This window comes from Carassius gibelio, chromosome B10 (genome assembly GCF_023724105.1).
Source record: "Carassius gibelio isolate Cgi1373 ecotype wild population from Czech Republic chromosome B10, carGib1.2-hapl.c, whole genome shotgun sequence".
Lineage (NCBI taxonomy): Eukaryota > Metazoa > Chordata > Actinopteri > Cypriniformes > Cyprinidae > Carassius > Carassius gibelio.
Window position 1 is genome coordinate 26,022,434 of NC_068405.1, and position 72,089 is coordinate 26,094,522.

The 72,089-nt window shown below is 38.7% G+C and overlaps 1 protein-coding gene and 3 long non-coding RNA genes across 6 annotated transcripts; 3 read left to right on the forward strand and 1 right to left on the reverse strand.

Moving 5' to 3' along the window:
• Window positions 1-16,524: 16,524 nt before the first annotated feature.
• On the reverse strand, window positions 16,525-18,260 carry LOC127966598 (uncharacterized). 3 transcript variants are annotated; one of them, XR_008155663.1, is made up of 4 exons: window positions 17,603-18,260; window positions 17,394-17,494; window positions 17,070-17,290; window positions 16,525-16,962 (listed from the first exon to the last, which is right to left on the reverse strand). It is a non-coding gene; the product is annotated as an uncharacterized LOC127966598 (long non-coding RNA). The 3 variants fall into 3 exon arrangements; XR_008155662.1 differs by having other exon boundaries at window positions 17,070-17,142; window positions 17,225-17,290; window positions 17,394-18,260; XR_008155661.1 differs by having other exon boundaries at window positions 17,394-18,260.
• Window positions 18,261-30,287: 12,027 nt separating this feature from the next.
• Window positions 30,288-34,286, forward strand: LOC127966601 (uncharacterized). Its single transcript, XR_008155666.1, has 3 exons — window positions 30,288-30,346; window positions 31,194-31,301; window positions 33,820-34,286. It is a non-coding gene; the product is annotated as an uncharacterized LOC127966601 (long non-coding RNA).
• A 1,707-nt stretch (window positions 34,287-35,993) lies between these two features.
• Window positions 35,994-44,660, forward strand: LOC127966600 (uncharacterized). Its single transcript, XR_008155665.1, has 8 exons — window positions 35,994-36,044; window positions 36,944-37,079; window positions 38,306-38,377; window positions 39,308-39,380; window positions 41,378-41,521; window positions 41,622-41,829; window positions 41,952-41,993; window positions 42,138-44,660. It is a non-coding gene; the product is annotated as an uncharacterized LOC127966600 (long non-coding RNA).
• Window positions 44,661-59,754: 15,094 nt separating this feature from the next.
• LOC127966591 (C3a anaphylatoxin chemotactic receptor-like) lies at window positions 59,755-60,981 on the forward strand. Its single transcript, XM_052567699.1, has one exon. It carries the CDS (start codon window positions 59,761-59,763, stop codon window positions 60,763-60,765), a length of 1,005 nt encoding a protein of 334 aa, XP_052423659.1. The 5' UTR covers window positions 59,755-59,760; the 3' UTR covers window positions 60,766-60,981.
• The last annotated feature ends 11,108 nt before the right edge of the window (window positions 60,982-72,089 follow it).

The following is a 72,089-nucleotide window of genomic DNA, read 5'->3' on the forward strand; positions in this document are numbered from 1 at the left end:
CCCTTCTGAATTTTAGTTGATATTCATTGTTTAAGGTACTTTAAATGCAATTACTGGTTGTCATCACACATTCTTATGTAGGTTGTTCATTTAAGTGTATATTGCTACCTTCTTCGTATGAATTTACCTACTTTATTGATTTGTTTATACTAATTTGTTATATCTTTTGTTAAAGACCACACCCAGATGGAAACACCAATGTAATGGCTGCAACATTTGTGAATTGTTGTGAAGAAAATAAATGCATCAAAGACTTAACCTGCATCTTTATGTCTCTTACCGGACATCTGTGGTGAACTAGTCCCCCCACTGGCAACCCTAACTGGTCTAGTTATATCAGTTTTCTTTATGGTCCTTCGAGCCGGAGCTAGAGTTTTCCACAGTTATGGAGATGCAGCCATCAGATGATGTTCCTGTTGAGCGGCCCAGGAGACAATCATCTCTGCCTGCACACTTGCAGGATTATGACTTGACTGGCTACAGTCTACAAAGATCCTTATCACCACCTAGCTATTCCCATGAAACCCCCTGTGCTGTGTCACCTGAGGAGGATGTCAGGATGGACACCCCACATGTAGCAGCACATCACCGTGACTATCACAGTCCTCAACAGTGGTATGTAACAGATCGATGGGATCAGCAGGTTGAAACCTTGAGAGAAGAAAATGCTGATTTAAGGAGACAACAAAGTGGCCTGATTACTAAAGTTCAGCGGCTGCAGGAGGAAAGAGATGATCTTAAGCAGGCCAACGCCAAGTTTACATCTCGGATGTCTCAGCTACAAGTGGAGGTGAAACAACTGTTAAGTTGGCAGAATCAGTCACAGCCTCCTCAGGCATTGTCTACCTTTCCTGTACCTTGTCAGTCCGAAGCCCGAGACCGCCCTAAACCAGTTCCAGCCCCTAGAAAGCCAAGAGTAGCTGAACCTGTAGCCAATTCAAACTATGCCCAAGCCTCTTACAATGCATCGCAAGATAGTAGTTCAGCAGAAAGTGTGGAGAGCTATGAGGGTTCAAGCAGTCAAGAAAGTTTGTCCTCTTCTGTTGAGGGCATGAGAAATCTGTCCCTGAGCTCATCCAGGAAGAAGAATGTTAATACCAGTCCAGCAATTGTTAGACAAATTTGTCAGAGAAAGAGTGGAGGAACTCAAGCCAAGAATGTAAGAAGTTATGTTCGCTCTGGATCTCCACAATCTTCTTCCCGATGGCACAGCTTGTCTTCTAGGAGCAAGAGACGGCACCACCACTCTCGGAGTCCAACTACTGACCAGGAAAGAGTATATCGTGGCCCTACTCCTACAATTCCTGACCTGATTTACCCAAACCCCAGAGAGTTTGCACGGCTTAAGATTGCTTTAGAAAACATTCTACCAGCTGATGCTACAGAACGCTTTAAATTTCATATCCTGCTAGAACATCTCAAGGTTGAAGAGGCACCGTTAATTGCTGAATCTTACAGTAGTTCACGTCATCCTTATACCGACACTATGGATGCTCTCAATAAACAGTATGGCCAGCCACATCAGTTAGCATTACAGCGCATAGTGGAATTGATGGATGGGCCCAGCATCAACACTGGAGATATTAAAACTTTTCGAATGTATGCTCTGAGGGTGAGATCCTTGGTGGGAATGCTGAAACAACTAGGTAAGCCTGGCATGGTGGAATTAAGATGTGGCTCGCATGTGTCCAGACTTCTGAGTAAGTTGCCACATGATCTGCGTAGCAGTTTCAGAAGATTTATTTATCCATTTGATGTGAAGATTCCAACCCTCCTTAACTTAGCAGACTGGTTAGAATATGAAATCCAAGTGCAAGAAGATTCCACAAGGTATGTAAGCCGTTCGGGCAGAGGATACTCAACCAGTTTGCCCAGGGATAGGTCAAGGAGGTTGACATCATTCAACAAGGGCACAGAGGTTCTGCTTAGCACAGAGAAATACCCCTCATCACCATCACATTCCTCAGCTGTCACTGCTAAGATCACCAAGGGGAAAGCTTACTGCCCTTATTGTGATAACAACAAACACACTTTGAATAACTGTGTAAATTTCTCTCAACTTTCCAAGTCTCAGAGGCAGAATTGGATTAAGGGGCACAACCGATGCTGGCGCTGTGGACGGGGCCATAGATCATCAGAGTGTAACCTTAAAATGCGCTGCAAAACATGCAATGGTCGTCACTTGCTTGTTCTTCATGATGTTAATATATGGAACAAGGAGAAAGTAGTGGAAGGAGAAGATCCATCTACTAGCCCTGTCTTGGGGGAGGCTGCAAATGAGGTGTTATTCATTGACAAGCCCCCAGGAAGTCGTAAGGTACTGTTGAAGATATGTAAAGTGATTATAAGAAATGGAGATTGATCGATGACCGCTTATGCCATTCTGGATGATGGCTCCGAAAGAACCATCTTGTTAAATACTGCAGCAACCCGGCTGAAACTGGAAGGTAAGCCAGAGGACTTGCCCCTGCGTACTGTCAGACAAGAATTAAAGGTCCTGCATGGGGCGGCTGTTTCCTTTAACCTTTCACCAGCCTGCCAGCCAAACAAGATGTATCGGATCAATGGAGCATTCACTGCAGCGGAGTTGGGGCTTGGAGTGCACGGTTATCCTGTCAAGGCTTTACGGAAAAGGTACCGTCATCTTAAAGGACTTCCCCTCCAAGAAATTAAAGCTGCTCATCCAGTTTTGCTCATAGGATCTGACTGCCCTCATTTAATTACCCCAGTTGAGCCAGTTCGTTTAGGTCCACCAGGGGGTCCTGCTGCAATTAGAACTCTCCTTGCATCCAAGCATTACAGCATCTTCTTCGAGAGCAACAGTGTCTGTTCACAACAAGTTGGTCACCCTCTGCTATGTTGCATGAACAAGTTGAAAGACTCTAGCAACTGGATGTCCTTCCGTGGAGAGATGAGAGAATGAGTACTCGATCAGTACAAGACCAGCAGTCAATGAAACTACTGGAGCAAAGAACTTCTAGAGTTGATGTTGATGGGATTAAGCGATATGCTACCCCACTGCTAAGGGTCCAAAATATGCCCCCTCTTTGTGCACCTAAAGAAGCAGTAATGCCTCAGTTAAGAAGTCTGGAGCGGCGTCTCAGTAAGTCCCCTGAGCAAGCGGCTATCTACCAGGCTGAGATTAAAAGACTGGAGCAGACAGGCTACATTGCTGAATTGCAGTCAGGAGCAGAAGATGCTCAAATAAGTTGGTATATCCCACATCACATGGTTGAACATAATGGGAAACATCGAGTGGTTTTCAACTGTTCATTCCAGTTTCAAGGGAACAATCTCAATGAATTGTTACTTCCAGGGCCAACACTGACTTCTTCATTACTGGCTGTGCTACTAAGATTCCGGGAGCACTCAATCGCGATCTGTAGTGATATTAAAGGAATGTTCCACCAGGTTAGACTCCTTCCAGAGGATCGGCCCCTTCTCCGTTTCTTATGGAGAGATCTGCAAAGAGAAGTGGAGCCTAGAATCTATGAATGGCAAGTTCTACCCTTTGGCACCACTAGTAGCCCATGTTGTGCTGTCTTTGCCTTGCAGAAGCACATCCTGGAGAATAGTCAGCCTGGTGACAAGGTACGTGATGCTGTACTAAAAGCGTTTTATGTTGACAACTATCTGCAAAGTCTGCCTTCTGTAGATGAAGCAAGGCTCATGGTAGACCAGCTGCAAAGTGTTTTAGCAGGGGGAGGATTCGAACTCAGGCAATGGGCCAGCAATACACCCTCAACCATTAGTCATCTACCAGTGGCATCCAGATCTGACAGTGCTGAGCAATGGATTGCAAAGGGTAATGCCATCAACCATGAATCAGTGCTTGGACTTCAGTGGAACTGTGAAACTGATACCTTGTCCTATAAGCTCCGTGCTGTAGAGTGCCAAGAGGTTACCATGCGCAACATCTATAAAGTGCTTGCTAGCCAATATGATCCTCTCGGCTACATTATCCCATATACCACACGTGCAAAGGTAATAGTACAGCGATTATGGGAAAAGAAGAGGGACTGGGATGATCCTAAACTACCTGAGAACTTAGTCAATGAGTGGAACAGATGGGCAGGGGAGCTCAGTGATCTACAAAAGATAGTCTTACCCAGATGCTATTGCAGTGCACCAAAGGATGATGTTTCAAGCCAGCGTGAGATCCATATCTTTTGTGACGCATCCGAGAGTGCCTATGGGTCTGTTGCCTATCTTCGAACAGTTAGATCAAAGGGGAGAAGTGGAGATCACCTTCATAGTGGCCAGATCAAGAGTGGCTCCTAAGAAACGTCTGTCAATACCTCGCTTAGAGCTATGTGCAGCCCTGACAGGGGCCCAGTTAGCAAAGATCCTGCAGAATGAATTGACTTTGGCCATTCATCAAGTTTTTCTTTGGTCTGATTCCACCACAGTTTTGACCTGGATTAAATCTGAATCCTGCCGATTCAAGGTTTTCGTACACGAATAACAGAGATTCAGGACCTTACCAGCTGCTGGGAATGGTGCTATGTGCATTCAGAAAGTAACCCTGCTGATGACATCACTCGAGGTAAAAGGCTGGCAGAACTTGGACCACAAAGCCGTTGGAATACGGGACCAACATACCTTCAACTCCCATCTGATCAGTGGCCGGTTCCACCGCCATCCTGTTCCATAGCTGGTGATGAATTGAGAAACTCTACATTCTGTGGTCTGACTAATACTGTACTTCGTTTGTCGATCCCTGATCCAAGCCAATTTCTGACCTTCCAAGATTTATTGACTGCAACAGTAGAATCTCTTGGGGAACATGGGATCAATGTATCAGCTGAGGACTTTCAACAGGCTGAAATGGCTATCCTTCAGCAAGCTCAAGGGGAAAGCTTTCCTTCTGAGATGGCACAGCTTATGGCAGGGAAACCACTACAGACCAACAGTCGACTGCTTTGCCTCGCCCCCGAACTTGACGCTGCAAGCAAACTCCTAAGGATAGGAGGTCGTCTTCGCCGCTGTGAAGAGATTGAGCCCGAGTCGGTGCATCCTATTATCCTTGATCCCCGGCATCCGGTCACTACCCTTCTCATTAAGGAATATGACACGAAGCTATTCCACACAGGTCCTGAGAGAATACTGGCGGAGATGCGTAGGAAATACTGGATTCTTCGCGGTAGGGAAGCAATTCGACATTATCAGCGCAAAGATTGTCCAGTGTGTCAGAAGTTTCACAAAACCCCACAGATACCCCAGATGGCAGACCTACCTCCTGCCAGACTACGTCTATTTAAACCTGCCTTCTATTCGACTGGCATTGACTGTTTCGGGCCATATTCCGTAAAGATTGGACGTAAAAGTGAGCAGCGCTGGGGTATTCTATTCAAGTGCATGACTACACGTGCTGTGTATATTGATCTTCTCCCAAGAATTGACACCGACTCCTTCCTGATGGCCCTCAGAAGATTTATAGCCAGACGTGGGAAACCTTTTGAGGTTTTATGTGATCAAGGTACTAATTTTAAAGGAGGGGAAAGGGAGTTGCATCAGACATATGCTGAACTAGTTCCGGAGCTTCAGGAACAACTTGCCAGTCAGCAGATTATCTTTTGATTCAACCCGCCTCATGCCCCACATTTCGGTGGGTGTTGGGAAAGGGAAATTCGTTCCCTGAAACAGGCTCTACAGGTCACTCTAGGAACTCAACCAATACCAGACCCTTCAAACTGTGCTCATCGAGATTGAAGGGATTCTAAATTCTAAACCCCTGGGTTATACATCATCCAATGCCTCTGATCCAGATCCTATTACTCCTAATTCGCTTCTTATGGGGCGGCCTGATTCGTCCCTTCCTCAAGTGATGTACCCCCACAGTGAACTGTTGAGTCGACGTCGTTGGCGCCATAGCCAAATTATAGCAGATCACTTTTGGAAGCGGTTTATCAAGTTCTATTTGCCTGGTCTTCAGACTCGCAACAAGTGGCAGCGAGAGAGAGACATGATTGTGGACCCTCAATTTCCCAGGGCCCTATGGCCCATTGGTCAGATCTCTCAAGTATTCCCTGGGTTTGACAATAGAATCAGGACTGTTGAAGTGAAAGTTAAGAACAAGTCTTATGTGCGACCTGTGGCAAAGGTTGTACAGCTACCTGCGATACCAAATTGAAATTGACTTGCCTTTTTTATAATGTACAGATTTCCACATTCTTTAGAAATCTGGGGGCGGCTGTTAAAAAGGCCCGCTGTAAACAAGCTTTTATTTTGAAGTTTTCTGGTGATCAGCCAGTGTTTGAATGTGATGTCATCGCAGCAACCTAAAGACACTATGCTCCGCCCATTTCCAGCAGGTGGCAATGATTAGTGTTTGGTAGAAATAGCCTGCACCAAGTAGGTGAAAGCAAATGTACTCGAGGCTTTCTCAAGTGTTGGTGTTGTGTGCGTATGTTAGATGAACCAAGTAAGTTTATTTATGTACTTCAGCTTTTGATAGCTGTGACCCTTCTGAATTTTAGTTGATATTCATTGTTTAAGGTACTTTTAAATGCAATTACTGGTTGTCATCACACATTCTTATGTAGGTTGTTCATTTAAGTGTATATTGCTACCTTCTTCGTATGAATTTACCGACTTTATTGATTTGTTTATACTAATTTGTTATATCTTTTGTTAAAGACCACACCCAGATGGAAACACCAATGTAATGTCTGCAACATTTGTGAATTGTTGTGAAGAAAATAAATGCATCAAAGACTTAACCTGCATCTTTATGTCTCTTACCGGACATCTGTGGTGAACTAGTCCCCCCACTGGCAACCCCAACTGGTCTAGTTATATCAGTTTTCTTTAATTTTTGTCTGGAAATGTGCAACCAAACCCTGGCCCTGAGCTGCAGTGCCCACAGACTCCCTCTGATTTTAAATCTTTGTCTGGTCTCAGATATGTTCAGATATGTTATGTGCGTAGTTTACTACCAAAGATGGACATGGTTAGAATTTGGGTTAAATCATCCGGTGCGGATGTTGTTATAATTTCTGAAACTTGGTTAAGCAAATCTATTAATAATGAAGACATTATCATATTTGGGTACAATGTTTATTGTACTGATAGACCAAAAAAGGATGGTGGTGTAGCTATTAACGTTAAATCAAGATTTAATACCTCTATTGTTCTGTCCCAATCAATTTGCAGACAAATGGAATTTTTGGCCTTGAATGTAGAAATAGCAAAGTCCCTTTCTATTGCTGTTATTGGGTGTTACAGGCCTCCTTCAGCTTCAAAAGCGGCACTATATTCAATAAAGGATCTTTTGGCTAAATTGAGTTACACTGAACTACTTATGGCAGGTGATTTGAACTGGGACTGGCTAAATTCCAGTTCTGATGAATTTAAGTTTTGTGGCTCTATTAATCTTACCCAGTTAGTCCATCTACCCACCAGCAGAGGTGTCAAGTAACGAAGTACAAATACTTCGTTACTGTACTTAAGTAGAAATTTGGGGTATCTATACTTTACTTGAGTGATTATTTTTCAGCCGACTTTTTACTTCTACTCCTTACATTTTCAGGCAAGTATCTGTACTTTCTACTCCTTACATTTTAAAAATACCTTCGTTACTGCTATTTCATTTCGGCTTGTTTTCATTCCGGCTTGTCATCATTCAAAAAAAAAAAAAAACCTATCCAGATAAATCGCGCCCAGTGTTGCCAACTTCTTTCAATGGAAAGTAGCTAAACCCTGCCTGAAAAGTCGCTAAATGTCGCTAGATGACGTAATATGCTAATTAGCATATTCATGACGTAAGTGCGTCATATTATCTTGCCCTTTCTGTGCTCATGTACTGTATTTTAAGGCAGCCAAAATTCTCAATAAAAGTTTTATTATTATATTTGAATGTTTCTGTTGTCCAACAACTGAATTAATATTATAATGACTGAAACACGCCTATTAAGAATACATAACCAGCTCTCAAATATGTTAATCTCTGCACTAAAATCCTATTTACGACATTGTCTAATGAAATCACATACACATAAGATTAAGATAATGATTGTACTGTGATTTCGGCTATACTTGTATGTAAAATAGAGTTAGAAGCAACAAAATATATTTTTTTAACTGAAAGTGCTGCTCCTCTCTGCTCGTTGAACATAGCAGATGCAGAGAGAGTGAGGCGTGTGCGCACGCTGGGAGAAATAGAGAGAGAGAGAGAGAGCTCGTGCGGCAGTACCGGAGAGTCTCAGAGACTAAATAAGGTCTGTCAAAAAAAGTCGCTAGATTTGTCGCTTGTCGCTAGTCGCTCTGGGGGTGTGAAAAGTCGCTAAATCTAGCGACAAAGTCGCTAAGTTGGCAACACTGATCGCGCCATCCGGATGGAGTGAATTTGATTGTGGTTGGATGATAAGTATAAACATATACCATTCTGACACCCTATTGGTCTGTACGCGATCCATCGCACCTGCACGTGACATAAATCACATCACAGTCCAGCCAGGACATAGACAGTTTTGGGTTCGTTTATCAAAAAATATATTTCTTAAAAGTAGGGTTGGGTATGGAACCGGTATCAGATCGCCCTTAACACATATGAACGAACACATACTTTAATTAAACTTATTTAAATATACTTAATTTAATCATACGTACTTTATACATACACTACTGTGCAAAAGTCTTAGACACGTTAGTATTTTCACTTAAAAGAATGGTGTTCGGACAGTTATTTATATATTTTGCTGTAGTGTGTCAGTATAAAATATCAGTTTACATTTCCAAACATTCATTTTGCCGTTGTCAGACTGCTTGTGCATTCAAAATCGCACTAGATTATTATTAAAATTAATGGCAAACTGATATTTCCTACTGACACACTACAGATATAAATAACTGGCTTAAAACCCTTTTTGGGGAGAAAATACTATTTTTTCCATAAGACTTTTGCACAGTACTGTATTTTAGAAACGACATTGTTGCTACTTTATAAAGAATTCATTAATGACCATACAGTAATTCACAGAACTGATTTAAGACAGTGACAGACAGCACTCATGTTAACTAAATATCAGAGTGAGTGACAGAGATACAGCAGAAACATTATGTGTGGTTTTGTATTAAATAATGACCCAGACTGTGAAATACATTTATTAGCCTTAGATTAAGGGAAGCACAACTTGCACAACAAGCTATGGATTTATTTTAAATATTTGTAATGTTCTTTAAAGTTATCCATAGTTTTTTTGTGGTTCTTTTTTTTAAAGTATCGGTTCAGGCACCGTTTAGGAGCCGGTACCGTTTTAAAAGTATTGAAAAGGCACTGGACCCTACTTAAAAGTTATTATTTCTCACTGGCTCATTTACCAAATGAGTGCTTTTTCTTCATCCTCCACCAATTAAGCTACTGTACGTAGTTCGGTAGCGAGACGTTTTAATAAATTAGCGTTTTCGATTGACGATGCGATTGACAATGTTGTGATAAGTAGGCTATACCAACTTTGTAACTCGTTACCCCCCGAACACTGGACATAGCAGACGTATGTACCAAATACAAGAAGCTATCAATCAAGAAAGTATCAGGATTATGATTTCTTTTTCAGTTTTAGTTTTTGATTAATCACTTGGATTAATCATTCATTTTGACAGCACTATAATGTTTACTGTAAATAGACAACCATACAAGTGTAATTGTTACTAAGCCTGCACCAATGTTCTTGTCCATTGCCCTCGCAGATTCCTGTAGCTAAGCTTGGATGTACATTCCATTAAAAGTTATTGATGACAAGCCTCTGAAGTTTGACTTTTTGCACCATAACAATACTTATTGGCAACTAGTCATCATATCTCTAGTCCTTTAATGTATTTGCATTGTACTAAAGTGCGTTCATTTTAAATGGGCATATATGCGGCTGATGAAGACCTGAAGGTCGAAACGTTGCTTGATTAAATTCCTCTGGAGCAGTAGTTTTCAGTGTTCAGACTTCACTTCTTTATTTGTCTATATCATTTAGTTGTCTTGCACCTGCGTCCTAATTGGATGTTTGGGATGTGCACACCATTTTTGTATTTTCATATATGCGGCTGAAACAGGAATCCTAGTGCATCCCAAATTTTTCAACATTAACATTTTAATATAACATTATAGTCATTATTTAACCTATGGCCTTTAGAAAAATGTTTTTTGAGGCGGTGGGGTAGTGCACAATAGGCCCCTGTGGTGCGGCCTAAGCTTTTGTTCTTAATGGCATTTGTTCCCTTACATTACTTTTACTTTTATACTTTAAGTAGTTTTTTAAACCAGTACTTTTACACTTTTACTTGAGTAAAAAGCTTGAGTTGATACTTCAACTTCTACAAAAGTCTTTTTAAACCCTAGTATCTATACTTCTACTTGAGTAATGAATGCCAGTACTTTTGACACCACTGCCCACCAGACCTAATCTTAAGAATCCAGAAAAGTCTACTTTGATTGATTTGATTTTAACAAATGTGACTCATAAGATCTCTTCTCTGGGTGTCTTCTGTAATGATTTAAGTGATCACTGTGTAGTTGCTGCCTGTCGAAATACTAAAATTCAAAAATGTAAACCACGCGTTGTTTGTAAGAGGAATGTTAAACATTTTAAAAGGGGGGTGAAATGCTATTTCATGCATACTGAGTTTTTTCACACTGTTAAAGAGTTGGATTCCCATGCTAAACATGGACAAAGTTTCAAAAATTAAGTTGTACGTTTGAAGGAGTATTTTTGTTCCCCAAAAAAACTCCTTCCGGTTTGTAACAAGCTTCGGAAAGTTTTTTTCGAGTATGGCTCTGTGTGAAGTTAGATGGAGCGGAATTTCCTTATATGGGTCCTGAGGCCACTTCTGTATAGCAGAGTAAAACTCAGCCTCGCTATACGGGAGCGCGTGCTCTTCCGGGAGAAGTGCCCTCAAGACCCATATAACGAAATTCCGCTCCATCTAACGTCACACAGAGCCATACTCGAAAAAAACTTTCGGAAACTTGTGACAAACCGGAAGGAGTATTTTTGGAACAGAAATACTCCTTCAAACGTACAACTAAATTTTTGAAACTTTGTCCATGTTTAGCATGGGAATCCAACTCTTTAACAGTGTAAAAAACTCAGTATGCATGAAATAGCATTTCACCCCCCCTTTAAAGATATTGCCAAAACTTTTCAGATGACACAGATGATACATAAGCCCACAAGAATAACAAAGTCTTCCCAAATGCTTTTAGACTTAATTTTCACAAATAAACCAGACAGAATTAGAAATATTTATAACCTCATCACTGGGTTATCAGATCATAATTTTACTCTGGTCTCCAGAAAATTATCAAAAACATTTTTTAAAAATCAGAACTCAATGAAGGGGAAATCCATGCCTTTTATTGCTTCAAAGGACATGGCCCTCATTGAAAATGAAATAAAGCAAATAAACTGGCATGACATCATTGGTAGTTTGCCCAGCGAGCCAGCCTGTGCTGATTTAATGTCGACCATTAAAGGCATTATATTAAAGTACACCAGGAAAAGGGGCAAGAAAACAAATAAAAAATATAATTTACCCTGGTTTTACATAAATCTCTGGGAGTTAATGAAGAAATGGGATGCTTCTCTGAAAAAGTTTTTAAAATCAAAATTAAATACTGATCATCTAATTTTTAAAAGTTTACGAAATAAAGTTACACAACAACTTAGAAAGGCTAGAGCAAATGTTTTCCTCAATGTTATTAGTGAACCAAAAGGAAACTCTAAAAAGTTATGGAAGAGCATTGACAAATTACTTGGAAGGGAAAAATAAGCAAATAAACATTTAAAACGCATGGTGGATGATGATAAGATTATTGCGGAACGTTTTAATGATTATTTTATAAATTCGGTACGAGAAATGAGTCTAAGTTCACCAAAAATTCAAGCTTTAACCTGTAATGATTCTGCTTTTAAAGGGGGGGGGGGGGTGCTCATTTTCACTCAATCTCCTGTTAATCTTGAGTACCTATAGAGTAGTACTGCATCCTTCATATCTCCAAAAAGTCTTTAGTTTTATTATATTTAGAAGAGAAAAATAGTCTGTGCCGATTTTTTTCGGAAAAACACGAGCCGCTGGAGGCGTGACGTGTGGGCGGAGCTAAAGAATCACGAGCGCCAGTAGGCTTTTGCGTTGAGAGCGTTTGGAAATTGTGACATCACCCTGAGGTAAAAAAAAAACATCATCCAAAACAAACCATGGCTAACAGTCAGATTTAGCCGTTTATTTATGATCCAGAATCAGATCCCGAGGCTGAAACTGAACGAGAGCAGCAGCAGCAACGACTACAACAGCGTCTCTATGTGGTATGTATTGAAACTGTATATAATTGCTTATGTAACCCCTCTCTCCCGGGTCTTTTCTGACGCTCCGAGCGGGGCTCGAACCCGGGTCTCCTCTAACAAGGAGGCTAAATGGCTACAGCCACTAGCGTCTGTTGCTAGTGTGTCTCTTGAGATCGGGAGGTTTACCTGCACTGCACTACCTCGCTGGCGTCCGTTACACTTAGCGGTTTAGGAAAATGACTTAGTTCCACTTTATGTTGTTTTTTTTTTTCTTTAAAGGTGTACAAGAGGTTTACTTGATGTGCTTACGCGCCGATAGTTAAGTTAACAACACAGAGATATTTGGAGCAGTTTTACTCACCGCATGCGGTTCCAACACACGATCGTGACCCTTTTTCGTGGGGACTGCATTATCCTTAAGAAATAAACGATATGCAAATCCGGCGTCAAACTGGGCCTTGTTTGTAAAACAAGCATCTTCGAAATGCAGGGAACAAACAAAAACACTTGCAAAACTCTGTCAATGCTCTTTAAAAATAAACTCCGTCCACTGGTCCCTTGATGGTTTTTTTTTTTTTTGGTAATCTGTGCAGGGTTGTCTTGCCCTCGCAACCAAAAACACACTTCTTTTGTGACATTTCGCTCTCGCTCTGGAAAGTGAATGTCTCGTCTCTGCTCTGCTATACGGGAGCGTGCGCTCTTCCGGCAGAAGTGCCCTTAGGATCCATATAAGGAAATTCCGCTCCATCTAACGTCACATAGACCCATACTCGAAAAAAAACTTTCCGAAACTTGTGACAAACGTACAACTTTATTTTTGAAACTTTGTCCATGTTTAGCATGGGAATCCAACTCTTTAACAGTGTAAAAAACTCAGTATGCATGAAATAGCATTTCACCCCCCCCTTTAAGTTTTCCCTAATCAACACAGAGAAAGTTGAAAATGTAATCTCACTTCTATCTAATAGTAAGGCTAAAGATATATATGGTTGTGATACAGCTTTTCTCAAACAACACAAGACATCTATTATGACACCTCTAGTGATGATTATAAATAAGTCCTTTAACGAAAATATTTTCCCTCAGTGTATTTAAGCCTGCCATTGTCACCCCTGTTCATAAATCTGGGGATACTCAAGTGGTCTCTAATTATCGACCCATCAGTATTTTCCCAGCTGCATCAAAGGTAATCGAAAAAGGTTGTGGCAGAACAACTTATAGCACATCTAGACTCTAAGTCCTTTTTCCATCCTATGCAGTTTGGTTTCAGAATAAATAACATTCCACTGAAACTGCATGTTGCTACTTCCTTGAGGAGATTAAAACTATCTTAGATCAAGGAGGATTGGTGGGAGCTGTCTTCTTAGATTTACGCAAAGCCTTTGATACAGTTAACCATGAGGTACTGATACACAAATTGGCCAAATACGACATTTCCACTAACGTCCAAAATTGGATAAAATCATACTTGATAAATCGAAAACAATGTGTGCAAATAAATGGCACATTGTCTACGTCTCTTGTTTCTACTATGGGAGTACCACAGGGGTCAATTCTAGGGCCACTGTTGTTTTGCTTATATATTAATGACCTGCCTTCAGTCTGCAAGGGCATAAATATTGTTATGTACGCTGATGATACAGTATTATATACCCATGGGAGAAGTGCAACAGACGTAGCCAAAAAATTATCAAGTGTTATGAGCAAGGTTAGCCACTGGTTACATGACTCATGTCTTACATTAAATGTGGAAAAAAACTGTAACTGTTTTTTTACAAACCGGTTCATACTTAAAACTTATCCGGAAATTTTTAAACTTTTAAAACATGTAGATAAATTTTTATATTTGGGGGTAACTCTAGATTCCACACTTAGTTTTAAAGGTCATGTTAAGAAATTGTGTAACAAATTGAAATTTAATTTAGTAAATTTTAGATATATAAGCAACTCCCTCACCACTGAAGCATCCAGTACTTATTTAAATGCAATGATCATCCCCCACTTTTTTTTACTGCATTACATCCAGGTCTCAGGCATGTAAAACAGTCATAAAACCTTTAAAATCTTTGTATAAAAACTGTCTCAAGATCCATGATAAAAAACATGTTATTATCATCACTGTCAAATACTCAGCAAATATGATATACTTAGCTTTGATAATCTAATAAAACACTCAAATGTGACTTTGCTACATAAATCATATATAGTGCTACTGCTCCCCCTCTGAAAAAGTTTGTGACACTCTTTTCTGAAAAAACAAACAGTGCAAACAACTAAAAGTGTCACAAGGGGGGAGTGTAGCATCCCACAATGTAAAACACAATTTGGGAGCTCCTCCTTCTCATGTGTGGCCATGAGGCAGTGGCACCACGGAACATATCTTGTGCACAGATTTCTTCTTTCTCATGCCTGACAAAGAGTTGGTTGCTAAGTAAGCAAGTTTGCACTCATCTTTGAGATAGTATACCGGTGTGCGTGTGTGTGTGTGTGTGTGTGTGTTTGTGTGTGGGGGGGGGGGGTGTGTTTTTGCTACCTCTTGGGGACATGGATGTGTTTTTTTACCTTCCATGTGGGGACACGATGACCAACTGGGGACAAAATCTGTGTCCCCATAAGGATGCCCATTGGAACTGATAGGAAATAGCATGCTAATATAGCCTGTGCAAATTTCTTAGCTCCTTACTTGTGACCCCAGAAGGTGGTTTTACCAGTGTTGGAGTGTGAGGGTGTGTGTTCGGATTTGCCCCCTGAGCCGGGTCTTGGTACTGCAGTGTGCATATTTAATAAATCTCCGCCTCATATTTACATGTATGGCGGGAAACTAAGAAGACGTGTTTCCCCCTATGGCTCGGTCCTGGTACAGCATTGTGCATAATAAATAATTGCCAGATATTACATATCAATAAATGCTACATATCTGGACACAAGGAAGTTATCTCAAGTTAACTGCTCAGCTTTTGATGGATATCAATCATGTATTATAATAAATTAATAAAGTATGATGAATATAGACTATCGTACGCTTCGACTATAAAAATTAATATAATTTTCAGACACTTTGTATGTTATAGCCTAGTAGGATGTTTAGATCTTGTTCTACAAGGAGCCATAAAATATCAAATTGTTTTACCAAAACGTTGAAAAACAAACACCTGCTAAACATAGTCAATTACTAGTACTGAAATCAGAAACCCATGTTGTAATTCATGTTATGTTAGTATCATGTTAGTAGATCGCTTTGCTGATAGCTTAGGCTAGCTAACAAGATAGCACACGTGATTACAGTAGGTACAGCCTGTCCACGCAACGCAGTAACCCCACACATTTGTATAGCGCCCAATACAAAGTAATGATAAAGCTATGAAACAACGTATATTATGTAATTATTGTTATCCTACCTTAGACATGTTGTCGGCGAAGATAATGTCCAAACTATCGTTTGATGTCAACAGGGACGGACTGACAATCTGTGCGTTCTGGAAAAGTCCAGAACGGCCGTCCGTTTAAACTTACGGAAAAAAGGCACAGTATAAACATATAAACTACCGGTATTTATTTACTTCAGATCACCGTTCGCGGGGCCGGTATACGTCACCATGGTAACCGCGGCGCGACTCAAGAGGGTCTGGCTGCAGACATATGGGCGAGTGGAGCTCCACTCAAGAGCGGAAATACGTCACCTCCACTAGGGACGCCGCCGCCATGTTGGACCGGGCCACACTTTCCGTAGAATTACGTCGCCTCCACTAATGACGCGGCCGCCATGTTGGTCCGGGTAACACTTTACGTAAAATTACGTCGCCTCCATGGGGGCGAGTGGAGCTCCATTTAAGAGGGAAAATATGTCACTACCACCAAACTTTCGTTTTGTATTACTTGTTATATACACGTATAAAGGGTGATTTGCCAGTTATGTCACCTCTTTGTACGTAATGTTAATATGTTCTATACTTTTATCTTTGTTACTTTTACCTAGTAGAAAAAAAAAAAATATATATATATATATATACTAATCTTTTACGGTTTATGACAACACAGCATTTTTTTTACCCCCCCCCCCCAGCCTCCCCCCCCCCCCCCCAGCAATTTGCACTACAGACATCAATTTGTTCATGTTTGTTTTACCAGTGTATAACTGCCAATGTAACATTCCATACATTTTAGAAAGTTAACCTTATGTTTTTAATATTTAGCAGTGAAAAATAAATGAAATATTAAATAAATTATTAAAATAATACCTCAACCAGAATTATGTGTGTTGAATTTTGTATTTTAATCAAAATAACAACATATACAAAATAACCACAGTAAAATTATGAAGAATAACTTCCACAATTTAGAAGTTTTAATGGTTTTTGAGTAATAATAATAATTAACACATCTTACACTACATTGAAAAGACATGAACTGCAAGTGACCATAATTGTTACTGTAATAACACAATGTGTTCACATGCATGCGCACTTTACTCTTCAAGACCTCCATTGTCTGTGAAGCAATCCCAGCTACAGTAGCCAGGGTGGTCATCTGAGGAGTAAAACCCCAAAAGCACTCCTTGTTGGCCATTTTCCTGGTGACCAGCCCCACAGTCTTTGTGAAGCTGGCTGCACTGTAGGCGACTGCAACTAGAGATTATGTACGGCTTTCTGTACTTTAGATAGTGTCTTTTTAAATATCTTCACTGCACCTGTTCAGTATCAACAAAAAAAGGGTAATGTTAAGGAAATGGAAGAGAGTGAGATTACTTAGTCTAATTGTTATAGCCACAAAAACAATAGGGTTGACCACACTTACTGAAGTCACCATCAAGCCAGCTGAAGTGTGCCTCCTGTTAAATATGCTCCTGACTGACAGTGTTGTTAAATCTCTGGCATGAACAATTACGTCAGATGGGTCAAGTTTAATTACAATACTGACATTTAATTATCATTAATGTTAAAGCAATTTACTTGTTGCTGAAGGTGCCTGGTCCACCACAGTTGTGCTTTGTTGTTCTGATGCATCTGATTGCTGGGCTGGGGACACAAAGAAGACATGAGCACAGCAAAACTGGAACAATACTATGTCTGTGTGCTGACGTTAGGTAAATTCAACACAGAATAGTACTGCATCATTCACCTATGACAGTCCCATAGCAGACAAGGTGATGGTGCTCAGAAGTTTCAGTCTCTATTTGTGGAGGTGTTATGAGGATGGATAACACTTGATATACATTTGATCTGAAACAAAAAAAGTAAAACAATAGAATAACAGAACAACAAAATAGAAAAAATAAATATGTTAATGTCACATGTAAAAAGACCTTGACTTCTAAGGTGGCAACATACATTTAAAATGTAAAGAGTGCTGCATCTTCTATGCCAATCCTATCCCTGGAAGTGAATGAAAAATTAAATATGAAAACAACCACCTCATATGACCTTTTTAAAATTATACAACAAATGCTAAAGGAATACACATACAAAACGATCGTGTCCTTTCATTATTCACTACGTTATTTTACCACAAGCCACCAAAAACTAAGTTACATCTATGCTATCCATCATGTACTAAAGGTAAAAATTTAAAGAGCAAACAATTAACAAATAAGTTTATCAGAAATGTATTATCCAAACTGTACTTCCCCAGTCAACTGAAAAGAAAGTATGTTCTTCAAGAATTTATTGAAGAAGAGGCAAAGAAAATAAGGAAGTGTTATTTTACTTATCCAGTTCTTCCTAAAGCCAAAGAAGTAACATTTAAAATTCTAAAGGACATTTATCCATCTAATCACTTCCTACAAGAAAGATTTAATTGGGAGAACAATTCATGCGGGTTCTGTGAGAAAGATATTGAAACTGTTGATCATATGTTTTTGAAATGTGAATCTGTACAGACTTTTTGGCTGGAATTTCAAAACTGGCTTCATTTCAAACAGATATCAATACACCCTTTGACTGTGATCTCAGTTAAGGTTGGAGTATTGTTGAAGGAAAAGATCCTAGACTTTTTTATAAATAACTTAATTACTTTGTGCAAATACTAGATTCATAGATAAGTAGATAAGTAAGATAAGTACGTTTTTAAAGGTTAAACCTCACTTCAGCGGATGGAAGAATGAACTAAAGATATTTGCAAAGTCTCTGCATTACAGGATGGACAGGAACGCCCAGAAACTCTTGTATGCTTTGAACTTGTTTTTGTTGTTAGAATAAGACCCTAAGACATCTTTCTTTTTCTTTCCGTTATTTATTCTGTTTTATCTTATGGTGTGATTATTGTTATTTGTTATTTTTTCCATCTTTTTTCTTTCTATTTGGCTTTATCGACACTAATAATATGTGTTCAGTTGTTGAAATGTGGGGTAAAGGTTTGTAATTGAACTTGATAACTTAATAAAAAAACACATTGGACAGAAACATTGATCTATAAATTACTATATATGGTGTATATATGATCAGTGGCCAGACATCAACATTGCTCGCGATATAAATCTATAAATCCATAGTGTTTAGTATTCTTATGTTACTAATTTCACGTAAGCCCTGTGCGTTTTTCTTACACTGCGCGTTACAACAGCGTCAGTTCACCATTTTAGCGATGCAGAGATAAAATTACCTGAGTTTAAGTTCCCTATCATAGGTCACTTCGATGCTGCGGTGACGTCACCACGTATGGGAACACCTCCGGTGTGACGAATGTCTGAAGCCCTATACCATCCCGCCAATCCTATTGGCCAAATGGCGCATAGCACCACCCTACGCATGCGCACGCATGATATACCTGGGTGCAGCGCGCCATTTCGCTCAGATTTCATTCCTTCAGGAATAGCGAATCTTCTGTGCCCTATCATCTCGCGTTCTCCAGCGATTTTCTTCGAGCAGTGTTAACTCCTCTTTCGCGGACGCGATGAGTCAACGAAAGGTAAGAGCCGTATATGGGTTTATCACAGGGAGGCACTCATGAGAGATTCGTTTGCAGCCTCTCTCATGTTCTCTCTGTGATAGCCTACGGCTATGGTAAAATAAGAAAAGTATCCGCGCTCTGGAGTCTATTTCTTCAGTCGCCTCGCGTCTAACCCCCACCGTTCGCTTCTGCGGTCGCCGAGGCCCCGCACGAGGTGTTGGTTAGGGGCGATATGTGCGGCTTGACTATGAGTACAGTGATGCACTGGAGTTTTCCACTTGCTCGCTCTCCCCTACTCGAGCGCGTTGATCAGAGCAGTTTTGCTTTATACTATGTTGTCTAACCGCAGCTTCTACTCAGAGTAGGCTCTGACCTGCATAAGCGGTTCTCTCCCTCCGAGCGGACAGGAGAAACGCGCTTCCCCTTCCTCAGTGTGCTACATGGCGGACTGCTATTATATAGCGATGCCGTTTGACTACCTCTCTAGCCGAACGGATCGCGCCAAACTCCGCCGCGACCTAGTCTCGTCTAGACGTATCGAGTCGTGTCTATTTCGGCAAATTTTATTCTCTTATTACGGTTCTTTACGAGAAGCCTCTCGTTCTTTCCCCACACTCTAACATTGACCGTCTCGCAGCACAAGCACTTCGAGCGTCACTGAACTGAGCTGTTATTTGAGCGCCCCTCAGACACTGCACAATTCAGTCTTCAGAGTTTGAGGGACGGCACAAGAGACTGGCGAATTTGGCCAGTTTATGACGGCTCACACAGCTGCCGCGTTCTCGCTAGCGGCGTGGCCCTATGTTTATCTCGTTGGATTAAATCCTGCCGTGGACACGCTTCAGGATTATACACAACGAAACACAGCGGGTTTGACGCATGCATTTCCTTCTATGTTTGCCGGGGTCTGTGCCCTCCACTGAAGAGTGCTGTTGGACTGCTAATGCACATCCAACCCTCTCACTGCAGTCCCCACGCTCTAACATTGACTGTCTCGCAGCACAAGCACTTCGAGCGTCACTGAACTGAGCTGTTATTTGAGCGCCCCCTCAGACACTCTGCACTATTCAGCCTTCAGAGTCTGAGGGACGCCACAAGAGGCTGGCAAATATGGCCAGTTATGACGGCTCACACAGCTGCCGCGTTCTCGCTAGCGGCGTGGCCTATGTTTTCTTGTTGGATTAAATCCTGCCGTGAACACGCTTCAGGATTATATACAACGAAACGCAGCGAGTTTGACGCATGCGCTTTACTTCATGTTTGCCAGGGTCTGTGCCCTCCACTAGAGAGTGCTGTTGGACTGCTAATGCACATCCAACCCTTTCACTGCAGTCCCCACGCTCTAACATTGACTGTCTCGCAGCAAAGGCACCTCGAGCATCATTGGATTGAGCTATCATTTGAGCGCCCCCTCAGACACTCTGCACAATCCAGCCTTCAGAGTCTGAGGGACGCCACGAGAGACTGGCGAATATGGCCAGTTATGACGGCTCACACAGCTGCCGCGTTCTCGCTAGCGGCGTGGCCTAATGTTATCTTGTTGGATTAAATCCTGCCGTGAACACGCTTCAGGATTATACACAACGAAACGCGGCGAGTTTGACGCTTGCGCTTTCCTTCTATGTTTGCCAGGGTCTGTGCCCTCCACTAGAGAGTGCTGTTGGACTGCTAATGCACATCCAACCCTCTCACTGCAGTCCACACGCTCTAACATTGACTGTCTCGCAGCAAAGCCACCTCGAGCATCATTGGATTGAGCTATCATTTGAGCGCCCCCTCAGACACTCTGCACAATCCAGCCTTCAGAGTTTGAGGGACGGCACAAAAGGCTGGCAGAGATGGCCAGTTTATGACTGCTCATACAGCCGCCACGTTCTCGCAATGGCGACGTGGCCCGATTTTTATCTTGGTGAATTTAATCCTGCCGTGGATACGCTTCAGGATTATACACAACGAAACGCAGCAAGTTTACGCATGCGCTTTACTTCATGTTCGCCAGGGACTGTGCCCTCCACTAGAGAGTGCTGTTGGACCGCTAATGCGCATCCAACACTCTCACTGCAGTCCCTACGCTCTAACATTGACTGTCTCGCAGCAAACAGCGCTTCGAGCAGCATTGGATCGGGCTGTAACGCCAGGCGTAAATAATAAATAATAATCCCTCAGACACTGCGCAATCCAGCTTTCAGATCTTGAGGGGCGATTCAAGGGTCTTACACAGACGACCCGTTTATGACGGCTCGCACAGCCGCCGTTTTAGTTAGCGGCAGAGCCTGATGTTCAATTCGTTGGTCTAATTCCTGCCGTGGACACGTTCAGGAATATACACAACGGGACGCAATAGCTCTTATGCATACACTTCCCCTGTGCACGAATGCCGCAGGCTTTTCCGTGCACGGACATTATGTGTATGACAGCGTTGCAGAAAGCGGAAATTTGAGACTGCTAGTATCGTTTTGGGTCGCGTGGAACGCTTGCCCGGCATTTCTCAATGGGTGTTACGCACAATTGTCACGGATACACCAATTCGTTTTTTAGAGGCCCGCCTCTTTCCGCTGAATTCTTTTCACGGTGGTAGACTGATGGTAATAGCAGTGTTGTGACAGGAGATGTCAACTCTGCTGAGCAAAGGGGCTATAGAAGTCGTAGACCCCGTACTTCTCAATGCATGGATGTAGCTCTGGCCCCGTTGCGGCTCCAGGGCGTCCGTCTGTTAACCACTTGGACGATTGGCAGCGGCATTCCCCGTAATTTGTCTGGGGTTACTTCACATGCGCCCTTTTCAGTGGAAAAGTGGGCGGAAAGACGAAATATTTCACCCCGTTGTCTTCCGCATCCGACGATTTCGGTGACACGGAGTTGTGTGATGTCATTAAAGCTATGGATGCCAACCGAGTTTCTCCTACCGGTGTTCGGCTGGGGATTTGAGCTTTCCCAGAGACCGTCACGACGGATGCGTCTTTGACCGGTTGTGGAGCTGTTTGTCAAGGGCTACCAGCCCATGGAGTGTGGTCCGCTGCACAACGCAGTTGGTATATAAACCGGTTGGAATTACTGGCAGTTTTCTGGCTCTCCAGTAATTCGCGAATCTGCTGATCGGCCGTCTTGTGCTGCTCAGATCAGACAACACAGCGTTTGTCTCATACCTGAATCATTAGGAAGGATTACGCTCCCGCCCCCTGTGCAGGCTGGCGAGACATGTTCTTCTCTGGTCTCAGAGAAAATTTCTGTCGATCCGAGTTGTTCATGTCCCCGGACGTTTGAACTTCGGAGCAGATATGCTATCCAGACGGGCTCTGGAACAGGGAGAATGGAGATTACACCTCCAGACGGTGAATCTTTTATGGCGGATATTCGGCAAGCGAAAGTGGATTTATTCGCGTCAAACATGACTACGCATTGCCCGCTATGGTTCTCCCTATGCCCCCCATCGCCCCTGGGCGTGGATGCATTAGCTCACAGCTGGCCCACGACCAGTCTGTATGCTTTTCCTCCGATTCGTTTGATCCCAGCGGTATTATGCAGAATACGGTGGGACAGAGTGGATCAGCTGCTGCTGGTGGCTCCGCGATGGCACACGCAGCCGTGGTTTGCGGATCTGATCAGTCTGCTAGCGGGCTCTCCTTGGAGATTCCCCTCAGACAGGATTTATTATCACAAGCACAGGGGCTGATTTGGCACCCGAGGCCGGATCTGTGGAAACTGTGGGCGTGGCCACTGAGCGGAGTGCATTAGTATGTCCCAGTCTTTCTGTTGAAACCACTGAGACTATATTGAATTCTAGAGCAGCTTCTACGAGACGCTTATATGCTTTCAAGTGGAGACTGATTACAGCCTGGTCTGGCAATCGTAATGTGGATCCAGTTTACTGCCCAGTGGCTTCAGTGCTGGAGTTCCTCCAGGATTGTTTTTCGGATGGCGTATCACCAGCCACTTTTAGGTTTACGTGGCAGCCATTTCAGCTTACCACGAATACATAGGCGGTGCCTCTATGAGGCGTCATCCACTAGTTTCTCGTTTCGTACAGCGTGCGCGACGGCTGAGGCCTTTCCGCCCTGTGCGAGTTCCTTCATGGGGTTTATCCATTGTGTTGCTAGGTTTATCAGGGCATCCGTTTGAGCCCTTGGAGACCGTATCGGATAAATTCTTGACACTGAAGACACTTCTTCTCATGGCTTTATCCTCCCTCAAGAGAGTTGGGGATTTACAGGCTCTTTCTGTTTCACCCTCATGCATGGAATTTGCACCGGGCTCTGTGAAGGTGCTGCTGCGGCCCAGGCCTAACTATGTTCCTAAGGTCGCATCTAACCTCTTTCGCTTTCAGCAAGTGTTCCTGGAAGCTTTTTCACCTGCTGAGGCTGGATCAGAAGATCTAAGTCTTTGCCCTGTGAGAGCTTAAAGACTTATGTGGATCGTACAGCCCCTTGGCGTGAATCTGACCAGCTGTTTGTCTGTCTTGGACATAAAAGTAAGGGCCATGCGGTTCCAAAACAGCACATGTCCCATTGGCTGGTGGAGGCAATTTCTTTGGCCTATGAGGCGCGCGGACTCGCTTCGCCCTTAGGAATTAAGGCTCATTCCACTTGAGCTGTGGCTTCTTCTCAAGCTTTTCTCAGTGGATCTTCTATGGATGATATCTGTGCTGCGGCAGGATGGTCCTCACCGAGCACTTTTATCAAGTCCTACAGTCTGGATGTGAGGATGGCCCCTGGCTCCCGGGTTCTCTCCGCTTGAGCAGATGCTTCCTCGGATCTCAGTTATCAGGTACGTCAGGCGTTTTGGTATATCGTTCCCATACGTGGTGACGTCACCGCAGCATCGAAGTGACCTATGATAGGGAACATCTCGGTTACGTATGTAACCTTGGTTCCCTGAATAGGGAACGAGATGCTGCGGTTCTGGCCGTTCCGTACCTTGATAACTTCTTCATCTTCAGTCATGAAATCTGAGCGAAATGGCGCGCTGCACCCAGGTATATCATGCGTGCGCATGCGTAGGGTGGTGCTATGCGCCATTTGGCCAATAGGATTGGCGGGATGGTATAGGGCTTCAGACATTCGTCACACCGGAGGTGTTCCCATACGTGGTGACGTCACCGCAGCATCTCGTTCCCTATTCAGGGAACCAGGGTTACATACGTAACCGAGATGTTTGAAGTACTCCCGGCGACGCCATCTTGATGTTTTCAAGTGGAGGTGACGTATTTCCGGTTTGAGAGTGGAGCTCCACTCGCCCATGGTCTGCAGCCAGACCCTTCTCGCGCGACTCAAGTTATTTTGCTTAGAATTATGGGTAGTGTAGTATTTCTCCAGAAGATCGCAAATAACAAGGTTGATTTTTATACTTTGTGGCTTTTATGGGAGCAGAAACTTTCGTTTCTCAGCCTCGTAGCTCATGGTCAATCTAACTTGGATGGTTTAGGGGTCTCCAAACTTTTTTAGCTACTTTTTAAAAATGAAAGTGGCCGAGAGCTATATGCAAAAATTAAATCTATAAAAAAAAAAATAACTAACATAAATAATGTCTCATAACTCTCATATTAACAACTATGCCAACTGTTTTAGACCTAAACGAGTTATTGTAAGCCTATATGTCACCTTTAATTGACATATAAAAAAATTATTATACTGTAAAAACACATAATTATTGTTGATTTTATAGTACATCATAACTGTAATTTCATGATTATAGTGACCAAAATGAGCATTGTTATCACATAATCCTGTTCAAAAAGTACTAGGCTAATACTACACAATAAAATCAATTCACCAAGTTTTATATCGAAAACCAGCAAATAACAAATAAACTTACCATCAATATGCACTTTTTGTTTGCATAAACATTAAAATAGTATCATTAAAATGATGGCCAAATTTGAATGAAGTGTCTTACAACATGTTATCTACTAACATGTACAAGTTCAAATAAAGTTTTGACAAAAACGTTTTTATAAAAAGATAAACCTCGCATATTTCAGTCTTTAAATCATTCTTATAAAAAGAATGATTCAAAAAAGACAAAATACTGACATTTACAATACACAATAGCTTATCTTTTATTATTAATAGTGCAGTTTTTTTTTCATTCGCTTTGGTACTATTTTCACAAATAAGGTGTACATTTTCAAAACTCTTAGTACAAAAATCCAAACTGATCACATTTGTAACACAGCTAGTCATTCTTTCAAAACCGGATCTCATTCTTTCATTCAGTTGCACATGTTTTCATTCCATATAATCATTGTTTCAAACACAAGATTATTGTAATATGTAATGAGAACATTTGGTTTAATCACTGAAACACAACAGTATGATCTTCTTTCAGTTTAGTACTTTTAACATTCAGTTTATCCAACAGCAAACAATGCAAGATACTGGTTTCAAATCGGCCTTAGAAGTGCTGAAATTAATATGCTACAGTACTATAAAAGACAGATTACACAGTTTTCACATTAGGCAATACAGTTTTATATGCCAATATATTTAGAACATTACCCAACATTTACATAATCTATCATTTCCAAAATATCCATCCAATGTGTAATCAAGTGAAGGATCAATGAAGACATCCTCTACAATAATTTGGGCAAATTAGTTTTTATTTTTCTGATATAATTGTAACATAGGTATATTTTCTATAATGAAATTTAACTAAAGGAGAAGAAAACATAACATTTAGTGCACACATTACATTAATTTGGATCACGCCTGTCTTGAGCATTTGGCCATAGATTCTCATCCACATCACAATGAATGTTATCATTGTTCAAGCACCTTGGAAAAAGCCTTTTGGCGAGCATGCTTGACATTGGTCTACACTGATGTCATCACATGCATCATCCATGGCCTGAATGAGGCTAGCACGCTCAAGGGGTTGGCGATCATAGACCTTCCACCTCCATGCTGAAAAACATTCCTCAATAGGGTTGAGGAAGGGAGAATGTGGAGGCAGGTAGAGGGTCGTGAATCGGGGATGGGCCTGAAACCATGCTTGAACTACCTCTGCGTGGTGGAACCTGACATTGTCCTACACAGTTACATAGGTGACCCCTTTATACCTTGACAGGCTGGTTCAATTTCATTGAGGAACTCAATAAGATGTGCAGCATTATAGGAGCCAAGTAATGGCCTACGTCCTACAACACCATCTTCAGAGATAGCTGCGCACATGGAGATGTTTCCTCCAGGTTGTCCAGGCACTTGGACATAATTTATATGTTCATACAAACACGCATTTTTATTTCTGTAGTTCTCAAAATCCATATACTGTATATTCCTGACAAACCAATTTAAAATCTATAGGTTTACCAAATGGTTCAGTGATTAACCATTAAGATCAGTAAGAGATTTATGAAAGGTGGTTACTGTGAATGAAACATTTATTAAGATGAAACACTTATTTTGTGTAGTGAAAAGGATACTTTGTGGTTTTGTGTATTGTACTAAAACAATCGAAAATATGCTGACATGTTTGAAAAAAGTGCACTTTTGATGATCTGTCGTGATATTAGTAATATGAGTTGTGAAAATGTACACCTTGCTTGTGAAAATAGTACCAAAGTGAATAAAAAAAAACTGTAAAATTCGGTCCAATTTTCCCGTGGCGTCTGTCGTTGCTATGTTGCTACGTTGCTAGAAGTTTTAATAGCCTAGCTAATGGATTTCCACTACCGATAAACGTTTGCTGTAGCTCTGCTAGAAGATTTATTTACGGAGAAGAAAAAAACACCTGTGGTTTGGGTGCACCCCCATCCTTCATATTGACTCGTTGCACCTGGAAAAAATGAGTGGGTCGCTTAAATATTTTGAACTTGAGCGCAAAAGACGCCATATGTGAATGGCCCTTGGCGAGCTACCTCCAATCAGGCCACGAGCAACGTGTTGGAGACCACTTTAGACATTATGTCTGAAAATAAATATCCTAGGGAGAAAATGAATGGGATTTTCCTGTTCTGTTGGGGGCCCCCTTGGAGGATCCACTAAGAAGCAGCTCAATTTAGCGCAGAATTCTCTATTTCTCTTAAAAACCCACAGATGACTATGTGATTCAAGTTTGATATTCTCAACATATTGACGTAAAAAAACAGGCGAAACATTGTTCCAAGAACAAACCAGTCAGAAGACATTTCACTCCACAACTTATGAATTAACTGTAGTAAAACAAACATTTTTTGGCAGAAATGTACCTGTATAAGTTCATATTGAAAATGCTGTTATATTAATATAGTCATGTAGGCCTATATTACATTTACATTACATTTATTCATTTAGCAGACGCTTTTATCCAAAGCGACTTACAGATGAAGACAGTGGAAGCAATCAAAAACAACAAAAAGAGCAATGATATATAAGTGCTATAACAAGTCTCAGTTAGGTTAATACAGTACACGTAGGATGGGTTTTTAACTAATATAATAAATAAAAAGAAAACAGATAGAATAAAAAAAAATGAAAGAATAGAGCAAGCTAGTTAGAGGTCTTTACACATACACACACACATACATATACAATTGCATAATAAATGAAAAGAAAATAGAATACAAAAAGATTAGAAAGGTAGTTAGATTTTTTAAAGAATAGAATTAGAATAGTGAGTGTTAAAGTTCGAGGGTCAAATAAAGATGGAAGAGATGTGTTTTAAGCCGATTCTTGAAGATGGCTAAGGTCTCAGCAACCCGGATTGAGTTTAGAAGGTCATTCCACCAGGAGGGAAAATTTAATTTAAAAGTCCGTAAAAGTGACTTTGTGCTTCTTTGGGATGAACAATCAAGCGACATTCACTTGCAGAACACAAGCTTCTAGAGGAACATAAGTCTGAAGTAACACATTTAGGTAAATGGGTGCAGTGCCAGCGGTAGTTTTGTAGGCAAACATCAATGCCTTGAATTTTATGCGAGCAGCTATTGGAAGCCAGTGCAAATCGATAAACAGATGTGTGACGTGTATTCTTTTTGGCTCATTAAAAATTAATCTTGCTGCCACGTTCTGGAAGAATTGTAAAGGTTTGATAGAATTGGCTGGAAGACCTGCCAAGAGAGCATTGCAATAGTCCAGCCACAGAACAAGAGCTTGAACAAGGAGTTGTGCAGCATTTTCCCAAAGAAAGGGCTTGATCTTCTTGATGTTGAATAAAGCAAATCTGCAGGATCAGACACTTTTAGCAATGTGGTCTGAGAAAGTCAGCTGATCATCAATCATAACTCCAAGACTTCTAGCTGTTTTTGAAGGAGTTATGGTTGATGTGCCTAACTTGATGGTGAAATTGTGATGAAACGATGGGTTTGCTGGAATCACAAGCAGTTCTGTCTTGGCAAGGTTGAGTTGAAGGTGATGGTCCATCATCCAGGAAGAAATGTCAGTTAGACAAGCTGAGATGCGAATAGCTACCGTCGGATCATCAGGATGGAATGAGAGGAAGAGTTGAGTGTCATCAGCAGTGGTATTGTCAAGCACGAGTCAAGACCAAGTCCACAAACATCAAGTCCAAGTCCAAGTCCGAGTCCAAAAGGGGCCAAGCTGGACTCAAGTCCGAGCTCCCAAAGGCCGAGTCCGAGTCCAGAAAGTAATAAAAAAAAAGGCTATATAGGCTATGTATTAAATGTAATGCAGTATGCTAATGTTTTTTAAGAAGTTATGACAGTTTATTTATTTATTTTTGCATTTATATTTATACTAAATGTTTGGGCTACTGTTTTTGATAACGCATACATAATAGGTTTGTAGAAAATCAACAACAACAAAAAAAAATCTATAAATATTTTCATAATTTTTCAGGAATTGTTGATTTCTTTTTCAACACTTGTAAGTCTGAACCAGAATATCAAGATATTTTATTATTTTGTAAAAAAGCACCACCATGTTATATGTATAATAAAATTTGAGTATGACAAACACAAATCCCTTCTATTATTTTATCCCTTGAGGTAGCCCTTGCACACAAAAAGGTTGGTTGGAGGATGGAGACCCCTGGTATATAACTATGTTTTATAATTATATGTTTGTGTAATTTGGGGTTTCTTCCTGCAGTGACACTTTTGTGTGTGAGGCCCCATCCATCCTCCCCTCAATACGGTGCAGTCGTCCTGTCCCTTTTGCAGAAAAGCATCCATAAAGAATGATGTTTCCACCTCCATGCTTCACAGTTTGGATGGTGTTCTTGAGGTTGCACTCATCCTTAGTCTTCCTCCAAACACAACAAGTAGAGTTTAGACCAAAAAGCTCTATTTTCATCTCATCAGACCACATGACCTTCTCCCATGAATGAGTATGTGGACAAGTGTCTTTTATACAGGTAACAGTTCAAACCGGTGCAGTTAATAAAAAGTGGAGAAAAGGAGGGCTTCCTGTGAGAGCTGGAATTCTTACTGGTTGATAGGTGATCAAATGCTTATGTCATAAACAATAAACTGCAAAAATATATTTTTTTAAAATATACAATGTGATTTTCTGGATTGTTATTTAAGATTCTGTCATTAGAGTAGAAGAGTATACCTAAGATAAAAATGACAGGCTCTTACGTGGTTTGTAAGTGGGAACCTGCACAATCCCCAGTGTATCAAATGCTTTTCCTCCTCACTGTAGATAAATGAGGGGAACACTTATTTTAAAAGTGCCATGTTGACACTGTTTTGGAGTTGCAACACTGAGTTCAAATGACGGCAAACAATCCCATATTATACTTCATCTGGTGCCCACTCTAAAGCAAAACTATATTCTTTCCAGTTATTAATTTAAAATAACTTTCATATTATCTGTAATCGAATGTGTTCCATCCTACAGTTCCTCCTTTAGAACCCTTGCCTCACACTTGAATTGCCAGGCAGGAGTTTATTTTACTAACGTGATTGTTTCTTTAATCAACATGACAAAATAGTTTTGTCTTTTTTATTTATAATACAGAGCTTAACTGTAGAGACCTACATTTCGGTTGGATAAAGGAGGGTACATAAATTAACCAATATCAAAAGCGTATGTTGGTGGATTGTTGTGGGTTTTTCCATCACACACACACACACTCGAGACCGGTGTATGTCCTGGTTAAGACTATCCGGGTCCCCACATGGTCAACCCCTCCCCCACACCTATACCCGCGCGCGCGTCTGGAGCTAATGATTGCATCTCGTGACTCACTCACTGGACGAGCAGGAGCTGCAAACGCAGCATCAAACAGCGTGTTCGTTCTCCAAGGTAAGCTAAACACTTTTATTTCAAATGTAATCCGTGTGTTAACATCATAAATAATGCCACTACCATATATTATGGAGAATGTTAATAACAAAGCAGGCCTTGCTAGCGATAATTTTAACTTTGCAGTTTTCTGTCGAGTCGGGTTTAGTCAGTATAATGTTAGATAACGTTAGTTTACTAACGCGCCTATACATGTGCAATGTAAATGGAAACTATTTAGCTAACTACCACTACCAAGCTAACCGACTTATTAGCTAGGCACGATTGAAGCTTAATGCATGCCATACATTTTTTTTTTTTTTTTTTTTTTTTGCGTGTGTTGTATAATTTAATCACAAATGTGATTGATAATCGATAAATGTATGTTTTCTATGATATGCACACTACAGTAGTTAGCTTGTATGTTAGGATGGACTACTATGACAATTAGCAAGTTAAATAGAGTATAGGATCAGTTGTCATAGCACTTCCGCACTACAGCGTGGTTCGGTTGTATGGCGGGAGAAAAGCTGCCATCAGGGGTAACATTAATTATCCGTAGTAAAACTAATTAGACCATTTTTAAATAACTGAATGTTCATTTAAATTATTTAAACATTATAATGGACCTACTGTATAGGTGTTTTATGTCGTAGAACAACTTCAAACATCTTTAAATGCTTGAAATCATTGATTTTCACTGGTAGTTTAAGAAAACGCTTGACTACAATGTAGGCAACACAATCCCAATTATACCATATAAAGACTATTAATGTGTTATATCTGACAGGCTAAGAACTAACTACTTTGTCATACAATTGGCAATGGGTTATTTACTGCATTTAAACTTATGTCTCTTGCTACTTAGGTTTTCACTCATGGAGAGAAGAACTTGGACCAATCCAGGATGCGGAGTACCATATCCAAGCGGGGATTGATAAACCATGTCTCCAGCGTTTTATCAATAATTGTAAAGGTAAATGTTAAACTCCTTAATATGATTTAGCTGGAATCAGTGAAATGCCTTCAGTGATCAAGTCTCTTGCTCAAGAGCACACTGCACAATGGTGGTTGCTAGTACACAGGGATATTAGAACTGACAATTCAACAGCTTTTAGACATTTGATAAACCATTTTGTCCTTCAGCACAGTGCTTTAAGCACTTTTGCTTCTGTGCCCAGCCTGATTACAGTAATCTAAGGGTTTGACAGGGATTATTCCCTGTAAAAACAGACCCTTTTTTTTTTTTTTTTTTTTTTTTTACCTTTTATTTAACCAGGTAGGCCGATTGAGAACAATATCTCCTTTGCAACGGCGACCTGGGGAGCCGCTGGGATTTGAACCCAGGAAGTCGTACACCCAAAGCATGCACTCTACCACTGAGCTACCAGGGACCCGTTCTTCATACGTCGCTTATTACATCCGAGATCAAATGACACATCCAAGATGATATCATCGTGCTAATCCTGATCCGGCTAATTGGGTTCTTCGAACACACCTGTTGTGTATGATTAGTATCGCTGGATTGAGATTTCTGAGATAATTGCGCGTTCATGTGTTGTCTTAAAAGGGGATATGTATCGATACTCGAAACCATGATCAGCAGTGCAGCGATTGCAAGACGGCAATGTAATGACGTCATATAATTTAAAACGACAACTGACGAAAAACTTGACAAATTTCTGGACTTTTATAAGGAAACAGCCAAGCAAACAAAGCTACATAAATGTTATAATAGATATATAAAACAGATAATTGATACATGTTTTTATTTTATTAGAATTTTTTTCATGATTCCCAGTTATTTAGATTCGCAATTTAAAATAGTTGTTTAGTCTTTACATTTTTATTTCAATGTAGAAATTAACTATTAATTTCATATTAGGACAGATTTGTTACGTGACAGCATTAATGAAAGTTTCTTAAGGGTCAATATCATGTTATCTGCATCTCCTGCGCTCCATCAAGCCACTCGAATAATAGCAGTCATCACTCAAAATAATGCACGACTCTATTATCTGTATAGCATGTGTGTAAGAATAATACTTTGATGACAAATATTTCAGTGAGTAAAACTTGCTGTGTCTATAGCAGGCTGTTATGTACTACACAGCATTTTTATATTATTTTTAAATATTTTTTTTTATGATTATTATTTTAAATTATTGTCCCTGGATCAGTACGATACTCTTGTAATAAACTAGCGGTGCTAGCAGACATATTTTGAGTATCATTTCTGGTTGAAAAGAAGCGATCTAATCCTGTTTACATGAAATAAGCTGCTCCCGAGCAGGTTTAAGCTAACGGACCTGTTGCTATGACAGCAGCTCCGGAATGAGCTTCGAAGAACCAAACGATCCAAGATCACGCCAAATCGTCAACAATCAAATCCAGCTAACTGAGTTAGCTACGTACGAAGAACAGGCCCCAGGTGTTTTTGCCACTGAACTCATATTCAAAGGTGACTTTGTTGTGGAGTACCGAGGGGAAACTACTGTCACAGCAGCAGGCAGAGCTCCAAACTATTGAGTACAATGAGTCTGCAAAGGTTTTTCTTTTTGATTTTCAGTGGAAGAGTAAAACATGGTGGTAAGTAGATGAAGTGGATATGTAGCAACTTTACAATGCAAGGGCCATGTCTAAAATCTAGAGTTTGTTATTCTTTATGTTAGTGCCTTTGTCAATACTACTTCAGTTACAGTTATCTACCCTTCAGTGCACCTTTGCAGTGACCGTTATCTGCCCTTCACTGCACCTTCGCATTGACGGTTATCTACCCTTCACTGCACCTTCGCAGTGAACGTTATCTGCCCTTCACTGCACCTTCGCAGTGAACGTTATCTGCCCTTCACTGCACCTTCGCAGTGAACGTTATCTACCCTTCACTGCACCTTCGCAGTGACCGTTATCTGCCCTTCGCAGTGACCGTTATCTGCCCTTCACTGCACCTTCGCAGTGACCGTTATCTGCCCTTCACTGCACCTTCGCAGTGAACGTTATCTACCCTTCACTGCACCTTCGCAGTGACCGTTATCTGCCCTTCACTGCACCTTCGCAGTGAACGTTATCTGCCCTTCACTGCACCTTCGCAGTGACCGTTTTCTGCCCTTCACTGCACCTTCGCAGTGAACGTTTTCTGCCCTTCACTGCACCTTCGCAGTGAACGTTTTCTGCCCTTCACTGCACCTTCGCAGTGACGGTTATCTGCCCTTCGCAGTGACCGTTATCTGCCCTTCACTGCACCTTCGCAGTGACCGTTATCTGCCCTTCACTGCACCTTCGCACTGACCGTTATCTGCCCTTCAGAAAAGGCAAAAAACATGGTGCGAGTCATTTGTCCAATTTGCTTTTACAAATACATTATTCCATACAATAGTCGCTTATAGAATTGTATTTATTGGTATATCCTGCTCATATAATTTAATCAAATACTGCTTCTTCATAGTCGAACCTCTGTGCTAATACATATTAATGAAACAAATGTTTCTATACAGCATTGATGCATGTGAAAAGGACTCCTCTCTTGGGAGACTTGTTGATGACGACCACAGAAGACCTATTTTTGCAAAATGAAAACCATAAGTAAAGAAACCACACTTGTCTCTTCGCGATTCGAGATATTACACCTGGAGAAGAACTGACGTCAACAACGTGACTCAAACTGGCCATGGAGAGCACAGGTGAGTTACCTTTTTGTTTCTATATCCAATATGCCACCTACCTGGATAAGAGTTTATATTTCATGCAATTTTTTGCAGACACTCCAAACAAGAAAGCTGTAGTAGAATGTGTTTCTATCTTGGTTTACTTAGCAGTAACAATTTGTTTTTATGAGATACATTTCCTATGCCAGGTTTGATTACACCAACTGGTTTTTATTTATGGAAATGCCTTTATTTCCATAGTTTTAATGAATTGCATTAGTTCCGATGTCACAGTGGATTCTGTTTTGGATTTATCTATTGTATGCACCCATTGGGTCTCATTCATGAAACATTCGTAAATATACGAGTAAATATCTGAGTGATTTGCGCGTAAAGAGAACTTCCTGAAACTCTTCTCCTGATTCACAAAAACTTCGTAAACGTCAGATGTGATAGTGAAATGTGTGTGTGTTAATGAATTCCAATCAGTCGTAAATGGGACACGCGTACACGCTCATTCTCAATTACCATAAATCCCACCCATTAAACTAATATATATTAAACTATATATGAGCATCATATTATGACACCAAACGAAGGATTTCAACATGTCTTCTCAAAAGCGAATGGAAAAATAAAAATTTCTCAGCTGCAGAAATTTAAGTTTTATTATCAGAAGTTCATTCAAAACGCCACGTTTTATTTTCAAGCGTATATAGTGGCGTATCAGGTCCTAAAAAAAGGAAGCTTTGCAGCATATTACAGATGCTGTTAATGGAGTTTCATCTGTTATTCGAACAGTCCCCGAAGTGAAAAGAAAAACCTTATGTAATTACTATATGTAATATTTTTTTCAAAATGCTGTGTAAATATGTACCCGATTATGAATTAAAATGCAGCCGTATTAATGAGCAAAACGTTCAGACGTTAAACGCACTATTTAAGTGTGGCTGGGAGCAGGTGTAGATTTATTTCGTACCAACTAACATTTGGAAAATACGAACGTTTTAATGAATCCGAAAATTTACGCCAGAACCACTTTACTCGCGATTTACACAAAATTCGTTTTGCTCATGGTTAATGAATGAGACCCATTGTGTACACACAATTAGAACATAAAGTTGTAGCAAAAAGTTAATTTAACTTGTTGCACTCATGCATCCATTAAAAATGATTGTATTACATGCCTATATTACAAAGATTAGAACCACATATGCAGAATAAATGCAGTGGTGCTGTCTGATCAATACCTATTAGGGCTGCACGATATTGTGAAAAAATGACATTGCGATATTTTATTTTTCTGCGATATATATTGCGATATTTTTTCTTACAAACAAATGGGGTGAGCAAACTTACATTCTCATTTTAAATGATTTAAACATAGACACCATCGTGTCAATTGATTAATATGCGCGGGGGAGAGGGAGCAAGACAGAGCTCGTGTTGTTTGAAAACGTCTCTCTCTCTCTCGATTCAATTCATATTGCTTTATTGGCATGACATACAAAGGTACATATTGCCAAAGCATTGTACATATCAGAATAGAAACAAACAAAACAAAAATACATATATATTCATAAGAAAAAAATGACATGCAAAATAAATCCATGTACATTTCTATAAACATTGATGGTACTTCTAATGTTCTCTGTCTCTCTCGCGCGCTCTCTCTCTCTCTCTGCCCTGTTAAACTTGCATGTGGTTTTCAGTCCTGTCAATGATAAACTTTCACTCTATGATGGTTAAACTGTGCAATTAATCTGCGAATCACATTCGTCAAGGGCCGGGGAGCAGCTGCCCGTACAGTTAATGTATAACGGATCAACTACGACAGCCTACACCGCACATCCTGCAATGTGACTATCGTGGATTCGTACATCGCGATATCGATGCTTAAACGACACATCGTGCAGCCCTAATACCTATCCTCCTCTGCAAGGATGTCCCATGTTTTTCTCAGTGTAAATGCCCTCTTACTATATTTCACTTGTTGCCATCTGTGTGGTTTCCTCTCCTAGCCCCCAAAACACACTTCACTTTCATGGACACCCTGTTCAACATGCCCGTCTCAGGTAAAAGCAACTGCCCCCCTACCCCATCACACATATCAGTGTTGCAGGTCTCAAACTCTAGACTGATTGATTAGTTATTGTGTAAGGGAAGTGAAAAGTATAAATAAGGACTAACAAATGATGTTGTTCTTGCTCGAAGGTAAGTGCATAAGTGCCCCAGACTGGGTCAGTCTGTGGATCTGCACTATGCATTCATGATTGTCAACGTTTCCAGTGTCTGGTTCCAAAGTCAAATGAACATTGAATTATACTTTTGCATAGCCCAAAAACGTCACTACTACATCTATTTGTTGCTATATTAATACTTCAAGCATAATATTGGCCCACATAAGTATGGACACTAAAGCATTTCTCATGTTCTGTACTTTAAATTTGAAATTACACAAAAGACAATGTGGATACATGGTGTTTTGATGCAAGTAGGAAAGACTTTTGTTTCTCATCAAAACAGTGCTATAAAGTAGAGTAAGGTAATTACTTAAACTATAAAGAGATTAATACACATAGCTTATGTTGGTAGCATGAGCATGATGGTTTGAGGCTGACTTGATAACTCTGACTTTAGTCGAATAACTAATCCATACCGCATGACCGTAACAAAGACAAGTTTGGTTTCCAAACCTGCATTTATTTGTGGGCACCCTGTCATATTTACATTTAAAAGGTTTGTGATGTATTTTCATTATATTGTTTCAAAGTACTGGTGTACAGAACAAAAGAAATTCATTTTCAACATGAAAATCTTATCCCTAGTGTCAGTCTGTCTGAAGTAATGGACCATTCCAGGTTACTTAAATCCAAATTAAATTATCAACTTTTTTTATAGTATTGCATTTTATTTTATTTTTTATTTTTTTTTATAATTTCTGGTACACTGATTGTTATATTTGGTTCAACAGTTGCAGGCCAGGATTGACAAATTAAAAACACCACAATCGGTGTGAAACTCGGTATGAATCTACGGCTGAGAAGCGAAATGCTCTTCAAAGACAGCGAACCTTACTCCTACTGCAATTGGCAAACTTGGATAAAATGGTGAGTCATTTTATTGTACGTTGACAGAACTTGGGTAAAATATTTTCTGTTCTAAAAAATGCAGCAGGTAAACCTAGCCTGGCTAACGTCAGACCAATTCTGATTCGAGACTTGGTCTGGTAACCACCTGTTCATTTTCTCGTATTTGAGGCGTGGTTTACGAATGCCCAGAGCAGTTTATTGGGCGCTACGAATGTCTATCAAATGTGCTTGCTTCTGAAATTGTTTAACAGTTGCTCTTTTTTCAAAACAAACTCTGTTCTTAACTACTTAAAACACTATCTAAAGCTGAATCGAAAGGTAATTTCGTGTCTGATGCCATGTTGGATCCATAGAAACTTCTTCAATGTGTCGCCTATTAGGGCTGCACGATATTGGGAAAAATGACATTGTGATATTTTATTTTTCTGCGATTTTTTTTTTTTTTTTTTTTATATATATTGCGATTTTTTTTTTTTTTTTTTTTTTTTCTTACAAACAAATGGGGTGAGCACACTTACATTCTCATTTTAAATGATTTAAACATCGACACCATCATGTCAATTGATTAATATGCACGGGGGAGAGGGAGCAAGACAGAGCTTGAGAGAGAGAGAGAGAGAGAGAGAGAGAGAGAGTGCGCGCGCGCTCGCGAGAGAAAGACAGAGAGAAAATGCCCTGTTAAACTTGCATGTGGTTTTCAGTCCTGTCAATGATAAACTTTCACTCTATGATGGTTAAGCTGTGCAATTAATCCGCGAATCACATTCGTCAAGGGCCGGGGAGCAGCTGCCCGTACAGTTAATGAATAACGGATCAACTACGACAGCCTACACCGCACATCCTGCAATGTGACTATCGTGGATTCGTACATCGCGATATCGATGCTTAAACAACACATCGTGCAGTCATTGTCTTGCTGATCCCTCCCCGTTCTGTGATTTGGTTCCCTTTTTCAGGGGAGAATTTAGTCCATGGTGTCCAGGCTGCCTTAGCAGTGTGAATCAAATTGTGTGCAAGGCAGCCTGGGAACACCCAGGGTAAGGTAAACCAGGATTTGCATGAATTGAAAATAAGATTTACCTACTGCTATTTATATATTTGATGGAAAAGATTTTAAACATTACTGTTTGTAATTATTAGGCTTAAGGGATAGGGAACAACAGTGATTTTATAATTGTATGTACTTTAGTTAAAAAATCATTCTACACTTTCTGTAGCATTGAATTTTTTTATTTGATTTTTAGCTGGGCCCAGAATCACATCCAGTCACTTAAACAGCAGAAGATTCTGTGATACCCTCACCAACAGACACACAGGTAATAAGACAGGTTTTTTTTATAACCATTTAGTTTCAGAGCTGCACATTATACATTATATTATAGTAATTATTTCCCAGCAACAATGTTGATCAGAATGTGTTTGACAGAACGATGCGAGGATGGCATTATTACAGGCTTTGTCCCAACCCTGTTAGGGCATACTGGATTTTTTGCGCACATTTACGAAACGTATTTACATTTATGAATGACAAATTGTAATATAATTATATCGGTTTCTATATTTTAAACAACTTAACACAAATGATGGATACAAACGCCCTCTAAACAATCCTGAAAGTTTGGTTGGCACTTAAACCTAATAGGTAGTAATGAGTATTTATGATAGCTTTTGGGGACATTAACCTGTATTTTAACTGTCCTTATGGGGACACTTTGGCTTAGTGAGGATGGAATCCTAGTCCTCTTAAGGATAACCATTGGAACTCGTATGTAATTTCTTGCTGATACAATTTTTGTTTATTTATACAACTAAAAACTATTATGATCCTCCTACTGTTTTTTGCAAACTATAAGGTGCACCGTAGCAGTTTTCCTATATAGTTCATTGGGTACATCCGTCAGTAAAAACCATTATAAATCCTAAAATATTGTTCGTCTAATTACTTTGTCCGCTGAAATTTGGAGACCATGTATTTAAAATGGCTACCCTCATACACGGTCCATAAAAGATAGATAGAAACTTTCTCTAAACAGAAGTTGGTAATAACCTCAGGTCTTTATTTTAAATCCACTGTGCTTGTGTACAGAGCAAAAACAATAAAATGTGTTGGCCCTAATAATTTCTAGCAAAAGGAAAGTGTTGTTTCCCCTTGTTTTTGTTTTGTAATACTGTTATTCAGTCTCAATAAAGTGCCTTATCTGTTTTGTAATTTCATAGCCTCAAATGATAATTATTTTTTATTACAGGTATGGCCAGAAATTGACCATGCATCTCCAACCAGTGAATGTGTACCACCACTGGAAAGAACGGAGTGTATTTGTAAGTAACAACATTAATTACTTGCCTGTCCAAAGTCTGTCCATTAGGGTTACATAAAATATCTACCTTTTTAACTCCCTATTCTTGAAAGTTTGTGGTCTGAAGATCACATTTAACTGTGACAGGGTTTAAAAGTAGTTTTTGTCAAAAGACCCGGTACTTTGGTAGCAAGTCGGTACAAAATTTTTAAAAATGTGACTGTACCAGGTTTCTTTAAGTATTGGTAGTACCGAGGTCTCGTTCAAACCCGGTTCAGCGCTATGATTTCCGTGAAGCAGAAAACGAGGATGGAATCTCAAAATACAGTCATGAAAATGAAACTTACATTTTAATATGGACAGTCATGGAATTTGTCAAAGTTAGCGTAAATTAATCAAATCAAATCTCCGTATGGACCAGTATCTGTAAATGTTAAGCCGCAAAAGAATCCGTGTTCTGCGCGTCTCTGTGTGAATCAATGAATGGCAGAGACGTGCAGGTTTGTTTACTACATAGACTGAAGCGCATGACGCTTGTTTTAATTTCAGCATCTGGGCTTCAGAGTTCTCTCTCCATCAAGCGATCTGAACTTTTCAGTTCATCTCAATGGATGCACAGCGCACCTGTATTTGATGCTCTGTAAACTCTGTGTGAAGGCGCACGACTCACCGTCGCTTTACTGATAGCACTGTTTCTCACACATGCAAAGAGAGAGAGCGCGAGAGTCTTACCACGCTGAATCGACACGCTATATGTAAACTATTCTTTGTTGTCTTCTCCTGTCAAAATAATGGAGTTCATTTACAATTATTCATTTTCGAACAAGCAGAAGACACTCCGGTTTCTCCGGTAGTGGCCGGAGCTAATGTGCAAATGGCAATTTCATTGGCTGACGCTCAACTAGCACCGACCCTGTTTTGATTTCAGCAAATCAGTTTGACCGAACGCAGACAACGTGATTAATATTCATGAACCCAGCAGCTCATCAATTCATAGTGCATTGTATATACATTAGTATGATAGTAAAATTATCCTTTAATAATAATTATGATCTATTACTATTTTTCTTACAGAAACCCTCAATGACCAAAAATATCTTAAGCATCACCACCAGTCTTAAGTTCAGTTAAAATGACAAATATGCATTCATTAGGCCTAAAAGTTAATTTTTACATAAAGACATTGTGCTAGAAATATTACTATTATTTAGTAAAATGTATGTGATACTGCTACTACTGTTAAAATTTTTTTAAACTTTATTTTTTTAAGAAATAAATCACAATATTTCTTCCATGTTTTAATTTTAATAGCAAATCCCCTTTATTTACCAAAAATAAAATGTTTAAATTTCATAAATTAAAAGACAAATTAAATTTGGGTGAAACTGAAAGTGAAAATTTTTATTATTTTATTAATATATATATTTTTTTAATTGGCATATTTTTGTGATTTGCTTTGGTACCGAGAACCATGGATTTTCACTGGTATCGAATACTGAAATTTGGGTACCGTGACAACACTATTTAAAAGGTATACGACTCACCAAGAAATATTTTGATTGTGTACTGCTCTGCATACAACTGTATAATGTCTAAACGTTAAACCAATATGTCTCTAATGATCTCTTTGTAAGAGACAAAACCACAGTAAGATTATTTATCGTAATGTCATGATGAGAATTACAAGAAATTGCCCTAACTCACGCTCGGCCAACATCAAATTGTAGGCTATTATTTCTGCTTTTGTGCTCATGTGTAAATTGAGGATAGAACAAACAAGTGATGATATTTGATACCTTCTGGGGACATGCATTGACCTGTATTTTAACTGTCTTTATGGGGACACCTTGTTTAAATGGGGATTGCATTATTTCCATGAAACCTTCTGGGGACATTGACCTGTATTTTAACTGTCTTTATGGGGACACTTTGTTTAAGTGGGGATTGCATTATATGCATAATATAATTTGTGTAGAATTCTCAAGACCTTTTATATTTGTCATGTTTGACTGATTACAGGTTGCCTTCCAAATCAACATGGACTAGGGTTAGGGTTCTTAACATGAACGACACCGAAATGGACCAACTTGCTGATTTCCTGGGACATGATATTCGTATCCACAGGAAATATTACAGATTACCCGAGGGAACACTATTAACAGGGTATGTAACCTGTTAATCGAGTTTAAACTAGCTGTCAAGCGTGTCCTAGTGACTTTGGAAGAATCTGTGCATATCTCTGAATACGACGACTATATTTCAGAGTGCGTTGAGCCTGATCCTGGGATAGAGAGTGAAACCGAACTGTCAGATCATTCTCATGATGTGACGTCAAGTGAGACAGGTAAAGATTTGTAAACACATTTTTTTAAGATGTTTGTAATTTCCATTTAGTTAAATAATAATTAAATCATGCCTTCAAGCAGGCACTTCAGTAGTGAATAGCAGCAGGCCAGTAAACATGAATGAAGGTAAGACGTATGAACAAGCAGTTAAATGTTTAATGCAATTAGAATATCAAGAATTCCCCCCCAAACAGCCTATCAGTAATTAGTAGTTTGATTTAGAAATGTATATGATTGTGTTTCTAAAGGATCTCCAGAGAGGACACGGGAGGTCATGAAAGTAACATCAGGTAAGGAACCTGTCCTGTAATAGTTTTTATTTACTTTATTTATAAAAGGTCAACCACATCATAAAGAATACAGTAGTATAAAAATAATCCAGTCTTGCACCTACAACACATGCAGTGCAATTAATGTAATTTTCTTGTCATTAGTTCCTAGGAAGAGAAAGTGGAGTGAGGTGGAGATTGCGGCTGTAGAAGAGACAATGATGAAATGTATTCACTCGGGAGTTACAGCTGGAAAAGTCGACTACATTGCATGCATTACAGCAGCCCCCAAAGCCCTCGGTGAACGAGACTAGCAGGCGGTGAAGTATTATATAAAAAACAGAATCGCAGCATATGAGAGAAAGACCACTAAAAAGTAAGGTTGATTTTGGTTGTTGATTCCGTTTTTGCGTTTTAGTTGAATTATAATATTTTTTTTTTTGGTCTCAATACTAGGGCTGCACGATATTGGGGAAAAAGGACATTGCGATATCTTATTTTTCTGCGATATATATTGCGATATGATATCTAATCTAATTTTTTCTTACAAACAAAAATGGCATGAGCACACATACATTCTCATTTTAAATGATTTAAACATCAGAGTATTGTTTAAATTAGAGTAAATTATTTGTTTGTAACTTTAGGATATGGTTTGAATTGTTAACATTAACTAACATGAACTTACCATGAGCAATACTTGTGTTACTATATTTTTTAATCTTTGTTTATCTTCGTTATCTTAAAAACACAGCTGTTCATTGTTTGGTAATGTTACTTCACAGTAGGGATGCAACGGTTGACCGGCCATTAATCGGAACCGGCCGGTTTTTGCTTAAAATACGCAATCGCCCGTTTTTGGTGTTTTTCCGGCCGATTATTCCGGAAGTGCGCTCGCGTGCACAGACTACATTGTAATCGTTTGCTATGTAATTTGTGTGGAAGAGTATTTCGAAATCTGTGCGCAGGACACAGGCAGCCGATCAGTACCGGAAATGCAGAGTTTGACGTCTGAGGCACAGATGGCAGGAAGCGAACAGCCGCTGTTGTACTGCCGCACAAATAAGAGCCTTTCCTGCACACTGAAGCTGCGCGAGCGTATCTGTCCGCGCCCTGAACACGAGTAGACCGTGAAGAGATGTTCAGCTCAACTTCTCACGTGTTGGATGAGAAACGAAACGGACTAAACTGTGACAAAACAGAATTATTTTTTATTTATTTTACTTTTTATTATTATTATTAGAACTTGCATTCATGTTTGAAAAGCCAGAAATAAACTTCAGTTCTGAATTAGGATGATTATTTTTATTTTACCCTAAAATAGACTTAATTTAATTTAAAAATCATCTGCTGTAGCACACTGAAAAAAAGTATTTCATCTAATTAAAATATTTTAGGGTAATGATTCACATCTATATTTTTTTTACTTGAGTCAACAAGTTATTTATTTTTCACTGGCTCAAGTAAAAAAAATATAGATGTGAATCATTATCCTATTTATTTTTTAATTATTATTATTATTGGATGAATGAAACCCTTTGCATCTTTGTTTTATTCGCACAAACATTATTTGATTTTAACATTTTGGAAAATGTATTTATATAGCATACTTTTATTTAGTCTCACTGGTAAAGACCTTTTTTTTTTAACTTAAAACCAAATTTAAAAACTAAAATACTGAATGCTGATCAAGAAACATCTTTTTGAATGTGTGTTGATTGTGTTGTGTGGACTGTAGAACTATGCAGTTGTTACCTTTAATTTCACATGGTTACAGTTAATCTTTTATTTAAGGCCAGTTCTCTGTAGTTTCAACCCAATTAAAAAACAAAAGCTAAATGCTGATGTCTGTACCATCTGTGTTTGTATTGAATGTAGGCTACTTATTGTGCAGTTACTGCTATTAATTTAATAAACAAGATTTGACAACACAGAACACGTCATAGAATTATAATTTTTTTTTCCGACATCGTTTTTTGATTTTGATAAATTTGCGCGAGGGAGAGAGCAAGACAACGCTTGTGTTGTTTGAAGACAGTGAAGGTGGGCGTGAGCGCGTGGCTGGGCCCTCTCTCTCTCTCTCTCGTGCTCTTTCTCTCTCTCTGCTCGTTCTTATGCGCTGTGTTAAACTGCTAGGACTTAAACTGTGCAATTAATCCGCGAATCAAATTCGTCAAGGGCCGGGGAGCAGCTGCCCGTACAGTTAATGAATAACGGATCAACTACGACAGCCTACATCGCACATCCTGCGACGTGACAATCGCGAATTTGTACATCGCGATATCGATGCTTAAACGACACATCGTGCAGCCCTACTCAATACCGTAGTTGAAACATTATAATGTAACTTAAGTTTTGAAAGAGTTAAAACGGCTTGATGTTGGTTGTAAATTTGGTGCTTGGACTTCCTTGTTTTTAATGCTGTGTCAAGTGATAAGCAGTTGGTGTAAATGTTTTTTCTAATTGCGTAGATTAGTTTTACTGTACAGTAGCCATACGACAGAGTGAGTGTCTATAGTATTCAATCCCTTTATTCAGGCCCCTTTACGTTTCACATTTTAATTGTAAATTGATTAATTTATTTTCTGATGGCACATTAGACGAAACGCATCATAAAAACTATGTTGTAATATCTGATGGCAAGCACTGAACCCATACTGTACTGATTAAATTTGGCTGTAGATTCAATTTGTATCAAGGTCGTTTTTATTTCTCTTGGATTTCTTTTAATGACTTAAAGATTAAATTCTTAGAGCATTTCAAAACCAGACAAAAAAAAAAAAAACATTCCACTGATAATGTTCATAATTTTAGACAATTTAAGAATTGTAGCTCTGATCTAACCTTTCCGAATGTGTTATTACTGGTTAACTACAGGATACTTAACTTTACCTCAAACATAATACATACTTTTAAAAGTAAGCTTACCATGTATACGTTTAATTGGTATGGTAATTAAAAAAAAAAAAAATTGTGTGTATTTACTTATTGTGTGCTCTGTCAGGTTTAGGGTGGGTGTTTGTAAAAGCACTCTGTGACAACTTTATTTTAAAGGGCTTTATAATATATATTAGATTGACTTTGATAAGAGCAGCAAAATCACATTCAATGAATGTCTCTCATGGGTCATAATAATCAGTAAATTTAGCAACTAAATTGTGTAAGAATGAGTTAAATGCAGTATATGATTGTGGCAGTCTTAGTGGACTGAAATGACTTTCAGTTGAAGATTGCATGTTGTTCAAGTTCATTTTTGAAGTTAAGATGAACTAACTTATTAAACCACCCTATTTTTAACAAACCAATATAACTTCCAGAAATACCATTATGAATTGGCCAGCTGGCCATATTATGACCTTTCTTTGTCTGTAGATTACACTGGTTTGTCCCCAGATTGGACATCCATGTGTACTTACTGATACACTAGTTGGTCAGGGTTTTGTCCCCAGATGGGACTTCCGTTAATGCCCATATAAGGAGTTGTCCCCGTGTCCCCACATGTGTTAACCTGACCTGTCCCCAGATTATCACCTACCCTTATTTTAATGAATTAATTACATTTTAAGTGAGATATTTATTAAACTTTTTTTTTTAGATTTTTTGATGTGTTTATCTAGTCTCTAGGATGTCAGGAAAGTGGTGTCCCCAAAATGTGGTAAATAACTGGTGCCCCCACGAGGCACCCCAAACAAGTATGCGTGGGGGTGTGGGGGTGTGCTTAAGATGCTACTGAACTGATTAAGTGTGTTTGTTGGAGAGAGAGGAGATAGAGAGTAAATGGGTTGATGGCCTCCCTGGTTCTGTTTTTTGCAAACTTGTTTGTCTGTAATCTCAATGGACATCATTTTATAACACTGTCACTTCTGGTAGAGATGCTTTGACCTTTTGTGATAGGTTTTGATTGTACTTAGTTTAATAAACATTTACTGAATTAGATTTTACTTATTTTACTACACTGTATTGCTAGTGTTCTGATTAAAACAGTGTAACTGGGGGCTCTGAAAACACTGCTTGTGAATAATTAAGTCGCTTTGGATAAATTCGTCTGTTAAATGATTAAATGTAAATGTTTATACAGGACGGTACAGAAAGTGCACAAGTGGGAGAGAGTGGAGGGGACGGCGTCAGAAAGGACCTAGCGCTGGGACACTTTCAAGGATCACCCGAAGCACAGCCACACTGTATGCACGAAGCTGCTGGTTCTAACATTTTAGAGTGCCCTGCGGTAGAAATCTCATTCTGCATGCCCCACGGTAAAGAAGACACAGTCCGGGGGCGTTCCCATTAGAAATCAACTGGTTGAAGGTTCCCTGCTCGTACTGTGCAACACATTTTCACGGCACAAATGTGCACAACTTGTAATGAGACACATTACTAAAACATGTTTTTGACAGAAACTGTAGTTTTCCACCAAAATAAAAGATCCACTGGTTTCAGTCATAAAGGTACAAGGGTTTGTCTTGTAAGTGCTGCAAAAAATATGCATTTATGTGCCAAATTATTTTACAAAAACCTTTAAATATTATTGTATTTGGATTGTTTTACTACATGTTTTTAGCAATACCTCCTTGCATACTCTGCATAATAAAGTGTGGTATTATTTTCATCTGTTTTATACAGTATGTTTCCAAAATTAAACTGCTGTTTGATGATTTTGAGCATGTGGTAGTTTATTGAAGTTGTTTGTAAAACCATTGCTGCCAGTCATTAGATTTTTAGCCGTGCATGTACCGTGTTGATCTAAATGACAACCAGGATCTAGGTGTATTTATACATGGTGCAAGGTACGACGGGGAAACAACGTCGTGTTATCAACGCTGATTAACTTTTCAAAATCAACACCTCATTCAGCTTTCATCCCAGGTCTGCAGCACGACCCTAATTCACCCGTAATGCAGGTAAGACGGTGAAACAGCGTCGCGATTTCAACGGTGAATCCACGTCGTGATTTCAACGTTGATCCAATTTGCAAAATCGAAAGGTTATTCAACGTTGATTCAAACATGGTACCTGACGTTCTTTCAACGTTGAATCAACGTTGTAATGCTGGCTGGGCTGTGGCTAATAAACAGAAACAGACTCGACTGAATAAGCGGGCTATTTTCATGAGCGTTAAAAATAAATAAATAAAATAGAAATAAGTGTATTTATGTGTGATTAATTTTGAGTCCTGATAAATTAAATCAATATGATCAATGTATCACTTATTCTATGGTTAAAACATAGATGCTTTTGAATTTGAATATATATCAAAGTATGCAAACAAACGGCCACTTTTATCATGTTCGTTTTATAATCGCACATGACTTATTTCTTAGTTTTCTGATAACTTCTCTTTGATGGTGAAATTTTGAGGTTGCATGACGTTGTTCTGAGAGGCGTGTAAAGGGCGTGTTTTAGTGACGTGCAGCGGTGCTTCAAGCTCCACTGTGGAAACCCTGCGCTATTCTGGCCTCGGTGCTACTGACCCAGGGCTATGAGCCCCGCCCGGCCCGCTTTAAGCCCTGGCTCGCACTGGACCGACAGTGGAAATGCGGCTAGTCTGTCAGTGCACAATGCCAAGAATCAAGCTTTGGCACCTCCAAGGGGGGGGGGGGGGGGGGCATGGTATAGTGCCCAACAAATGGGTAAAGATTAAAAAACTGATGTGTCACAACAAGAATACAAGTGGGAAAGACCAATTGAAGATCTTTAGTAAATGAAGCAGCAGTTAAGGCGCAGGAAAACAATTAGTGGGTAGATGTGAATTTGCCTAGAGATGAGGGATAAATGGCAGCAGTGTTTTTCAGAGTCCAGATATGACGGGACTAGGGTTTCAGACTCTAGCTTGGCACCTGAGGACGAAGACATGAACAAAATCTAACAATAATTTAAAGCTAGCATTAGTCTGATGATAGAACTTTGGGCAATGTTGCCATCAAGAGGCAACTGATCTAAAATATTAAGATAGAAATGAAAAAGTGCCCAAGGAACAATGCTTAAAAAAGTTGCCCCATGTATCATCAGCCTAAAACATTTTTTTTTTTTTCATATTCCAGTGCTTTGGTCATTTTATAATTGTTTATAATTTTTCACTTTTGTGTTGAGTACACCCTTAAAAATAAAGGGTCCACAAGGGTGCAGTGAGGCCATAGAATAACCATTTTTGGTTCCCAAAAGAACCTTTCAGTGAACAGTTCCTTAAAGAACCATTTTGAATAAATTTTTGAAAATCTCAGAAAATTATTTTTTTTACTATAAAGAAGCTTTTCTTCATTTGAAAGGTTCAATGGATTTTTAAAGTTCTTCATAGAACCATTGATGCCAATAAACAACTTCATTTTAAGAGTGTACAGTATGTCGTGAGGAAAGAGAGGAAGTTGTTTTGGTTGAAAATTAGAGCTTTCAGTTTTGTCAGCAAGTGTGCGTGTCTAAAGATGTAACTGATAATTTTTTGCTTTTGCCTTTGCTTTTAAAGTTTCTGAATTTGATGATTTAAAAAAATTTTAAAATTGAAAACATTATGCTTTGGCTACTTGACCCAGAGAAAACTATTTTTTAGCAATTATTTGCACTAATATTAAACAATCTTTACAAAAAATGAATAAAATGTTTAATGAACATTTCAATAAACATATACATTTAAACTTTATTGTTTTTGCACTTTATATGAAAAACACTGTTTATACCTAACACACTTTGCTTGTAATGATAAGTCCACTCCCCAGCTCTTAATGCATTGTGTTTCCTTCTGGAGCATCAGTGAATGTTTGAACCTTTTTAATAGTTGTGTTTGAGTCCCTCAGTTGTCCTCAGTGTGAAATATGTATCTCAAAATCATACAGTCACTGCTGGAAATGGTTCAAATATGGAAAAGATGCTGGAAGACGGAAGAATCTGCAGGACCTTAAAGATTTTTCTGAAAAACTGAGCTCAGTTTAACTGTTCAGAACAAGCAAGAGACTCAGTCATTGAAAACAGTCATGGGCATTAATAAAGATTTTTATGAAAACAAATAATTTGTTTTATGTTACATTCAATTGTGAGTTCATATTAACAGTCATGTTACTCAAAGAAATGTTAGCAAAAAATCTCTAATATTTGCTAACATCATATCATTATAGACTACGTGATAGTGCCACAACATATTTTCTTGCCTGGTCAGGGTGATAACCATCGTAGACATTAAGGAGGGCAAGTCCTCCCAATATTTAGAAATCACTAAACCCTTTTCTCAAATATTAAGAGAGATAGAGAGAGAGAGAGAGAGAGAGAGATGGATTTTTTGAATACGCGGTCTGTGCATTTCTCTTTTTTGTCTCTTTTTTTTTTTTTTGTTAGAGTGAGTTTACTTAAAAAGAGCTATTTCATCCTCTTGGTGATGGAAAATACAATGTAGCGATTCAGCATTTAAACTGATTTAATAAAAGTCGTGGGGCAGCTTTGACAATTTTTTCTCCTGGATGTGTGAGCTGCACAATTTCTGATATGTGTGTGTGTCAGTAAGCAGCGCATTAATACAGAATGGTAATTAAAGGCTCTAATGTACAACTGCACACCAGTATATGTGTGTATTGTAGGAGCTAGACGACACATGATGACATGTGATGGCATAGTAGTGGTGTCCCAATTTTTAGGGGAATATTTTCACCCCTACCCCTTGACACTCTGTTTCAAGGGACAGGGGGAAGGGGAAGGGGTACAAAATGGAATTGGGATTGGGCCTAAGGGTTCCCAAACTTTTGAATGGGGTTATTTTAATAATTTCAATTATGTTTTGTCTTGTGGACTAAATGTAAACATGTTTTATGTTACATATCTTACTCAGGACAGTACTAAATAAAAAAAATAACATTAATTTTGTATGATCTCTCTAAAATTGTTCACATTTTCACAAATTCTCCAAGGGGTTTCCAAACATTTGAATGCCAGTGTATAGGTTGCGTCAATTTAAAAAGAAAAAAAATAGGGTCGCTATTAAAAAAGCCACTAATGTAGTGGCATGTATTTCCAGTTAGCTTATGTTGCAACAATAAACAACAGATAAAAAAGTATTAAGCAAACACTTATTCACTACTGCCTTCTCTGCTGACTAATTGCTTCAGCTACACCAGTCTTATCTTTAGACACACACATTTACAGGCAGTTACTAAGAATCTGGAGGCATGTACAAACAATTAGAATTCGAATTAAGCCAGGTCCCAAACCTGGGTGGTTTACACCTCAGTGGGAGCAGAAGGTAATTTACATAGAAGACCCTGGGAAAGGGCACTCCCATTACAGTAATCAAAATATCTCTTAAAGGGGTCATATTATGCGATTTTAATTTTAAAAATTTACATTTGGAGTGTTACAAGCTCTTGGAGCATGAAGAAGATCTGTAAAGTTGCAAAGACTAAAGTCTCAAATCCAAAGAGATATTCATTCAAACACACCCCCATGGCAAAGAAAGAAGGGGTGGTTTCAGTAACACAGTTAGTGTTGAAACAGCCATGTCAGGGATATGCTGTGTCTATCTAGCCGTGTGTAACAAGCTCTTGTTACTTTATAATCCTCCATGTCCACTGCGTTCTCAAAACTCAGGCAATTTGATAATACCTAGAATATCAAAATCAACTGCGGGCAGCAGATCCTTTTTCCTATTTAGTGCCTAAATTCTGGAATAACCTACCTAACATTGTTCGGGAGCCAGACACAATCTTGCAGTTAAAATCTAGATCAAAGGCCCATCTCTTTAACCTGGCTTACACATAACACACTAATACGCTTCTAATATCCAAATCCGTTAAAGGATTTTTAGGCTGCATTCATTAGGTAAACCTGAACCAGGAACACTTCCCATAACACCCAATGCACTTGCTACATCATTAGAAGAATGGCATCTACGCTAATATTAGTCTGCTTCTCTCTTATTCTGAGGTCACCGTAGCCACCAGATCCAGTCTGTATCCCGATCAAAGGGTCACTGCAGTCACCAGAATCCAGTACGTATCCAGCCCAGATGGTGAATCAGCACCTAGAACAGACCTCTACAACCCTGAAAGACAGCGGAGACCAGAGCCCCTTTCACACTGCACGTCCGACCCGGCATATTGCCGGAACATTGCTGGGTCGCCTTCTGTGTGAAAGCAAACAGGTCCCAAGATTGATTCCGGCATTGAACTCGGGTCGGGGACCTAGTAACATTGCCGGGTTCAACCCGGGACGAGCGCTGTGTGAACAAAAGCCAGATCTAATGCCATGTAGGAGTGATGACGCACCTTATCGTGTGACTCTTTTATCAGCTGTTTTGAAGGAATATCAACGTTCACAACGAAAAGATATGTACAAACTGTAATGAAGCAGAGATCAGTTAGTTCCTCACTTTCCAGGCTGACGCCGAGATCGTTTGCTTGCTTCAGTGAAAGTATAAAGTTTTTGACTCGTACATTACACGTCCCGCCCTGATGTCACGTGTCGTTACGGGATCTTTTTGGGTTGTGTGTGAAAGCACGCACATATCCCGGGTAATCACTGGCAATGTGAAAGTTCACAATCTAGCGACCCGGGAACAATAGCCAGAACACTTTACCCGTGTTTTTGTGTGAAAGGGGCTCAGGACAACTGGAGCCTTAGATACAGATTCCCTGTCCTGGTGGTTGTCTGTCACCGATGGAGTTTTGATTCCTTGCCGCTGTTGCCTCTGGCTTGCTTAGTTGGGGAAACTTCCTTTACAGTGATATCATTGACTTGATTGCAAATGATTGTACAGATAGTATTTAAACTGAACTGAGATGATGACATCACTGAATTCAATGATGAACTGCCTTTAACTGTAATTTTGCATTATTGACACACAGTTTTCCTAATTAATGTTGTTCAGTTGCTTTGACACAATCTTTTTTGTTTAAAGTGCTGTATAAATAAAGGTGACTTGACTAGGTGAAAGCAAAAGCACTTTATTTGGCCTTCTGAAAAGTAGATGCATTTAGGAAGCAAACACATTTTATGGACAACTGTTTCGTGAACTTAGGAGAAGAGGTAATTCTGACTTTGCTACGACACTCTGGTGCTCCTGAATCAGCAACTGTAAGTATGTTTTGTTATTAGTTTAAGTATTTGCTATTGAGTATTTAAATGCAGAGTTTTATGTAGAGCTGTAGTCAAGTCCAGCTTTGTCGAGTCCAAGTCAAATCCAAGACCAGGACTAGTCAAGACCGAGTCTAGACCGAGTCCAAAGAGGTTTGAGTCCAAGTCAAGTCCAAGTCCAAATGTTTTGAATCCAAGTCAAGACCGAGTCCAAATGAGAGAAAAAAAAGGATTTCTCTTCAAAAAAAAAAAAAAAAAAAACTACTGCTAATAATTTATGTGATGCCTATCTCCCTATTTAAGAAAATAATTTTACATTATTATTTGTAATGATCAAAAAGCATGTGCAAATTAACAGCTCTGTAGGACAGGGCTCTCCAAACTAGATCCTGGAGGGCCAATGCTCTGCAGAGCTTAGCTCCAACCGTCCTTAACACACCTTAACACAAGAGCTTGAATAGCTGGTTCAAGTGCGTATAATTAGGGTTGGAGCTAAACTCTGCAGGACACATTAGGACCAATTTTGGAGCCATAGGGTCAAATTATTTTTATGTTCTTTATTTATATTTTATAGGTTTGTTGTTGGCGTCTGTACTGCATTTGAGCTCCGTCACTATATTCTTTTTATAGACTATTTTTAACTTAAAAATCTATTTTATACACCATCGTTTCCTTTTATATAACGTGTGAATATATCCTCTATTGTATTCTACAACAAAAACAATCAGAGCGCCTCGCTATCACTAGTTTTATTTTGATCTCCTGGTCCGTTATTAGCTTATAGCCCGTTAGCATCTGCGGCGTGGTTTCAGCTAACTGCGCTTACATTGCTAATACTCTATTTACACACATTACCACTGCTGTACTCACTGCCACTTGCTTTAATGGCGGATGAATGTCTACCTTTGATTGCAGGTGGGCATTCTGTGCAGCTCAAGCTCGAAGCCGTGGGGAAGCAGAAGGTAGCCGTTAGCCTCATTGTTTGCCTGGTGCTCGTGTTTCGATGTTTCTGGGCAGATACCCGCGATCCTGAAGGCCGACGAGACCCCCAGAGCAGTCGTGCTTCACGCCGGGGTTAACAACACCACGCTGCGGCAGACGGAGACGCTGAAGAGGGTCTTCAGCAGCCTGATCGAGACAATTCGCAGACAATTCGATACACCCCAGCAGAGTCGGAGCGGAGCTGCTCTCTGACAACATCTCCAGGACACTGCGCTCCATGTGACTAGTAAGTCAATTCTCAAATAACCATTATGATGAGTTTTGTTCCACCCGCTTATGATAAAAGTACTTGCGCTGTAAAAACTATTAAGATTGTGTCTGTTCCCGAATAGTGAGGTCAAAATATAAATATAATGTAGGATCTAGAAAAAATCTTATAGTGATTAAACCAGAAAAATGTAAATGAACAAAAACAATTTTTTAAGTTTGGGCTCATACATATTAAATCACTCGCACCAAAAGCAGTTATTGTAAATGAAATGATCACAGATAATAGTTTTGATTTACACTGCTTGACTGAAACCTGGCTAAAACCAAATGATTATTTTGGTCTAAATGAGTCTACTCCGCCAAATTACTGTTATAAGCATGAGTCCCGTCAGACTGGTCGTGGCGGAGGTGTTGCAAAAATATATGGTGACATTCTCAATGTTACCCAGAAAACAGGATACAGGTTTAACTCTTTTGAAATACTTCTGCTAAATATTACACTGTCAGACATGCAAAAGAAATCTAATGCATCTCTTGCTCTGGCTACTGTGTATAGACTACCAGGGCCGTGAAACAGAAATGAGTCGAACCAGACAAATTAAAGAGTCTATCAAAGCGATGTTTGAAACACGAGAGCCAAATTCCTCAGGAAGTCATAAATCAGTTCTAGTGCCACAAGAACCAAGCAAGATGACCAACCAACTTGTTCACACAACAGCTTTCAACATTAACACCACTGGAACAATTATTTACAATTTCAATTCAAAGAAGAGAAATTTGGTGCCAAATTTGTTGTTCATAATGGAAATGCAACGCTGGACATCACATGTAAACCCAGGAGATCAAGTTAAACACTTCCATTGACTTCCCCCATCAGGGAGAACCAGACTGAAATTCCTAAGGGGGGAAGGGATTTAAACCTCTGTCTTCACAGATCATCCGTTTGTCAGAGAATGGCAAAGAAACTTCTTTTGTACAGATATAAGGACCAGAATGAACTCAAAAAGACTTATAAATGAATCAGTCCATCGCTTCACTCCATATTCATTTATGTGTAACCCACACATTTGACTATCATGTTATAATCACTTATTGGGTATGTTTTTTTTTTTTTTATAACTATGGCATAGCTTAACGATTTGTAATTGTGTTTGGTATGTCTGTGATCCAATATGCTTGCTTGAATTAGTTCAGACAATAATTTATTTGTCCCATGTATCGTATTCGTGTTATAGGAATCATGTCCAAAATTAGACCTTAGAAATTCGGACCAAAATTAGACCTTAGAAATTCGGACCACATGCTTGGTAAGATAAACAAATGATTTATGATACCCCCGAGCCAAGACAATATCTGATTGGTCAAGACAATATTTGAGGTGTGGCCAACAGGCCACTTTAAATACTTTGGACACCATGAAATCTTGCTTTTAGTTCAAGCCTTGCTTGTGCTATCAGTCATGCGGGCCTTAGTCTGTTTTTAAGTCTCCAGCTATGCTGCTGCTATTAGCCATGTCTGTTTCTTGTCTCTAGCTATGCTTATGCTAGCTTGTAGCTTCTAGCCATGCTGGTTAGTCATCATTGTTCTTTGAGCGCGGTTCTGCGTGCTTCAGCCTGCACGCCTGCTGCTACTTAGCCACGATGAGAAGGAACACAACCTATTTTTCGTCAAACTTTATTTCTTTTCTTTTCCGTTTGAGAGTTTCGTGTTCTGAGTTAAGTTTTGTAACGTTGAGTCTCCGACGCCTGACCTCGGGTGCCAGTTCAACTTCAACCAGCACACACGACTCTGCACTTTCAGCCAACGTCCAACAACAACGGGCTTCCCAAGACGTCACTTCAGCCACTACTGAACTTCCAGCCAATCAGCGACACCGGGATACCCCTTTCAACGGGAGTCCCTTTCACAGGAAACAAAGGCAATGTATCCCCAGATATTTGTTGTGCTGGTGTATCTAATATAATTTTAGTCACATTGAGGAACTCAATGCGAGGGCTAATTACGTGATTGATGGTTGGTCATGTCTATGCAATTGAACGTATTGCTGTAAACTTGGGATTCCATATTTCCATTCTCTTAAACTCATCTTTCCCTAATTTTCGATCTTCCTGCAACTTGTATGAATGTGTGAGTGTATGCGTTTATGTGTTAGATTAGTTTATATGTCTTAGATTTATTTAATAAAGCCTTATTCATATTGAAAAGAGAAGTATCTTGTGTTTTGTACTTACAAGTTAATGTCTTAAACTGCCGATCTTGTTACTGTGCTAATTGATAGTGTTTCACTATAGTTTGGGTATTAATATCCAGTGCAGATTTGATGTTAAATGGCTTGTTCAGTGAACCGCAGGGCGTCTCCGTGACCAGCCGTGAAACAGTGATTCTGTTCAAATTCCCTTTAAAATCTTAAATGATTCCCTTTGAGCTAAATTGACCTGTTTCCCATACAGCCGTATACAGAATTGCTAAAAGAATTTGCAGATTTCCTCTCAGACCTTCTAGTTACAGTTGATAAGGCGGTAATCATGGGAGATTTTAATATTCACGTTTATAATACAAATGATACATTAGGACTTGCGTTTACTGACCTAATAAACTCCTTTGGAGTCAATCAAAATGTCACCGGGCCCACTCATCGTTTTAATCATACACTAGATTTAATTATATCTCATGGAATCGATCTTACTGCTATAGATATTGTACCTCAAAGTGATGATATTACAGACCATTTCCTTGTATCGTGCATGCTGCGTATAACTGATATTAACTATATGTCTCAGCGTTACCGTCTGGGCAGAACTATTGTTCCAGCCACCAAAGAAAGATTCGCAAATAACCTGCCTGATCTATCTCAACTGCTATTTGTACCCAAAAATACACATGAATTAGACGAAATGACTGACAACATCAGTATTTTCTCTAATACATTAGAAGCTATTGCCCCCATCAAATTGAAAAAGGTTAGAGAAAAACATACTGTGCCATGGTATAACAGTAATACTCACTCTCTCAAGAAAGAAACTCGTAGTCTTGAAAGCAAATGGAGAAAAACTAACTTGGAAGTTTTTAGAATTGCATGGAAAAACAGTGTGTCCAGCTATAGACAGGCTCTAAAAACTGCTAGAGCAGAGCATATCCACAAACTCATTGAAAATAACCAAAATAATCCAAGGTTTTAACAGTTGAGCCAGGGGATCAGCGCAATAGTATACACATACCTCTACGAGTCACGAGTGTGAAGTGACCGAACGTAAACTTTATGAGTGAAAAGATCAGACACCACATTGCTGTTGCCTCTCCGTCCATCTCTCATAAATCAGAGCTTGGCAAGAGTAATATCACCTATAATAATACATCATACAAGTTCTATTATTTGTATTTCACGAGTTCACATCTACGTATATTAATACCGTAAGTTTATGCGTATTTGGCGTGCTGTCCGGGTGGAGGGCTCCGAGCTCGGGATGTGGCCCGAACCCAGAGTACTCCCCCCGGTTGTGGTAAGAGTAGATGGATCTATAAGTGAGGAGAAATGGGGTGGAGGAGGGATGCTAAAAACCGTCGATGAACAGAGATAGGTTCTGCTGTTATTTATACCTTGTCATGAGTTGATTACTGATTGGTCTCCACTTGTGTTAATCAGGTTAATGAACTGCGACTGTTCCTCCCGAACTTTGTTATAAAACAGCATATATTGAAAAGTCAATGATTTAAACTTGGGCTACCGATATGATACAAATGGAATAAGCACCGCACAGCACGCTCACCAATCAAACAGCCGCGCTGCGCGTCTCAGTCTCTCAAAAACCAAACCAGTTCTCTTTCAAGAGTAGGCCAATAATCACATGATACATAAAATAATCACATGATATGTAAAAGTTGATAGCCTGAATGCACTGTAAGTTGCTTTGGATAAAAGCGTCTGCTAAATGCTTACATTTAAATTTTAAATTTAATTTAAATTTAATTTAATCAACTTATATACAGATACAGTTTCTACTTGGCCTACATGTTTGCATATTTATCTTTTGCTTTTGCTGTTTTGCGTGGCACACACACATTTGTTTAGTGACGTTCACAAAAAAGACTCACTTAAAGAGTTCTGCGTAATGAAAATAAGCGCATTGAATGGATTCAGTCATGTTCAAATGACCGATAAACGTTTGTCATGACATCTCTCTGCTTACATGATAAATATTATTTTAGAAATGAATAATTATTTTAGTGTAACATGACATACTTGTTCAGTGGTAACTATGAGAAAAAAAAGATCATAATAGTCTTATCAAGTAACTGTAGGCCTACAACGTTGTATCCAAATGCAGATACAAATATTTTTGTGGTTGTTACAGAGACAGATACTGGCTGTTACATGAACATTTAAATATGTAATGTCATAGTTTTTTTTTTTTTTGACAATTTATATAATTGTAATTGTTGCATAAGGCTTTGAATTAATAAGCATTTATTGATAAAAAAAAAAGTGTTTTCATTTACAGTAGCATGAACCACGAGTAGTCGAGTAACTCAAGTATTTTTTTATAAAAACATTGACTAGTAGAAATCAGTCATCTTGCAACCCCTATACTGTACGACATTAATTAGTATTTAATTATTGTAAAGGGTAAGTTTAAGGCTATCTAGGTGTAGACGTAAATTATACACAATCTAACAGGTAGAAAATTTAATTAGAAACATTTAAACTTTTCAGAACGCAGCAAGTGCACTGCTGGTCATGCACAGCCTTTCCTGTAGCAAAATTGAAAGCTAAGCCAAAATGGAGAAACAGCTGATCATAGGTGTACAAGGATATCCTTTTTTTTTAATGAATTTAATTAATTTTTTGTGCTGGAAATCCATTGATTTGATAGGGTCACACAGTGGAGTCAGCTGTCTTAACCATCCGTGGTTTGTGTACTGCAAACACATATGAGCGTCACTGTGTCTGTCACGCAACTCTGTTCCTCAATCTGACTTTGCTGCAGCCTGGAATTGAACTGCTGGTTACGTCTGTTCAGAGGAGAACTTGCCCCCCAACTGAGCCTGGTTTCTCCCAAGCAGGGCCTGCTTTGCCGACAGGCGACACAGGCGGCCGCCGGCTCCAAAGGTTTTTTTCTCCATTCTGTCGCCGATGGAGTTTTGGTTCCTTTCCGCTGTCGCCTCTGGCTTAGTTGTGGTCACTTAATTTACAGCAATACCGTTGACTTGATTACAAATTATTGCAAAGATACGACTTTTACGATTAAATAAATAAAGGTGACTTGACTCTTTAGGCTTGAACTGATGGTAAAACTAAGGACATTATTAACGGTTTTACATGTATTCTGAAAGATGAAACTCACAATTATGCAAAGGAGCATTACATTTCTGATGAGTGCTTGTAGTGTTCGGCCAATCACAAGTATTGGGTCAGCTGGCCAATCAGAGCAGGGGAAGGAAGAACTAATGCATATATGAGAGAGGCGTTTCCTGCACTTCCACTCTGCAGGGTGTCTGTGTATGTCTGTTTCTCAGGAGATCAAAGTATCTGAGGTTCTTTTAATTTACAATTGCTTAAAGTAGTAAGCAGTGGAAAGTTATCACTAGTTAGTACAGAGCAGCTGGTGAGGTGAGTACAAGTTTGTAAGGCATTATTTGATTTGTAAAACTCAAGTTAAACTCAATTTAAATTAATGTTTATTAAAAATATGTTCATTGTTTAATAATATTGAATAGTTGCCTTTGTCAAATTGCTTATTTTAGCAATGTTCCTTCTTTTTTTTTTTTCTTTTTTTTCTTGTTGAGCAAAACCTTTCTCTATTGGTCAGACATTTCGGCAGCCTGAGCAAAAACATGTTTTATACCTTTATATCTGTACAGCGCACACACACATAAACTGTAACTTTTAACTTTAATGTTTTTTATACTTGATTGAATCTTTTTAGAGTTCTCTCGTTTTAGATTATTTGAGAAAGTATTTTTTACAGTGCTGTGTCACCAAGAAATTCTAATAAAAAATAATAATAAAAAACCCTGACATAGAACAGTTCAATACTTTATAATAATATAATATCATGTAATATAATTAATATATAGCTAATATTTTAAAAATGAAGCAGAATTATCTTTTTGAGATCAACTTTTTATTAGTCTTATAATTTATAAAAAAGCTAATATTTTTTATAAATATTTAAAACAAAAGTATATTAGAGTTTGCACACTGCTACGCCTGTAAATGTGTAAGAGTTTTGTTACAGTTCTGTGCCCATCATCTGCTATTTCCAGCACTTAATCAAGCCACACTGCATTGGTTCTTGTGTTGAGCTCTTTCATCCGCAACCATTTGCAATTATTTCACATTTACTAGAATTCTCTCAAAAGGCTTTCCCAAACTATTATTGTGCTTGTCACACATTATTCCTTCTGTTGCGACTGCACAGCTTAGAGGGAACATTGTTCATAAGTCACTTCGCATAAAAGAATCTGCTAACTGAATGATTAAATGTTTGACGCTGATAATATATGATATTTACAGGACAAGCAGAGCACTATGGACAGCAGCAACTCAAGCAAAATGAACCAGACTGATTATAACAATAATAACTTGGATGAAGTTTTTTGTCTGGAATGTTTTAAAATGCTGAGCAATGCAATGAACAAGATTTCTTTGGTCTTCTACTGCCTGACCTTGATCCTCGGTGTTCCTGGAAATGCATTTGTCGTGTATGTTGCTGGATTGAAGATGAAGAGGACTGTTAATACAGTATGGTTTCTCAATCTAGCGATTGCTGACCTCTTAGCGATCTGCTGCATTACCACTCTTTTCATCGTGACCGAGAGCGCTTTTGATCTCTCACCGTATGCATCCGTACTGTGCAAGATTTTCCCCTTCATTATACTCATCAACATGTTTGCCAGCGTTTTCACACTGAGCTTTATTAGTCTGGATCGGTTTACTCAGGTGATCACACCGGTTTGGGCTCAGAATCATCGCAGCTTGTTCATCGCACGACTGTCCTGTGTATCGGCTTGGATTCTGCCTTCACTTCTTTGTGTGCCTTTTATGTTAACTAAGACTTTCACAGTAAATAACATAACATACTGCGATTTTGCTGACGATTTTAAATTGTATAGAAGTTTTAGCATCATCAGATTTGTGTTTGGCTTTTTAGTTCCTCTCATATGCATCACAACATGCTACGGATTCATCGCACGCAAGTTAGGCAGGAGTCATTTTCACTCTGGACGAGCGTTTCGTATCATGTCTGCTGTAATCGTGGCCTTTTTTCTTTGCTGGCTGCCGTATCACATAGTAGTTTTGTTACTAACGTTCGGAGAGGAATCCAGTTCCTCTGTGGCTTGGGCAGTGTTTCCGTTGACCTTCTCTTTGGCGTATTTCAACAGCTGTCTGAACCCCATTCTGTATGTTTTCATGGGACAGGATTTTAAGAGCAATGTTAAACTTTCTCTAAGACGTGTTTTTGAAAGAGTTTTCTCTGAGGAGGGAACACAAGCAACACAATACACACAGCCACAACACACACACTCAGTGTAGTGAAGATACCAGCTCATTTATAAAGAGGTTTCTGATTTATTTTTATTACTATTCTAATAATGTTGTTCTAATTATTTTTTTTTGAAATTCATCAACTCGAAATCAGCAAGTCATCTAACTCTTATTCTTCATTCCTGTGTGTTTCTCTCTGTATTGTTGATGTATTTTCAGTGATTGGTGATTTGTGAACTATCGTCAAAGCTTAACATCACAGTGATTGAATACTAATGCTTGATTAATTAATTATATGCATAATTCATGAAGAAGAAAATGTAATTTAAAGCTTGTAATTGTGAATATAACAAAAACATTATTAACATATACATTTATAACATATAAATTGCCTTATCTCAGTGATTTAGTCATTTTGGTGTTTTTCTACTTTAGTGTTATGGAGTTATGGAGTTGATTACTCAAAAGAAAAGTGCATGATGTATAAACATTGTTTTAAATATAAAATGCAAAATTTTTAATTTTATCATTACTGTAATGTTCACTGAACCTTTAATTCATTTGTAATTAGATTTTTTGGTTTTATTGAAAATGAGGACACGTTTGGAGGCTGCAACAAAACAACTTCCTCCTTTCCATCACGACAGGAAAGTGAACAGGAGACACGTGTTAAATTAAATGACAGATAAGAGATTTTAAGATTGCAAATACTTTGCTGTAAATGTATATGAACATTACATCAGTGTGACACACATTTACCAGCAATAACTAAAACCAGCAACTCCTAAGAAACTTAAGAAGTTCCTCTTTTTCCTTTTTTATTCTGGAGAAACTGGTCAAATAAATGACAGATGACAGACTGAAAGATCTCTATTCCAAATGCATTATCAAATAAAATAAACCTGTAAATGTTCTCTTTATAAAACTTTCTGTAAAATTCCATAAAAGTGACCTGATTCTGGATCAGTGCAGAAGTAATACTTTTGTAGTATAAATAGTGAGCAGTATATTCATATTCCTTTAATGGAGCTTGATAAGGACAATATTAGTTTAAAATACTGAGAATCTACATGTGTTTGACCCATGTGATGCAAAGGATTTATGACATGCCTCATATGATGGCAAAATAGCAAATTATTATGTTTGTCTTAAAGAGGGACATTTTGTAAAACAGAACAGAACAGAAAGTGAGAAACCATGACAAATTATGAATATTGTCTTTCTCAGAAAAAGCATAAATCATAACTCATTTAAGTTAAAGAATCATACTGATATATAATGTCAGGTATTCATAGAAATTGCTTTAAAGAAGTATGTTTGGTTTAAAATCACTCAAGCGTCTAAACTCTCAAAATCTCTTGAACCCTCTGAGTTCTTCTTATTTGTTGCTCTCTCATGCTCTCGATCACGTGCTGTTTCTGAAACTGAAGCCTCTGGACCCACTCCTCACGTAACCGGAGAGAAAACATTGAGGATTTATTGTACACATAGACACACATAGACTTTATATAATGATGATACAAGTGGTTTTGGAGAATCTCATCTCAGCAAATATGTTTAATTCATTTTTAAGAACCGTTAAACATTTGCTAATTAATTTGAAATCTAAATTACCATCCAGAAGTTTGGAATAAAAAAGATTTTTTAAAAGTTTTTGAAACAAGTCTCTTCTGGTCATGAGGCTAAATTTATTTGATCAGAATACAGGAAAAAAAATTAAATTGTAAAATGTAATTTATTTCTGTGATTTTCTTCATTCCTCCAGTCTTCGGTGTCACATGATCTTCAGAAATCATTCTAATATGATGATTTACTGGTAATTTTAAATGTTATTATTGATGCACAATTGATAATACATGGATATTATTATCAATGCTTTTTGAAGAATATTTGTTTCAAATGGAATATTAAATTAGATTATAAAGGTCTGTATTTTTTTTTAATCAATGTAAACATGCATCCATGCTGAGAAAAAAAAAAAAAACTTTTGCATTTTTTTAATTGGTTTACACATACACAAAAATATAAAGTTTTAAACAGTAGTTTTACAGCAAATCAGAATATTAGAATAATGATTAGAAGTGTGTAATGTGTATTTACTATTTATATTGATTAATTGTATATTAATATTTTATAATTTATATATTTATATCATTTATAACTAAATAACTGGAAGTGCTGTTAGTCATTGATTAAAAATATCTGGTTAATCTTTTGAAATGTTTCATAGAAATAAACAAAATTGTAAAATGGAATATAGCAGCATATGATTTCATATTTTTTAAATGGGCTGCATAAGAACAAAACCATTTTAGTTACTTTTTTATTAGCCACTTCTATAAAAATCTACTTTGACACTACTGTAAATTCTGACTTACATGTAGCCCGGTTCAAAGTAGCTTCTCCAACATCGCTCAGATTTGGATCTGAGTATTAATAAACCGTTGGATTTGCTACACTCTAAAAACTGCTGGGTTGAAAACAACCCAATTTGGGTTATTTTGGCAACCCAGCACAGGGTCAAAAAGGGACGAACCCAACGCTGGGTTGTTTTGGTTATTTTATTATGTTTAAACCAGCCTGCTGGGTCGCTTTTTTATGGTTTAAAATTACATTGCAGGGTTTCAAAAACCAGAGCGGATGTTTCTTATCACTATATTTTAGAAGGAGAACTACTGTATTTAGAAAATGTTCGATTTCATTTCGCATGTAATGCTTGGTAAGGCAGCGTTTGTGAGCTCAGCGCTGCTTTGCAGCCGTTACCGGAGAAACCTTCTCCTCTCCCGTAGTGATGCGCGGGTCCTCTCATAACCCGGGTCGGGTTGGGGCAGGTTAAGAAATTGGCACTTTATTGCGGGTTGGGGCGGGTCACTAAAAACAACAATTTAAAAAATCAATTTATGGTACTGGAATGATTTGATTTGTTCAGTGACCATTTTTTCATATTATACACAAATACGCCACAGCAACTGGCAAAAAAGAGTGTCTTATGTGTTATGGCGTAGGTAGACAAATGTATTTACTTGTGACAAAAACTGATTTGGCTTTATTAAAGTGTGTGCATGTTCGCATTAAATAAATAGTCTAAATAAGTTGTTCAGATGAACAAAGCGCAAGGTATTCTTGCATAATTAAACATTTTAATTGTTTGGTCAGACTGTTCATATATAATATATTCACATTAATAAATCGTGGATTAAACGTGGTGTTATGTTCTGTATGCTAAATATGAAAACAAGCGTATGTGCACCTATTACTGTGCTTTGTATCTGCTGATTGCTGATCGAGATTTACATGCTTGGCTCACTGACCCGGTATATTCTCATACATTTCATTCACGAACAAGCTATATATCAGTTCATTCAACTCGTTCACAAACGGGAATATCGTATTTGTTCACTACATTCAACAAATCACATGCTCCGTCACATCTTGAGAAACTCTTTGACAGGATGAAACAGTTCACAGAGCTGTTCACGAGCTGCGCATGCGCTGCTAATAACGCTAAACTCGCGCACTGCTGTGGAGGGAGGAACTTCAGGGAATGAGAAATATGAGTAAGTGGATTACATGAACGAGAATGATTCATTCACCTAAAATATTCGTTCACGAACAAACTATCACTAGTACAATTCCCTATAGCCTATATTAAATAATTGGAATATTTTCACATTTTATTGGGTTCTTTGATGAGGTTACAATACGAATGTCTAAGCAGCAACGTAACTTCCGTGATGTCCCCAATGCGCGGGGCGGAGCGGGTAAAGAAATTGTACTTTATTTGCGGGGAGAAGAAATTGTACTTTATTTGCGGGGTGGGCTGGGGCGGGCTGGGGTGGGCTGGGGCGGGCCAAATAATTTCAGAAAAGTGGGACCCGCGCATCACTACTCTATGTATAAAAATATATGAAAACACTACAGTAAATGTACAATTAGTTAGGTTCTTTACCAACTATTCTGGCATGACAGTACACAAATAAACCACAACATTAACATTGATATTATAACATTTAACAGACGCATGTGTGAATGTGAGCATGTGTATGAATGACAGAGTGTAAACTCTTATAAGAGTCTTATAGGTTTGGAATGACATGAGGGCAATTAAATCTTTTCTTTTTTTTTTTGTGAACTTTTCCTTTAAGAGGGAAGACGAAGAATGATGACTATCCAAATCAGACAACTCCAAAGTTCTGCAATCAACACAGACATCAATGGTTTTCATGAAATGAGCACGTAACCACAATGTTGTTGCATCAAAGTGTGAAGTAAACCGGCAGGAGACAAGAGAAACATTTATTTTCTAAAAATAACTTACATAAAATCTCAAAAGAATGATGCTCTCCCATGTCTCTGGCTTTTAACATCTACAAAAACAAAAAACAAACATTATTTTACTCTTAGTGAAAAAAAAAAAGAATTTATAACATGAAATTATGAAGTTTACTTGCCTTAAACTATCTTAACCTCTCTTCTAAAGAAGCTGAGGAAACCACCACTTCCTCACACAAGCAGACGTCTGTGTAACTCCAAAGTTAGTTTGAGTGCTAAAAAGGGACATCAATAGTTAAAATATGAACATATAATAACACTGTTACTGCATCAAAATGTGAAGTAAACAGGCAGGACACAACAGAATTATTTTTCTAAAAAATAACTCACATCAGTCTCAAAAGAATGAAGTTATCTTGTCTCTGGTTTTCAACATCTACAAAACCAAACATCATTTTAGTCGTAGTAAAAATAAAGATAACTTGATGTTATTCTGAAGTTTACTCTCCTTAAACCCGTCTGTCCCTCTCTTCTGAAGAAGCTCCTCCTCACAGTCTGTGACTCCTCACACAAACAGCTTCTGTGTCTTTAACTCTCAGGGCCAGGACAATGAAGACACGTGCTTGACAAGTCTGAAATATTACATGTAAAATATACTTTTAACAGTTACCACTTCAACAGCGTCAAAATAATTATGCTAGTCTTTACTACACAATGCCGTTTCCTTTAGGAGACTAACATACATTCAGTTTAACCACGAAAAACATGATAACAAATTAACATGAGTGTAACCGTAACCATAACCGTCTATTAACACCTCAAAAAGTGCAGATAATTGACACAATCATAGGCCACGCCCACAATCCAAGATGGCAGCATGTCCTTTGTTTGTTTTTTAGTTAGGAGTTTGTCTCTGTTTTGATGTTTTTAAAGGATTTTATAACATTTTATTATCTTTTTGAACACGGCAGTCAGTATTTCCTGCATTGTTTGACAAACATATGTGGATTGTGGATGTTCCTGAAATCCCTAGGGCTAACAGGCCTGAGCCTTAGCCTGCTCCAGCCTCTTGTAGCTAACCGTCCTGGACCTGAGCCTGCTACAGTCTTCTGCAGCTAACTGTCCTGGAGTATCTGAGCATCCCAAACTGAGGTCTGTGCTATTCACTTTTCTTAGTGCTTAAAGTTTAGGATAATGGCCTTATTTACTATTCTTATATGCCTATTGGGCATTTGGTATCTTGGAGTGAGCAACTGTTCCTGGACACATTGGGGGAGAGCTTCGGACAGTCACCTCAATTTGAAAAATGTTTGTTACAGAGGCACTTGCTCTATACCTTTTATAAAACCAGAGCAACTACCGATTCAATTGGATCGTGACATAAACTTTTTGCCAGCTCTGCCCAGAGACCTACCTAAACTTCAATGCATTTTAGCTTTGTATCTCACTTGTTCAGTAAATGAAGGAATTTGCCTGGCTTCTACGTATCAAAGAATTGAGTCAAAGTCAAATGTGAAACAAAGTTTGTTGATCGTCTTTATTCAATAAAGGATATTTTGGCTAAATTGAGTTACACTGAACTACTTATGGCAGGTGATTTGAACTGGGACTGGCTAAATTCCAGTTCTAAATAATTTAAAAGGTTTTTTGACTATTAATCTTACCCAGTTAGTCCATCTACCCACCAGACCTAATCTTAAGAATCCAGAAAAGTTTACTTTGATTGATTTGATTTTAACAAATGTGCCTCATAAGTTCTCTTCTCTGGGTGTCTTCTGTGATGATTTAAGTGATCACTGTGTAGTTGCTGCCTGTCGAAATACTAAAATTTCGAAATGTAAACCACGCGTTGTTTGTAAGAGGAATCTTTAACATTTTAATGAACAAGCTTTTCATTATGATTTGTCACTGGTGAAATGGGAAAACATAGGGTTACTACCAGATGTAGAGATAGGATTGACATTTTTTAAGAAAAGTTTTATGCAAATTGTAAACAAACATGCACCTTTAAGGAAATGCAGAGTGAAGGGGCGAGAGAATCCCTGGTTTTCACAAGAACTGGCAGATACCATACATGAGCGTAACAGAGCATGGGTCAAGGCAAGAAAAACAGCTTCTTCCATTGATTGGTCTGTTTTCAAATGACTTAGAAATAAATGCACTTCTCTTATCAAAAAGACCAAATCTGAATACTTTTTGTCTGTTACCACTGATAACCTCAATGATCCACATAAATTCTGGAATGTAATTAAGTCTCTTTCTGTGAATAAAATATCTCAGGTTCTTCCTATATTTTTGAACGATTCAGTCCCAGTTTATGATCGAAGTGAAGTCTTCAATTGTTTTAATGAACACTTTATATTATCTGGTTCCTTGTTTGATAATCCAGGAACTTCCTTGATGAATCCTTTTACTGTCCTTGAAGTGTATAAGGCTCTAAAAACATTGGATCACAGAAAACCCCCTGGGCCAGACATGATGGAGCCTTACTTTTTGAAGACAGCAGCAAATTTTAGATCTTTTTAATCTTTCAATCAAAACCAAAAAAATTCCATCCGTTTGGAAATCAGCTTTTGTTTTACCTTTATTAAAGGGGGGGGGGGGGGGTGAAATGCTATTTCATGCATACTGAGTTTTTTACACTGTTAAAGAGTTGGATTCCCATGCTAAACATGGACAAAGTTTCAAAAATTAAGTTGTACGTTTGAAGGAGTATTTTTTTTTTCCAAAAATACTTCTTCTGGTTTGTCACAAGTTTCTGAAAGTTTTTTTCGAGTATGGGTCTGTGTGACGTTAGATGGAGCGGAATTTCCTTATATGGGTCCTAAGGCACTTCTGCCGGAAGAGCGCACGCTCCCGTATAGCAGAGCACTGAGAGCAGAGACATTCACTGATCAAAACGAGAGCGAAATGTCACAAAAAAAGTGTGTTTTTGGTTGTCAGGTCAAGACAACCCTGCACAGATAACCCCCCCAACAAAAAAACATCATTAAGGGACAAGTGGATGAAGTTTATTTAGACAGAGCATCAACGGAGTTGTGCAAGTGTTTTTGTTTGTTCCCTGCATTTCGAAGATGCTTGTTTTACAAACAAGGCCCAGTTTGATGCCGGATTTGCATATCGTTTATTTCTTAAGGATAATGCAGAAAAAGGGTCACGATCGTGTGTTGGAACCACAGGCGGTGAGTAAAACTGCCTCAAATATCTCTGTGTTGTTAACTTAGCTATCGGCGCGTAAGCACATCAAGTAAAACAACATGTGATGTTGGCATAAAACTGCACTTTCCGAATGTACACCTTAAAAAAAAAAATAAAAAAAAATAAAAAAAGACGACAGAGTGGAACTTAGTCATTTTCCAAAACCGCTAAGCAAATATATACAGTTTCAGTACATACTACATAGAGACGTCCTGCTGTAGTCATTGCTGCTGCTGCTATTGTTCTATTTCAGCCTCTGAAATTGATTCTGGATCATAAATATACTCTGAATCTGACTGTTAGCCATGGTTTGTTTTGGATGATGGTTTTTTCCTCACAGTAATGTCACAGCTTCCAAACGCTCTCAACGCAAAAGCCTACTCACGCTCGGGATTCTTTAGCTCCGCCCACACGTCACGCCTCCAGCCACCCGTGTTTTTCTGGGAAAAAAACGGTACAAACTATCTTTTGCTTATAAATATAATAAAACTAAAGACTTTTTGGAGTTATGAAGGATGCAGTACTACTCTAAAGGTACTCAAGATTAACAGGATATTGAGTGAAAATGAGCATTTCACCCCCCCCCCCCCCCTTTAAAAGGAGGTGATCCAGCAGTTATGTCTAATTATAGGCCAATATCAAATGTATGTGTTTTATTGAAAATTCTGGAATCTCTTGTTTGTGATCAGCTGAAAGCGTTCCTGTATTAAAATGACATCCTCTCTTAATTTCAATCAGGCTTCAGAAAAAAACACAGTACTATCACCGCTACTATGAAGGCGATAAATGAAGGTGATGTGATAAATGATATTATTGTAGCACTTGATAAGAAACAGTTCTCTGCTTCACTTTTTTTTGATATGTCAAAAGCTTTTGACACTGTCGACCATGCTGTTTTAAAGAACAGATTAATTTGCTCAGGATTGTCAGAGCATGCAGTTGCATGGTTCTCAAATTATTTGAATAACAGGACTCAATGCATTAAATATGAGGGACTCTGTTCTGATTTTATTGTTGTCCATAAGGGGGTGCCACAGGGCTCAGTTTTGGGCCCCCTCTTATTTATCTTGTATATCAATGATTTGGGTCAAAATGTTTCTGATGCTAATATGCATTTTTATGCTGATGATACAGTCATTTACTGCTATTGATCATCCCTTGCTCAGGCAATTGAAACCCTGCAGAAAGCTTTTGTTGCTGTCCAGCATCCACTTCTTCAGTTAAAACTAGTCCTTAATGCTGACAAAACTAAGCAACTAAGCTAATGTTGTTTTCAAATTTTACAATGGTGCTTCAGACTGTTCCAGTACTGTCTACTCTTGAAGGGAATATTATAGAGTATATTATTATAGAATATTAAATTATAGAAAATTATAGAATATAAATACCTTGGTGTCTTGAGTGATAACTCCCTCACTTTTAAACCACACATAGAACAACTTGTGAAGAAATTAAAACTTAAACTGGGGTTTTTCTTCCGTAATAAATTGTGTTTTTCTTTTGAAGTAAAAAAGCGCCTTGTCACTGCAACTTTTTTAACTGTGCTAGATTATGGTGATCTTTTTTAAATGAATGCTTCTTCATGTCTTCAAATGGTGGACATTGTCTACCATGCTTCTTTGAGGTTCATTACTAACTGTAGAGCCATGACGCATCACTGTGAATTGTATTCACGAGTGGGATGGCCCTCTCTGGCCACTAAGAGGCAGGGACATTGGTACACTTTTATTTTCAAAGCTATGCTTGGATAACTGCCTCCATACATTTGTACTTTAATCACACAGAGAAGTGCTGACTCTTACTCCCTGCGATCAAATGATCAGCTGTTGCTGAGTTGGGGAAGAAAGCCTTTGTCCACAGGACTGGAAACTGACTGAGCTCTCGTCCTTAAACACTTTAAAACAAAACTGAAAGCAATGGAGACTGCCTCAATACTGTGCAATTGTTTTTCATAACCCGTGTTATTTTAATGTTCCTTTGCATGTTTATAATTGTGTAAATTTTGTTGCCTCTTGACCAGGACTCTCTGGTTAAATAAAGGTAAAAAAAAAAAAAAGATAATGCAAAAAAAACTTATGTAAGTGATGTAAGACATTCACGGAAGTTATATTAAAAGTACCTCTCTTGTTCAGTAATGTTATACCTCCGTGTCTGAGTCGAAAACCGCGTCCACATTTTATTTTTATAAAACATTAAGGTTCTTTTGTTTCAGCCTTTCATACAACCGGGTAAACAATAAACGCTAAGTTTACATTTTGAATCTTTAACGTTACTTACCATAATGTCTTTCACTCGTCTCTCGCTTCTTTCACGGTTAGAAAATGGCGTTCCCAACCCAGCCCTGATGTGTTAAATTCAAGACCAAATTTCAACCCAAACTTGGTTTAAAACAACCCAAAGTTCTACGGAGCGGTCTCAACCCAGTGTTTTGTAGAGTGTATGAAGCATGCTGCGGTTCGTCTGTATGAACAATGTATTCACTACACACTCAGAAAGCTGCCCTCGTCTCTACAGCTGTTTCTTCTGAAACACACTGCCTTCAGTGGTGTAGTCAGGGCCAAAAGTAGAGCGGAACAGTCTCCAATACAGTGCTGCGCTTGCGTCACAATATATAGTGATAAACAACACAAGTCGCTTCATCAATTCAGATGTGACACAGAATTATTGTTATAGTTGTGTTGTGTGCTACAGTATATGAGAACATTAAAGGTAGTGATGATATAAACTGCATGAAGAGGTAAACTGGAATACATGCACAGGCCTACATAGACTTTTCAATTCAGCACCATAGTAATTTACCATGGTCTTACTTCTCGTGACCATCTTATTAGTAGGTCTATTATTACATTATAAGCAAGAATTTCTCTCTTTAGATGTTTACTTCTAATTAATTTGAAATAAGAGCCCGATTAAATATAAATATCAGTGTATTTGATAAATTAGGTGTATATTATTTACAAATCATAACGTTTTTTAAGGGATAGTTCACCCAAATATATATATAAAAAAAACTTATTCAACATCATGTCCTTCCAAACCTGTATGAATTTCTGCAAAATGGTTTGGTAACATTCTAAAAAATACATTTATTTTGTGCTCCACAGAAGAAAGTAAATCATACTGGTTTGCAATCACTTGAAGGTGAGGAAAGGATGACAGAATCCATTAGAAATAGGCCTAATTTCTTTGGGATTCTAGCTCAAAATCATTGCTTGAGTGTCAAGTGCATTTCTATTTGAAAAAAAAAATGTATTTGCTTTGAATTTCAATAATATCTATCATTATTTGTTTTTGTCCTTTTTTACTATTCATTTATTTACTCCAACTGAAGGCACTTTAACCCAGCAGATCAATAATGGGGAAACTCGTGGGCTGGATATGTCCAGGGCTGAATTTGATCGCCAGTCCAGCCCTGCATAGATGCTGAAAAATCCCCTCACGGGAAATATAATTCCCTTCATAAATAATACAATCCGTGTATAAAAGCATGAAATAAAACATCAAATTAAGATGATCAATAGTAAAAAAAGAAAAATAATAATAAAAATCAAATTATTTTCACAATGAATATAATTCCATGTTGAAATGGTAAAGAACTGTAATAATGTATCGACAGATGAGCTGAACGACCCGGAAGCCATGCTGTAGACTATTTGAAGAATTATCTGTTGATCAAATTAAGAGTGCACTGTATTAATATTTGTCACGGAACGCTCGACAACGCCTCCTCCTGGTTTCACCAGATCCCTCTCTCCTGCGTATTAGGACTGCCTATTACTCACCTGCTCATTATCTCCTGATTAATCTCCTTAGCTTTGCATTATATTCACCTGTGTATCCTCAGCTCCCCTTTATCTGGACTGCTCTGCTGTTAGTTCATTTGTGAAGTCTTGATTTACCCT

Bases quoted from the DNA above. Each gene is read 5' to 3' on its own strand.
- LOC127966591 (XM_052567699.1), top strand. From the start codon at position 59,761: ATGGACAGCAGCAACTCAAGCAAAATGAACCAGACTGATTATAACAAT.